Source organism: Xenopus laevis, chromosome 4S, assembly GCF_017654675.1.
Source record: "Xenopus laevis strain J_2021 chromosome 4S, Xenopus_laevis_v10.1, whole genome shotgun sequence".
Classification (NCBI taxonomy): Eukaryota; Metazoa; Chordata; class Amphibia; order Anura; family Pipidae; genus Xenopus; species Xenopus laevis.
In genome coordinates, this window is record NC_054378.1 from 56,514,763 (window position 1) to 56,576,226 (window position 61,464).

Below are 61,464 nucleotides of genomic sequence, written 5' to 3' on the forward strand. Positions count from 1 at the left end.
AACTGCATATATTTTTAAATACTCCCCAAATGTATCCAGGGTCCAACTTGGCCAGCCGTTATGAGCCCCGCCAACCCAGGACTGCTCTAAACAGCCGCAAATAGAGGCATGGCGCACGGGACTGGAGGGGGGGTATAGACTGGCTTTGTTACATGACAGGGGCGGGGGGGACAATGAGGTACACAAGATATGTGGCACACAGGGGGGAGGGCAAGTGTAGGCTGGCTCAGTTGCCACTGGGGTGGGGGCCAGGGGGCATGAGGTTACAACCCCGGTGGGCGCTGCATACCCCAGAATGTACCCTTGAATGCACCTGGTAATATATAGATTTTCTCACATACAGTATATCCTTTTCCTGCTAGATAAACATCAATAAGAAATCATAGTATGTGATTATTTAGATCAAGATGACAATCCTATGGTTTAGAAAATTTACTCAGGAAACACCTGCTATAATCGTGCACATAATCCAAAGGCAACAGGTGTGATAAATGCTGTAAATTGTATTTTAGCCTCTATACCAGAAAGTGTAATGTGTGCAGGTATTAACCACAATGAAAGTAATCACATTCACATCTAGGACTTCAATTGAACTGATGATGAAAATCCCAGTTGCCCAGTATGGAACGTTATAAATATAGCCACACATGGACTAAGGTGAAATTGTCTGATTATACTGTACATCCGATTGGACTAATAGTGCAATATGGTTGTTAAATTGGATATGAAAACAGCACCAATCCTAAGGTCAATTAGTTGGATTACTAGGTAGCACTATGGGAAGCTGCAGGCCCCAGAATTTACAGGTTTTTAATTTTGGCTGATCTCAGCATTTGTTGGCCTAACTGATGGTTCTCCTCTTCTGTAAACAAAAAACACACAAAACACAGCTCAGAGTATCTTTAGATGTTACCGTACTGCTCATATTGATGGTACTGGACAGCAGCAAGGGGTCCCTTTGTATTCCTGGCCATGCATTTTTGGCCTAGGGTAAACAATAAGCATTTGCAATCAATACCTATCAATATGGTATTTCTTGCTCTTTAACCATGAAATTGGATACAATTATAAGTTTTAATGTTCCACAGTTTTACAAGCTTGCATAATTTAACCTTTCTTATGCTTTCTTTTAATATAACACTATTCAGGCATCTGCTTTTTCACAGTGCAGTAAGAAATACAATGCCGAAATAGAGAGAATGATTAATCTTATACTGAATATTGCTTGCCTGCAGTATGCTCTATAAAATGTGACTGGAAGCTCTGTCATAAATTATAACTAGATGCTGCAGAAATATTAGTGGAACTAGATAAAGTAGTAGAGGTTGGGTGGAGGTCCAATAACAGTGCACAAAATGGTAGTAATAGTCATAGTAACTGTAGTTTTGTTAGGGGGAGGTATGATAACACTTATTTGCTGTCCTAGAAGTTACTGTATATAATGTTTTATAAATCTGTAACCTTGCTATAAAAGATCAAATGCTGGTCGCCAATGAGCTTGGGCACTTCTACCCCAAAATACTAAAATATAAGGCTGAAACCTTTTCTCTTACTGCCCTAGAGGTTTTCAGACTTTCAGGGTTCAAGTACTCCTTTGACCTTTAGGTTTGGCCTGCCTCCTACTACCGCTTTAGGCCCCATTGGTGGGCAACCCCAGTATGGGAACCTTTGAACCAAAGTCACAAGGCTGAGGCCACCTGGGAAACTCTAGGCCCATGTCAGGTTTCAAAATAAAATCTAAAAAAAGTAATCAGTTTGTTTTTTTTTGGAAAATGGCTTTCAGTGCAGAATTCTGCTGGAGCAGCATTATTAACTGATGCATTTTGGGAACAAAAATACATGGTTTTCTGCAACAGAATCCCTTTAAAGGGGTGTTTCATCTTTAAATTAACTTTTTTTTCTATGTTATAAATGGCCAATTCTAAACAACTTTTCAATTGGTTTTCATTATTTATATTTTATAGTTTTATAATTATTTGCCTTTTTCTTGTAACTCTTTCCAGCTTTCAAATGGGCATCGCTGACCCCAACTAAGAAACAAGTGCTCTGTACGGCTACAAATGTATTGTTATTGCTATCAATGAATGGTTGCTAAGGTAATTTGGACCTTAGCTACAAGATTGCTTAAAATGCAAACTAGAGAGCTGGTGAATAAAAAGTGAAATAACTCAAAAACCTTAACTAATAAACAATGACAACCAATTGCATAATGTCTCCGCATATCACTCTTTACATCATACTAAAAGTTAACTCAAAGGTGAACAACGCCTTTAATTTGGACAAAATCCTAGCCCTTTTGCAAAATTCATATTCTGCTGTGTCATTAGCATTCGACTGAACAAAAATAACAAGTCATTTGACTTTAAATCAAGAATTTTTAGTTCCCAGGTAATGCAGTTTTACTTCAACATGCAGGTTAGGATTTTATATGGCATATGGATAAATCAAAAATTTATGGATTTGGTGCATACCCAGGGATCTTTATATGATAATGTGTAAAATGATTAGAGCCAGAAAAATAATTGAAAAATAAGTGTCTTATTATATGCCGTCCAAATGCTGGATTTGAAGTTATTTTACACCACTTCAGACGTTGCGTAATCCATTAAAGTCAATGGTAAATATTCAAGCAGCAAGTATTTTCTGGTGGAAAAACTTGATGGATGAACACTCTATTTTTCTATTTCATTTTCAATTGGCTGCTTCTGTTTACACCAGCTTTTTACACAGAGGTATGGAATTGCTGATATTAATACACAGCTTGATAAATATCCAGTTTTTTTTTATACAATGATGCCTGGCGACGTGTGGTGTATTTCGTCACTGCTTTATTAAACAGCATGATAAATATGTCCCCTGGTGTGCAAATAAGGCCACACACACGTCCAGTAACATATCTACAGCTAAATTTGCATTGGCCTTCATTTTCATTCTTCAAAGATGAAGTAAATCAAAGTGTCAGCGCAAGTTTACATTTGTTAGATGATGAAACGCTGACATCATTTATGCTGAATGCAATTATTTAGGCAGAACGATCTTTCTTTCATCAATTTGTCCAGGATTGCCTAATTTGTTTAGATGATCTAGTAGTCTAATTCTATTTCTATTTGTCATGATGTTTGCTGGCATAATAAATGAGCCCCACTGATTCCATCATTCAAAGTATGACAGGCAGGAACAAGATGAACCTTCCCTTTTCCAGCTGGGTTGGAATACAAGCTCACAGATCCATCCTTGAGAGAGTCTGTTCCTCGCTGTAGTCCATAGAAATATCGGAGCACAGTAATGAACTAGCTCTTACTTGTCTGGCAATAGTTAATGAGCAGGCCCGGAAAGTGACTGAAGGGAAATAAAGAGAGAGCTTGGTTGGATGCGCATGCGCATTTGGGGCCTCTATTGTTCCAGCCCAGCAACAAGGAGTAAGTCAGATTGAGGTAGGCAGTGAGATAGAACGCTAGCTGCTGGCGGGCCAAGGAGAAGTCGGGCCCGAGAGTTCGGCCGACCGGCCAAAGAAACCTATGGATCAGCTCGACCTGGCAAGGAAGCAATAAGGCCAAAGCAAAGGGATGCGGATCTGATGGGCCACGTAGTCAGGACTGCCCGTTGCGCTTACACAGCCGACTCTCCAGGAGTGTGGCAGCCTCGGGCCACTTAGTGAATGAGCCCAGGAGCGGTTGTTTGGACTGGACATTGGACGATCACACAGGGAGGGGGGGTGCTATCAGTTGAGTAGCTGCTGGCCGCACCCCTCGCGGGTATAAGGAACCTCCATCCTACTGGGAGTTGCTTTCTGTAGCAAACTTGACTGCGGCAGGGAGAGATGCTGCCGGCTCAGGAGCTCCAGTGATCGCTGCCGGGGGCCTACATTGGCTTGTGCGCCACATGGACACCATCCATCAGCTTTCCGCCGCTTCACCGGCGCACTCGCCCCACTAGCCCTATCATTGCGCCCTATCATTGCTTCCTCTTCATTTCGCGGAATAATATCTCGGTGTTGTGCCCCATGGGGGGAAAGCAGAGTTCAGCCTCCCGCTCTCGGGCTCCCTTCCCGGGGGTTTCTTCAGATGACAGTGCCGTGCCCCCCTCTTCCAACTTTGGACATTTTAGAGGCGGGGGCGCCATGGGCCTGCGAAGTCGTTCTGTCAGCTCAGTGTCTGGCTTGGACCCCCCTGCTGCTGCTCTACCATTTGGTTTATACCGAGCTGGGCCCGATACCGAGAGAGGGGGCGGCTCAGGGAGCGAGGACTCACGGGGGGGCCTGTACCTGGGATCCCGGGCTTCTCTGGCGGACACTCTACACATAACCCCCAGGTGGATAGGGGCGCACAGCGGTGAGTCTACTTTCTGCCCTCATGGACACCTACCTTGCTAGTCACTTGGAGAGATGCTGTGAGCTGCAGCAGGAGCCCCCCATCATTTCATTGGCTCCTCTGATAACCCCAACTTGTGAGCCAGGCTCCCCCGCACATGCCTCTAATATCTAATTGAAACATTGTGTCTGAATCTGCTTGTTAGGTTCCAAATGACCCCAGCAATGCATTGATATGAATAAGAGACTGGAATGTGAATAAGAGAGGCCTGAATAGACTGACGAGTAATAAAAAGAAGCAATAACTAATCATTCATAGCCTTACAGAGCATTTGTTTTTAGATGGTGTGATCAGTGACCCCCATTTGAAAGCTGGAAAGAGTCAGAAGAAAAAGGCAAATAATTAACATAACTGTAAAAAAAAAAAAATAATGAAGACCAATTGAAAGGTTACTTAGAATTGGCCATTGTATAACCTACTAAAAGTAAACTTAAATATCAACAACCCTGAGAACTAAACCCTGAAAATGAACATGGCTTAAATGCCGTAGTTTATATACAGAACTCATTGCACCAGTCTAAAGTTTCAGCTTCTCAATAGCCGCAATGATCCAGGATTTCAAACTTGTCACAGGGGGTCACCATTTTGGAAAGTGTCTGTGACACTCACATGCTCAGTGGGCTCTGAGCAGCTGTTGAGAAGCTAAACTTTGGGGTTATCGCAAATTATCAAGCAGAAAATGAGGTTGGTCTTATTTAAGATGATGCTACAAGGCTGAATATTAAATTCTGATGCTAGTTGCACTGGTTTCTGTGCTGCCATGTAGTAATTATCTGTATTAATTACTAATCAGCCTTATATTGTGACATTTCTATTCTATGTGTACTGTATATTGTGAGTGGGTCCCTAAGCTCAGTAAGTGACAGCAGCACAGAGCATGGCAGTGAATCAGCAGAAAGGAAGATGGGGAGCTACTGGGGCATCTTTGGAGACACAGATCTTTACTGCTAAATGGCTGTGGTTGCATTGGGCTGGTACAGAAGCACAAAACATAATGTACAACATTTCTACCTACTTTAGTTAAGCTTTAGTTCTTCCTTAAATTAAATCTTAGTATGGTATAGGATGGCCTATTTACTTATCAATGGGTACTAATCTTTTATTTTCTGACGCTTTCCAGTTTTCAAATGTGTCATAAACCCACAGCAGCTCAAAAGCTGCTTCTGTGAAGGCACAATGTTATTGTTACTTCTTACCTTTCTATTCAGGCTGTCTCCGATACATATTTCATTCTATCATTCAATCAACTTACTGGTTGCTGGGTGAATTTGGCGTTGGCAATAGGTAGCTGCTGAAGTCATCAACAGCAGATTTAAACAAAAAGCCACAACCGCAATAACCACAAATAATGCCAAATGAAGACAAATTGCAAACTGTTTTAGAATATTGTCTACATTGTATTAAAAAAACAATTTGTAGTATGATGGAGACAGATATATTTACACATGGAGGTACCTGTTTTTTTCCCTTTTTTTAATCAGGAGCTAGTTATACTAATATATAATACACAAAAGCCATGAATATCTTGTAAATTATATCCTTATAAACGGTGAGTTCTGATGTCATCAGTTATAAACTGTGAGTTCTGATGTCATTTCTATCACATGACTCACTGAAACTTGTGTATTATAATAAATAAAGTACCCCCAGTTGTAAAATATGAGGATATTAGAAGTTACCTCGGAGTTCCATGACCTGTATAAAAACACTCGGCCTTCGGCCTCGTGTTTATATATGGTCATGAAACTCCTTGGTAACTTATAATATCCTTATATTTTACAAGAGGTGGTACTTTATTCACTATATACTGTATTTTTATGGAGTATGGACAGAAACTGGGAAGAATACACAAACTGTTTGATACCTGTTTGAAATCAAACCCAGGACACCAGCATTGCCTACCATAATAGCTATCAGAGGTATATATTTTTAGACTGATCACTTGATATACCTGGTATGAAATTACCTTTGTACAGTTTATACAGTTTAGCGTATATTTTGGATGCATGCTTTGGGTGATCACTGCAGAAATTTTTTGGGGACATAGAAATTCACATAGCAATTGAATTTAATTTATCCATTCATGTAACTTTTGTTTCTTGTCAAGAGATGACCAGTTCATTTTAATGTAAATCATTTTTCCCTGCTGTGCTTGATTTTCTCACTGATGTGTGTTGTGGTCAACACTTATGTGCTTAAGCAGCATACAACCTATGGTTGAGGCCTGCAGACAACTGACATCTTGCCAGTCTCATTTAGACTGGTAGTGGATGATTGTATCGTCTTTTTGTGTGGCATGTGAGACCACAAATTAATGTCTGATTGGGGCTGGTTTGAACATGTCGTTATAGAATTTGGTTGCACTTTAAGGTGAATACAAACAGAGCTACTCATAGCAGCTGCAAAATAGACCATAGTGATAATTGACTTTGCTATGTGTTTTTTTAGCAGAGGCAATTTTCAGTATTGTTTATGACCGGGTATTTTTTGGCAGTTCGTAGCCACATAAAGTAGCTACTACCAATAGCTCTGTGTGTCTTTGTGTTTTAGCAATTCTCAGTATTGTTTATGGCGGGGTATTTTCTTTTTTGTAGCCATGACAAGTAGCCGATACGAAGTAGCTCCATGTGTCTTCACCCTAAGGGTAAGGACACATGGGCAGATTTGGGGAGATTAGTCGCCCCAGTGACAAATCGCCTCTTCTTCGGGGCGACAAACTCCCTGAACTGCTTTCCCCTACTTTCCGGCAGCTATAATGAAAAATCGCCAGCGGGATGGCACTCGTGGCGATTTGTTTTCTGAAGTCGCCCGAAGTTGCCTCACAAGGGGCGACTAATCTGCCAGTGTGCCCTTACCCTTAAAGAAATTGTTCAATATAAAAATAGAAACTGGGTAAATAGATTGTGAAAAATAAAAAATGTTTTCAATATAGTTAGCCAAAAATGTAATGTATAAAAGACTGGAGTGACTGGATGTCTAACATAATAGCCAGAACACTACTTCCTGCTTTTCAGCTCTCTTGGTTTCCACTGACAAATCAGTGACTTGAGGGGGGGGGCACATAGGTCATAGCCATGGGTTATAAGGGGCCACACTGTATAGGTCATGAAATAGTAAGGGGCCACACAGTGTGTCTGTCATGAAATTGTAAACTTAGCATAAGTGCAATCAGGCACTAACCTGATCTCTCTCTCCTGAACCCTCCAGCTGTTACTGAGATCCCACATGTTGGAGTCCTGAAGCTGTTTTTGATCAGCAGTAGAAGCAATATCATGTATGACAAAAACATTTCTGTTGACAAATGTTTATCTGTAAAATGCAAAAATTGTACCCGTATTTCTAATCAAGCTAACAATATCTAAACAAGATGTTATTTCTCACATGTCTGTAAATTTAAATATCTGTTGTGCTGTCCAGCAATAGTATCTTTGCAGTAAATCCATTAATAATATCTCTGAATGCTATCATAACCAGTTTTCCATGGCACAAAAATAGTATAGTGGTTTGACAACTTTGCAGAACTGCTAGAAACCAGACTGACCATTCTAAAGTTGTTATGTTTGCACTAGATAACATGACCTCTTGAAAATATGATATACCCAAAATAAATACCTTTTAGCAGTCCAGGCATTGTTGTATAGCAACAGTGCTAGGACTAGGTTCTGTTATCTAGATCCTTGGGACCCTGAGCGTTCTGTACACTGGATCACCATTCCTAAAAACATTCAAACATTAAAAAACACAATACGAAAACCAGTCTGGATGTGTTATTACACATGCAAAAAAAAAAATATTAAATGAAAAACAAGGAGTGTTTTTCAACTAGTATGGATTTATGCTGGCTTAGTTAGCATCAAGTAAAAGGTGTTGTTTTATTACATAGATAAAAGAAAACGGGTCAAAATAATTCTTAGGTGAAATAGGGCTCTAATGGCCTATCCAGATTTTGCATCTTTCTGAATAACACCATACCGTACTTTTTGGCCATATTTTTTTTCTTTTTCACAGCAAAATACAATTTTTTTTTTTTAAAGTGTGTGTATGGCATCATTTATTTGAATTTTAAGGACCTTTTTGTTGTGCACATTCCTTGGTCTCTAAAGGTAGCCATAGACGTTTTAAATATTTCTCTACGTAACGACCAATTTTAGTGCAATCCGGCAAATCCGTAAAATTGTCAGATTAGTGGGCACCGAACGATCGTGCATCTAACAATTTTTTCGTCCAACATCAGTCAGAAAATCGATCTGTATGGTCAGAAAAGTTTCATCGTTCACAGTGAAATGTATTCATTGTCCAATTGTTTGCAGGGCCAAGCAGGCAGCTACTCACCGTTTTCCTGGCTTCAACTAGATGATATCTCTTGAAATGGTCTTTTTAGTTGATGGACAAATTATACATTTAAACAATCATTTCAATATAAGATTGGTCTTACGATAACAAAAACATCTTTTTAAAAATCTTAATGTCAATGGCCACCTTTACAATTTAGTCAGTGACTTACATCTACCATAAAATTGACTTTGCATGTTTCTTATAATTTTGCCATAAAGTATTTGCCCAATGCTTTACATTACCTATCTGACTCCCTGTGATTGCCTGTGAGGGGGCTGCCATATTTGTGCAGCAGTAGTCTGTTAGCATTAGAAACTTTAAAGGTGGCCATACACAGGGAGATCACCAAACAAGTGGATCTCTCCCCAATATGCCCACATTGATGTTGGCGATATCGGGCTTATCAGATCATGGGCCATAGGGCCCAACAATCAGCTCAGAATGGACGCCATATGGCTGGTTGGATTGTGGGACCACATCAATGAAAAGATGCGGCCTTGATCCGACGGCATTTTTTACCCTGCCCAATCGGCATGTGGCCGACTTTCGGCCAGATATCAATCGGCCATCGTATGGTCCCACACACTTGCCAATAAGCTGTCGACTCGGTCTGACGGCAGCTTTTATCGGCCCGTGTATGGGGGACTTTACTGACAGGCTGAGACGGTCAGGTTGGCAAAACAGTCAGGTTTAGGAACTAACAATTACTTACAAAAACAATCAGCATGACCTATAGGTAACTTTCAATGTACATTCATATTTTAAAAAGTAGTTTTTACGTGTCAGTATCACTTTAAGGGTTGAACATGGGACATAACTGTTCAGTGAATTTGCTTTTGATCCTTAGCATTCAGCTCAGATTCAAAAGCAAACGTCATGACCCCCCCCCCCTCAAGTCACTGATTGGTTACTAACTGGTAAACAATCAGTGGAAACCGAGAGAGCTACAAAGCAGGAAGTAGTGTTCTGGCTATTATGTTAGACATCCAGTCACAGCCTTTATACATTACATTTTTGGCTAACTATATTGAAAACTTTTTTTTTGATTTTTCTATTAACCACAGTCTATTTACCCAGTTTTTATTTTTATACTGAATGATTTCTTTAAAGCATTATTGCACAAAAAAATTCCTTTACGTTTCCCCAACTCTCCACAGCCAACGGCTGCATTAAAATGCAAAAAATCTGCCAATGAGAATCCCAGCTTATCTGTGTAAATTTGCCTCTGTTCTTTGTCCCTGCAACTGGAGCTGGAAGTTTTTAATCAACTTCTCAGAAATAAGTCTGCACTTTATCCCCATGTTTGATCAATTATCTTTATATAATTAATATATATATAATAAGATAACTGCAAGATGTCTGACAGTGCTTGGAATCCGCATTCCCATTAGTAAATTGCATTTATCATGAAGTTTTTGATCAATAGAATTCTTAGAATATTATAATAAGTTTTCCTCAGCTTCAATAGAAAACTAGGGGGCACTGTGGGACAGCATAAGGGCAGAAACACACGCTCAGACTCAGGGAGATTAGTAGACTAATCTCGCCGAACTGCCTCCCGCCGGCTAGAATGTAAATACCGGCGGGATGGTAATTGATGCGCAACGTTTTCCAAAGTCGGCCAAAGTTGCCTCACAAAGAAACTTCGGACGACTTCGGAAAACGAAGCGCTCCGATTGCCATCCGGCCAGCGATTTACATTCTAGCCAGGGGGAGGCAGTTCGGGGAGATTAGTTGCCCAGAAGAAAAGGCGATTTGTTGCTGGGCAACTAAATCTCCACAAATCAGAGCGTGTGTCTCTGCCCTTATGGTTGGGGTTACGACCCCCTTTAAAAGGGTTATTTTAGTATGTTCAGTATTCTTAGCAATTTTTAAATTAGTCTTCATTTTAATTTTTTTGTTCTAATTTCGTTACTAGATTATAACGTATTATAAGATATTACTTAGTAATTGTTACTTTTTATTATATCTTTTTATTCTGACCCTCTCCTATTCACATTCCAGTCTCTCAATTAAACCACTGCCTGGTTGCTAGGGTAAACTGGACGATAGCAACCAGATAGCTGCTGAAATTTCAAACTGGAGAGCTGCTAAAAACAAATGAATAGTCTTAGAATCGGAATGTCTACAACATACAAAAAGTTCATTTAAAAGTGAATCACCCAATTAAGATTTACATGTGTAAAATTTTGATTTTTGAAATTGACCACTAACTTCTTAGGAAATATTTCAGTGTGTGATACCAAATTTCTTTTTTTTTTGACGTGCAATATCTTTTTTCACACATTGGAGTCAATGGGCATCTTTTTCGCAGCAAAGCCTGGCAAACATTTTGCTCATCACTGCTGGTAACAATAATGTTCCTTTTTAGTAGGAGCTTTGTCTTACCAAGTGTTTTTACTTATCTGCATCTGATTGCTGGCCACTTCATTCATTACAGTTGGTCTTACATTTATTCTCGTGACCTCTGATGTTAAATTTCTTGGCCGTCATTTCCATGTTCCACCAGACTTAATGATCGAGGCAGCCCTAAATAGATGATCTGAGGTAGAAATAGTCCTGCTCGTCTCTACTGACTGCACAACCTTGTCACGTGGCATGCAGCAAGTGAACCTGAGACTTTTATACAGAATCCATTTGGAACACTGATGGCTAATATATCTGAATTTGCCTAAATGAGCTCGGCTATGGCATCTAGATGGGCACTGTGTATCGGTACCCAGCTTCAGGGCTGAGTTTATATGCCATCTGATCAGGTCTGTCGTCTGATCTTTCATTCATGCTCGAGACCCTTAACACAATCTGATAAAACACAGAAGTGAAAGTAAGAGAAGAACTTCAACATGAGCATGAACCGAGGTAATTAAAGAAGTGGTCAATGATTGCAAATAAGTATAACCAGTTGGCTGAGCAGAACTGTCTGCTTTATATCCTTCCCTCTCCACTTCAAAACATTGTTTTCTTTATTTCTATTTTAGTGTCTTGGTGTTTTCATCTAAACTGCAAGCAATATTTAAATGTTCTGAAGATGTCTTTTAGACAGTGTTCTTATCTACTACGTATACCCCTGGGGCACTTTTAAGTCCATGGCAGATATTATTCCAGAGAAAAAGGAAATCTTCTTAAAAATTTGGATAAAATGGAGTGTATGGGAGACAGCCTTTCTGTTATTCGGAACTTTCTGGATAACAGACCCCATACCTCTATCCAGAAAGTTCCAAAATACAGGAAGATCATCTCCCATGCAGTCCATTCCTTTGTAATAATAAAATAGTGCCTTGTAATTGATGGTGACTAAGCAAGCATAACTTCTCTATTGGTCACAAATGTTTGTATGGACTTTTTGTATTTTTATTAAAAAGCCCCTGTTTTTTTAGTAGTGTTAAAGTATAGGGATCCAAATTATGGAAAACAACTTAGTCCCAGGCGTTCCAGATAATGATTGCCAGAATGATCATAAATGTCTGATACTTTTATCATCTTATGAGCATGCGGCGACTGGCATTTTATTTCATTTACACGAGTTGTGCTGTTTTTTTATTGTGGGGTACCTACTGTGTTTGATATGCCTTGCACTGAAGTAAAAGTCTTGGATCAAAGAACATGTACTACTTAGGTTACGGTAATGTAGCTAATAAGACTGATCATTGATTGATCACTGAAACGTTGATCATATTTTTATTGTGCAGTTTTTGTACAGTGGCACTGAGATTACAATATTTAAGTATTAGCCGAGTAACTAGAGCTGCGGTATTTGAGGTGGGATGGGGATAACTGAACTATTAGTATTAGTCATGTAACAGGTGGCTAGCATCTAATTATAACATCAGCATTTCTTGGCAAGAAAACATTTCCAGAAACTTGTTGGTTTCACTTTTGGTGGCTTCTGACAAACGATCTAACCTTGGTGATACAGACCCTTAGCATGACAGAGCAAGGCTCTAGGATCTTACATATATAGTTATATAGATAGGTAGATAGATACTTGGACTTTCACCTGTACACACTACTACAGGAATTAGTGTGTTTAAAAATCATATTTGCAAATGATAATGCACAATTGTATTTTAGATCACAAACATTTAGGGCAAGGCCAGACGTGGCGTTTTTGCTGTGTTTTTACGTTGCGTTTTTATGCGTAATTACGCATAAACTGCACTACCACTGAAACTAATGAAAAACGCAACTATGGCAATTCACCCATGGCACTTGCAAGCTGAAATCTGCCACAGGGCGCCAGTATTGTCGTTTTTTAGCAGAAACGCCAATACGTCAAGAAACTACCAAATCAATAGACTTTATGGGATCTGCACCTTTGAAAATACGCAGCGTATTTTAAATATGGCGTCCAAATTCTCAATGAGAACAATGAGAAGTGCATGTGGGGAAAGAATCCTACGTGCTGAAAAATGCATGTTGACGGTTCTTTTTTTTTTTTTAAAAAAACGCCATGTCTGGCCTTGCCCTTAAATAGTGGAACAAAGAAGATTATAATTGGGGCATGTACAATAGTTTGGTCACTCTAGTAAGTCAGTATTTAGTAACACCCCCTTTGGTACAGGTCAAAGCTTGTGAAATGCCTTCTGTTTCCATGTAGAATTCTTTCAGTTTTTGTTGTATGGATTTTTGCCTGCTCTTCCTTGCAGATCCCTTCTAGTTCTGAGATCTTGGGCCATCATGCATGTTTACGATCTACTCACAGATGTTTGTTGATGATGTTTAAATCAGGGGACTGTGGGGGCCATTTCTGAAACCATCTTGCGATTATTCAACTAGCTCATGGTGTTCTTTGAGGCGTGTTTAGGATCATTGTCTTGTAGGAGTCATCCCCCTTTAAGTTTCTTGGCTGACTGTTCAACATGGGCATCCAGAATATGCTAATATTTAGTAGAATCCATTATTGTGCAGTGTTTCCTGTGCCAGTGACTGCTACGTAACCCCAAAGCCTAATGGACCCACACCCATGTTTTAAAGGAGAAGTAAACCCTAAAAATGTCATATTTTATATGTTGCACTCATTACACTGGCCTACAGTTTCAGCTTCTCAATAGCAGCAATGATCCAGGACTTCAGACTTGTCACGTGGTCACCATCTTGGAAAGTGTCTGCGACACTCACATGCTCAGTGGGCTCTGAGCAGCTATTAAGAAGTTAAGCTTAGGGGTCATCGCAAATTATTAAGGAGAAAATGAGATTTGTGTGTAATATAAGATACTACAGGGCGGATTATTCAATTTTCATGCTAGTTGCACTGGTTTCTATGTAGTAATTGTCTGTGTTAATTACTAATCAGCCTTATATTGTGACATTTATATTCTATGTGTACTGTATATTGTGAGTGAGTCCCTAAGTTCAGTAACCGACTTCAGCACAGAGCAGAAAAGAAGACCGGGAGCTACTGGGGCATGTTCAGAGGCACAGATCTGTGGTTGTCTTGGGTTGGCACAAATCTTCCCTGCTAAGGGGCTGTGGTTGCCTTGGGCTCGTACAAAAGCCCAAAACGTAATGTACAACATTTCTAGCCTACTTCTAGCCTTTACTTCTCCTTTAAGGGCAGTGAGGAAATTTGTCACCTATGTTGAAAAATTGCTACCAAGAGCGACCCCAAAAATGCCTTGCATACACTAACCTTACAGCAAGTAAATTGCATTAGTTGCAGCGATTCAGCTTATCATGGGAAAATATCTGCTCTCACGTTTTCCTGCAATAACCCAAATTGTCGTGTACAGCAAGGCATTTTTTTGGGAGACTGGTACATTTTGGGGAGACTAGAATTTTTTTTAACATGTGTGAAAAATGTTCCCATGAGTCAGAAGCATGATTAGAGGGGGGCGGGCCCTGGTGCGTGACACGCAGCCGGGCCCCGCCTCCCTCCGTACGGCCGCATTTTCAGCAGCGCACGGGCTGCCGGGGGGGGGCCCAGAGGGGGTGCGGGCCCTGGCCCACTCGCTCCCCCGGTAGTTCTGCTACTGCCATGAGTCATTGCCCTATCAATTGGCAAGGTGCTTTATGGTGACCCTACAATCGTGACCACTTCTATCCAGACTGTTTTGGCTGGGCACCTCACTTGGCTGTCACAACGACTTGGTATCTGGGCTTTGGTCCCCCCCATTTTTTTATAGTGCAGTTGCTTAAAGGAACAGTAACACCAAAAAATAAGTGTTTTTAAAGCGATGAAGATATCATGTACTGTTACCCTGCAGTGCTAGTAAAACTGGTGTGTTTGCTTCAGAAACCCTACTAAAGTTCATATAAACAAGCTGCTGTGTATCAATGGTGGAAATTGAAAAAAGGCTATATGGCACAGGTTAAATAGTGGATAGCAGATAACACCATTATGTTCTACAGAGCTGAACTGCTATCTGCTGTGTAACCTGAGCCGTTTCTCCTTTGAATGGCTGCTCCCATTGCTACACAGCAGCTTATTTATATGAACAATAGTAGTGTTTCTGAAGCAAATACAACCATTTTACCAGTGCAGGGCAACACTGTAATACAACTATATTTGTATTTTAAAACACTTTCATTTTTTGATGTTACTGTTCCTTTAAAGAAAATATAGATCTGTATATAGGAATATAATACAGATAAATGCTTAACCATCATACTGTTTACAAGTAACCTTTACTTAAAGAATGCTGTCTGAGTAAGAGAGAGAGATAAGAAATAAAAAGTAAATGTTTACAATTGGTATAGCTGATCTTGCCTGCATGATTGCAATCAAAGCAATTTGATTGTATATAAGAACATATTTAATTCGATTTTTTTTCAAAAATGTTGTTGCTGTTAAGGAAAATCGCTACCAGCTGGTTCTGCAAGGCTGTGCTGGCATTGAATGTTATGAATTTGCAGGACATTTAAAGTAGTGTGTGACATCCTTTCTGAAGGGAAAGGAATATGCAATGCATCATAGAACTTTTCCCACAGGGATATCAGTCTCTTAATAGAGGACAGGACCAGGAGACGGCTATGCTGCTAAACAAGGACGATGTGCGGGGGAGCTGGGTATTTGCTTACAAGGACAAAATGGCAAAAGCAGAGAAAGCAGAGCATGGTGGCTATATATGGGGAAGTAATATGCAATATTTTTTTAATGAAGTCATAGGAAACAGCAGCAGTGCTATAAAGAACTGTATTTGAACCAATGGCTAAAATCATGGGCAGGAGTAAGGAAGAAGAATTGGATAACAGAGCAACTGTCCAGCATTTGTATTTATTTATTTATTTGCAACCACACGGATGTAGGATATGTAACTGTGCTGGGCACCAGAACCTCAGTGGCACAACGGGCATAAAGATTTTATTAGAAATTTAAAGGAAATGATTTGGTTGTTGTTTCTCTGGTTACTGTATTTGATTCTAATACAGTAGTTAGAGTCCTGCGTGGGTACATTTTTTGGAACCCATACCCGACCCGTACCTGCAACCTGCAATCCGCATCCATACACATTATAAAGGTAGAAAAAGTCTCCACTGTCAATCCTATATCACCTGCCCCACCACTATGCCTAAGACTTAGAGGCAAGATGGACAATTACTTTCCATTTAGCAATTCCTAGATGTCGCTGCCATCACCACAGTCCCTCTTCCTCCTAATTGTGTAGCCATTGCCTGGGCATAGGCATCAGGTCCCCTATTCTGGCACTTAAAGGAAAACTATACCCCCAAAATGAATACTTAAGCAACAGATAGTTTATATCAAATTGAATGACATATTAAAGAATCTTACCAAACTGGAATATATATTTACATAAATATTGCCCTTTTACATCTCTTGCCTTGAACCACCATTTCGTGACTCTATCTGTGCTGCCTCAGAGATCACCTGACCAGAAATACTACAACACTAACTGTAACAGGAAGAAGTGAGGAAGCAAAAGGCAGAACTCTGTCTGTTAATTGGCTCATGTGACCTTACATGTGGTTTGTATGTGTGCACAGTGAATCTTACGATCTCAGGGGGCGGCCCTTATTTTTTAAAATGGCAATTTTCTATTTATGATTACCCAATGGCACATACTACTAAAAAAGTATATTATTATGATAATGGTTCATTTACATGAAGCAGGGTTTTACACATGAGATATTTTACTCAGTATCTTTTAATAGAGACCTACATTGTTTGGGGGGTATAGTTTTCCTTTAAACAAGATTTTTGGATAATGCAAAGCTTGCCTTGTTAAGTGTCAACAAAATGACTGCCGTCTGCTTTCTGTGAATTCTGAATTCCAAGACTGAAGGAAACAAGATTTAAATAATTTATATAGTGTAAGTTTATTTTGCTTGACATTAGAAAATATTTTGGAATTTTATTTATTAGGTGACAGGTTCCCTTTAAAGGAGAAACACTGTAGAAAAAAACCCCACGCCACGTTGGCCCCCCTCCCTCCTGGCTAACTGCCCCCGGGGAAATGCCCCATACTTTATACTTAGCCCTTAGTTGCAGATTCTGGCAGTGGACTTCACGCCATCCATCTTCCGGGTACTCGGTAAGCTGACTGGGAGATCGGCAATCTCTGTCAATTTCGGCACATGCGCAGTTGTCGTAAACTGGCAAACTGCTCCAACTGCGCATGCGCAGAAATACCGATCTCTGTCATCTTACCGAGGACCAAGAAGATGGGATGCCGTGAAGTCCGCTGCCAGAATCTGCGACGAGGGGTAAGTATAAAGTATGGGGCATTTCCCGGGGAGGCAGTTAGCCCAAATGAGGGACTGCAGGTTGAGCTGTCAAGAGGGACTGTCCCTCTAAAAAACGGGACAGTTGGGAGGTATGATTGAGAAGCTAAGCTTAGGGGTTGTCGCAAATATGCTGCCATGTAGTAATTACCTGTATTAATTACCGTACTAATCCGTCTCATATTATGACATTTATATTCTATGTGTACTGTATATTGTGAGTAAGCTCAGTAAGCGACGGCAACACGGAGCACGTGCAGTGAATCAGCAGAAAAGATGGGGAGCTACTGGGGCATATTTGGAGACACAGATCTTTACTGCAAAAAGGGCTGTGGTTGCCTTGGGCTGGTACAGAAGTTCAAAACATTCTCTCTAGCCTACTTCTTTAATTTAGCTTTACTTCTCCTTTTAATATGCCTTCAATTATCCTGTCACCGAATTATATGTACAGTATATTGTGTGAACATAGTAGCACCCTTTTATTCAAAGAGATAACATTTAGTATAATGTAGAGAGTGATATTCGGAGACAATTTGCAATTGGTTTAATTTTTTGTGGTTTTTGAGTTATTTAGCTTTTTATTCAGCAGCTCTCCGGCTTGCAATTTCAGTGCTCTGGTTGCTAGGGTCCTAATTACCCTAGCAACCATGCATAGATTTGCAGAAGAGACTGGAATATGAATAGGAGATGCCTGAATAGAAAGATGAGGAATAAAGTAGCAATAAGAATACATTTGTAGCTTTACAGAGGATTTGTGTTTAGAAGGGCTCAGCAACACCCATTTGAAAGTTGGAAAGAGTCAGAAGAAAATCAAAATCTATAAAAAAAAATTAAATAATGAAAACCATTGAAAAGTTACTTAGAATAAGCTATTCTATAACATACTAAGGGGGCAAATTTACCTAGGGTCGAATATCGAGGGTTAATTAACCCTCGATATTCGACTACCGAATTGAAATCCTTCGACTTCGAATATCGAAGTGGAAGGATTTAGCGCAAATAGTTTGATCGAAGGATTAGAATCGAAGGATTTTAATCTATCAATCGAAGGATTATCCATCGAACAGAAAATTGTTAGGAAGCCTATGGGGACCTTCCCCATAGGCTAACATTGGCCTTGGTAGGTTTTAGGTGGCGAACTAGGGGGTCGAAGTATTTTTTAAAGAGACAGTACTTCGACTATCGAATGGTCGAACAATTTTTAGTTTGAATCGTTCGAAACGAAGTCGAAGGTTGAAGTAGCCAATTCGATGGTCGAAGTAGCCAAAAAAACATTCGAAATTCAAACTATTTTTCATCTATTCCTTCACTTGAACTAAGTAAATGGGCCCCTAAAGATCACCTTAAAGGTGAACCGGGGTGGTTCACCTTTAAGGTTTTGTATACACATGCCTATTTATCAAGCCTCAAATTTTTCTGGTTTTCTGAATTGTTAGAGGGGAAACAACTCAAATTTTTCAAGATTTATTGTGCTCATAACCTGCTAAAACTCTAAATCTTAAAATACTTCAGCTAAAACCTGTCAAAATCACATAGAATTCAATGGCAGATAGTCCCTTTAAAGGGAATGGTCACCCCAAGAACTAATTACAAATAATGATGTCAGTCAAGCAAAAGAAACTTCATTTACGCTATATAAATTATTTAAATCTTGTTTCTTTTAGTCTTGGACAAGTTTGTAATAGTTATGGGTGTTTTAATGAAATAAAAAAAAAAAAAATTATCCAGAATACTTGGGATCTAGAGGTTTCTGAACCAAGGATCTTTCTGTTATTTAGACCACCGTACCCTAAGTCGTTTAAAAATTAAATAAACCCAGAAGGATTGTTTTGCCACCAATATGGATTCATGCTTTTTTAGATTGGATTCAGTACAAGATACTGCTTAATTTTTTACAGAGCAAAAGCAAATCACTAAAATTAGAAGTATTGAGTCTATGTGAGATGGTCTTCCCATAATTTGCAGCTTTCTGGAGAATAGGTTTCCTGGTAATGGACTCCTCCTGTCTATTGGGGACCTTACCTGAAAATAAAGTGCAATGTTCATTTGAGTAGTTTGTGGAAAAAGCTCATCATTTTGATGTTCAATTGTATGAATAGCTTTAGTTAAAGGGCGAGTCTCTATCTTTATCTAACACAGGGCTTAGCTACTTAGTAATTGGTCCCATTTAACTGGTTCACCCAGGGCGATGGAGTTGAACAGTTAATTGTAGATGCTTGTGCTGTCCTCATGCTGTTGTGTGTATGTTCACTTGTCAACCAGAGTCCTGCCCTGCAGAGCTGACTCTTATGGCTGTCATAGCTTCCTGCCTCAACTGAGCTGCGCATTGAAAAGATTTGCAGAGGACAGATAACAGCTGCCTTACATACAGCGTTCTGAATCAAACAGGATGTCGTTTAAAACCCCATGGAGACCACAGTTTCCTCAACATATTCCTGCAAAGTGTGTCATGCTGCCAGTGGGGGTGACACAGCTGTTTGAGTCTTGCTTCACCCCCCCCCCTTCCTTAGCAAGTGGGGACATAGAAAGTGGGAATTTCTGCCTTTGCCATCATTTATGCTGCCACATAACCATAACAGCTCATGTTTCCTATTTTGTCAGTCACTGTGACTTCATTCCGTTTAACTCTAGTTACAAGGTACATGGCTGATCCAAGAAGCTGGTACCCAGGTCTGGACTGGGATACAAAATAGGCCCTGGCATTTCAAGTACAAAGAGGCACAGAGAGCCCCCAAATGCCCAATAAATACTAACTGTCTATAACATCTTACAGCAGCCCCTCTGGCAATTGCAAATGTGTGTTATAGTTAACAACAATTAAAGGGGTTGTTCAGCCAAATTAACTTTGTGTGACGCAGAGAGTGATATTCTGAGACAACTTGCAATTGGTTTTCATTTTTTATGTGTGGTTTTTTGTTATTTAGTTTTTTTATTCAGCAGCTCTGAGGTGTACATTTTCAGCAGTCTGGTTGCTATAGTCCAAATTCTCCTAGCAACCATGCACTGATTTGATTAAGACTGGAATATGAATAGAAGAGGACTAAATAGAAAGATAAATAATAAAAAGTGGAATAACAATACAATTGTAGCTTTACAGAGCATTGATTTTTTAGATGGTGTCAGTGACCCCCATTTGGAAGCTGGAAAGAGTCAGAAGAAGACAATTAAAAAAAAAAAAAAAAAAAAAATACAAAAATAAGTAATGAAGGCCAGTTGAAAAGTTGCTTAGAATTGGCCATTCTATGACATACTAAAAGTTAACTGAAAGGCGAACCACCTATACTTTAATATGTTTCACCAGTGAATTTATTAAATGCATGTAAAAAAAAAGACAAATGTTAAATGAGCACAAGACTGCTACTGAATGTAATATGCAACTGCAATTTCAATGCATTAAACAACAGTTTTAGTTATACCAGACGTAAGCCACATTAAAATGACTCTGGGACAGCCATCACAACACAGAAATGTTTTTTTTTTCCCCCTGTTTCTATAAAGGGACACTTTTAAGCTTTTGCTTACTGGCACTTCTGTTTAAAGGAGAAGAAAAGGTCCATTTACTTGGTAGTGCCAAAAGTTAGGCACCTCCAAGTGATTAAATATACTTACCTCACACCCCAGGCTGATGCTCCTATCAGGAGGGTTATTCCAGTGAGCATGACAGGGCAATCGGCGTCTTCTTTATTCAAATTTCCCGGGAAAGACGCAGTAGACAGACTTTTATTATACCACTGTTTATGTGTAGGTGACATGTCCGCTTTAAAGGAGAATTCAACCCTAACGTTAAAAAACCTCTACCCTACATAGACCCTCCCAGCCTAAGTGTTACCCCGGGCAAATGCAACTAACCTTTTACTTAACCCTCAGTGCACATTCAGGCATCTGAGTTCATGGACGCCATCTTCAGCCGATTCGGTAATCTTCGGAATGAGACCGGTGATTTGGCAATTTCCGTGATTTACGCCGCATCCACAGTCGCTGCGCATGCGCCGCCACACCGGTCTCTTTCCGAAGATTTCCGTAGGGAGGAAGATGGTGCCTGTGAACTCCGATGCCTAAAACGTTGGGGGCATTTGCCCGGGGTAACTAAATTTTTAGGCTAGATTGTTAAAGGAATTGTTCAGTGTAAAAATGAAAAGTGGCTCAATAGATAAGCTGTGCAAAATAAAAAAATGTTTCTAATATAGTTAGAAAATGTAATGTATAAAGGCTGGAGTAACTGGATGTCTAACATAATAGCCAGAAGACTACTTCCTGCTTTGCAGCACTCTAACTCTGAGTTAGTCAGCAACTTGAAGGGACATAACTGCTCAGTGAGTTTCCAATTGATCCTCAGCATTCAGTTTAGATTCAAAAGCAAAATGTTGTGACCCATGCCCCCCCCTCAAGTCACTGATTGGTTACTGCCTGGTAACCAATCAGTGGAAACCAAGAGAGCTGAAAAGCAGGAAGTAGTGTTCACACTGACTGGAAGTAGTGTAGTGAAGCCTTTATACATTACATTTTTGGCTAACTATATTAGAAACATTTTTTATTTTGCACAGCCTATCTATTTACCCAGTTTTATTTTCATACTGAACAATTCCTTTAAGGTTGTGTTTGTTCTCTCTGGAGAAAAAACAGTTGCGAGGGGACATTATTACTCTTTACAAGTACATTAGAGGGCATTATAGACAGCTAGCGTAAATGTATCATCAGGCCAGAGGCCACCCCTTCAGACTAGAGGAAAAGAACTTTCATTTGAAGCAGTGTAGGTGGTTCTTCACAGTGAGGACAGTGAGGTTGTGGAAAGCACTGCTGGATGATGTGATGGCGGATTCTATTAATGCCTTTTAAGAGTGGCTTGGTTGATCTTGGATGATTTATTGGACAAGCATAACATCCAAGGCTATAGTGATACTAAAATGTACAATTATTTTAGATAATGGTATATATAGTTTCAGTAGGTGTGTGGCGGCTTTTGTTTGGAGGGGTTGTAGTTGATAGACTTTGGTCTTTTTTTAACCCAACTAAACTATGTTGGTAAAAATACAGACTGCACATCACCAAGACACTGTATTAATGGAAACTTTTAACTGAATAGACATAAAAAAGTATGGGAATACACAGTCATGGAAGTGTGTTATATCCTGCATAGAATAACATCAAAGCTGTATGTGTCCCAGGGACTTCTTTCTATGAAAACCACTTTATGGAGCATTGACATGTTAGAGGGTCTGCTGTACTGTTCATTTGCTGCCTGGGTTTTGGGGTTAGGATAAACAAGTGATCTTTTTCTTATCCATATTTTATTCTAAGCTACTTTTTAATTTTGTACATTCAGTTGTAAACATTGGCGAATGATAGAAATAGGTTATTTCTTTGATAACAGCATGCAGGAATATCCTTTGTAACCATCATTGTTGCTTGATTTCATTATACATTCTGAATAATGTATACTACCTAATGACAGCTGTAATGTTGTTATTTTAAAGGTATTCTTTAAAAATACATTTTACGACTAGCTTTGGTGCTATAACCCATTGTTAATGTTTTTCTATTCTGGACTACATCTAGCAAAACTGTCACATCAAGAGACTGACAGAAGTAGCTAGAACTTCTGCCACAACAACTAGGGGCCATTTACTTAGCTCGTGTGAAGGAATAGAAGAAAAAAAACTTCGAATTTCGAATGTTTTTTTGGCTACTTCAACAATCGATTTGGCTACTTCGACTACGACTTTGAATCGAACGATTCGAACTACAAATCGTTCGACTATTCGACCATTCGATAGTCAAAGTACTGTCTCTTTAAAGAAAACTTCGACCCCCTACTTCGCGAGCTAAAACCTACTGAGGTGCCATGTTAGCCTATGGGGAAGGTCCCCATAGGCTTTCTACCAATTTTTAGGTCGAAGAAAAATCGTTCGATCGATGGATTAAAATCCTTCGAATCGAACGGATTTTATCATTCGATCAAACGATTTTTCTATTTGTGGTAAATCCTTCGACTTCGATATTCGAAGTCGAAGGATTTACATTCGGCAGTCGAATATCGAGGGTTAATTAACCCTCGATATTCGACCCTATGTAAATCTGCCCCCTAGTGTCATATGCCCTAAATGGAAAATATAGCCCAATGTTGAATTCGGTTGTTTATCAAATTATGTTGTGTGAATATGGAGAATTTTTTGTGTTTCTTATCTGAATGGTAACAGCCATTTCCTTGTTAAGAAGTAAACCATGTTTCAGCTGTATTTCTTGGGTGCAGATATTTCTCCTTCCCTCAGCAGATGTATTTTATTAAATGCATGAATGCAAATGTTCTAGCCCAGGCATGTCAGACTCACAAAAACAGAAGCCTGAATGAAAGGGGGAGTAAATAATTGTAGGGAAGAAATGCAGCTTTATTTAATGGGCTATCAAACCCCTTTACTCCTGTCTTCCTTCTCATACAAACAAAATGTTTAGATTAACCACAGCCCCATGTGTAGGTTAATCGTCCTCTGATGACTCTCAAACGTGTGTGTGGCTGCACGTGTACTTTTTTTGTGTGTCTGTGGTCAGATTATAGGCTCCAGTAGAACAGTCGGATATAAAGTGTGAAGAACAAATATTTACAACTCCTAAGCTATGTCATTGAGCCAAATTGCTGCTCTGTTACAGACTTTGGATAAAAAAAAAGCCGCTGTGACTGCAAAGCAATGTATCAACCAATTTGTCAGTTTGTAACAGTTTAAAAAAAGACAGGGGTCTGGTATACTGAGCTGCTATTTGGGAAACGTGAAAATTTTTTTTGTTAAGGTGAATAGTGCAGATGAACCACAAGAGTAATTGCGCAACCGAGGACGCGCGTGCGTTGTCGTTCGCAAAGCAATTAGACTTCTCAGAGCGCACCCACTTTTAAATGTGGTAACACTTGCCGGACTAGGGGTAGGCTGCATATAAGGTAAGTGCCTGGCAACCCCCCAAGCTTTGCACCCTAGGCACGTGCCTCTTGTGCTACCCCTAGTTCCGACCCTGAAAACTGGCAATGTGAGGGAGTCTCTTTAATCTTCAGACCAGTCCAGTAAGTTATGCTCCCTGTCTTTCAGTGCTGTGGACCACACTGTCTCAGTGAATTACTGTAGCTCAAATGTAGGCAGTTATGGTAGCTAGAAACCCTATTTATAGTCCTATGTATCACTGATCTTCAATTAAAAGATTGATAAAACACATATATTGGTTTGTGGGCACCAGTGGAAAAGAACACCCCACTCCTACTCTCTTCCTGCCTATACCTATATGTTATCTTAAAATGTTATGGTTTCAAAATATGGCTTTACTGTGCATAAGTTAATAACTGAAGAAGAAGTAAACTTCAATTTACTACCAGGGTGACAATTTATTTCTTCTGCATCTTCTAGCGACCTAATTGCTAACCTTCTACACAGGCAATGCTAACCACATTCACACAGGATACCATATAGCAGAGCAGGCCATGCCATCCTAGTTGTTTCCATATGTTCAGACTTGGCGCATACACAAATCTTGGGAAAAGTGTAATCAAGAGGTTGGCTCTTGTCTACATGTATTTTGTAAATGCACAATTATTCATATTTGGAGTGAAGTATTGCAGTATGCCTCGCTAATTTGAATGCCCTATCATCCTCATTTATTTATATAACGCTGATGTATCATGTCTTCTGGGAGTGTCCAACAATCTGGGATTCTGGGCTTGTGTTAAAGGAATTGTTCAGAATAAAAATAAAAACTGGGCAAATAGGCTGTACAAAATAAAATGTTTTTCTAATATAGTTAGTTACGCAAAAATGTAATATATAATGGCTGGAGTGACTGGATGTCATATAACAGAATACAACACTACTTCCTGCTTTTTCAGCTCTCTTGGTTCCACTGACTGTTTACCCTGGTTACCAGGCAGTAGCCAATCGGGGACTTGAGGAGGAGGCACATGGGTCATAACTGTGTGCTTTTGAATCTGACCTGCATGCTGAGGATCATTTGCAAACTCACCAAACCATTATGTCCCATGAGGCCCCCTTCAAGTCGCTGACTAACTCAGAGTTAGAGAGCTGAAAAGCAGGAAGTAGTGTTCTGGCTGTTATATTAGACATCCAGTCACTCCAGCCTTTATACATTACATTTTTGCCTAACTAACTGTATTAGAAACATTCTTTATTTTGCACAACCTATCTATTTACCCAGTTTTTTTTATACACTGAACTGTTCTTTTAAGCCAGTGATCCCAAACCAGTAGCTTGTGAGCAACATGTTACTCTCCAACCCCTTGGATGTTGCTCCCAATGGCCTCAAAGCAGGAGCTTATTTTTGAATTCCTGGATTGGAGGCAAGTTTTGGTTGCATAAAAACCAGGTTTACTGCCAAACAGAGCCTCGGTTTAGGTTGACAATCCACATAGGGGCTACCAAATGGCCAATCACAGCACTTATTTGGCACCCCAGGAAAATGTTTCATGCTAGTGTTCCTCCCCAACTCCTCTTACTTCTGAACGTTGCTCACAGGTTCTAAAGGTTGGGGATCCCTGCTTTAAGCTCTGCTACATTCAGCTCCTGTACTATGCAAAAAAGGCCATACTACTTCAAGTCCACAGCTTCCCCAACTATAGCCTTTTGGCGATCATTGATTAACAACTCTATACTCAGTCAGAAGTTCCCACATTTAGCCTGCGGCTGTCCAAATAACTTTGAAGCAATCTGGGACCCATGGATTGAAAGAGGAGATTCCTCAGCTGAGTCCAATGTATGATGATGTTGGATATTTAATTACTGGCTCCACTGGCAACCTAATTGTGACCTTGTTTCTTTCTTTCCCTTTTGTTTTTTTCTTGTAAAAATATTAGAAGGCAATTAGAAGGCAATTGATTAGGGTTAGCATTGAGCTGCCCAACAAATTGGCACCCCAGTAGTTTAAAGTTTCTTTCTCTATTTTTTAGATTTAGATTTATTTACTTTTATATAGTGCCAACATTACAGTGAGTGCATATCATTCCTGTGACGGATTAGGATAATAATTTATCTCAATTCAGATAATGGTCAGGTCGCTGTCATTTTTCAGATCCACATACTCAAAGACAATCATGGTAACTCCTGAGCCACTGTGCCATCTTCTTTGAAGCAGAAGTCTATTGATATTCTATAGTAGGCATGGCTTGGGTTGAAAATGAATATATACTTAAATCGTTGTTTTCTGGAACGCATGCAGAATTTTCAAAATCGCAAAGTACATTATGTGCTCCCTATTAAAGACTTTTTAAAAACCCTTTCAAGTGTCCTCTTTGATGTTTTATCATGTAAAGCAGAATTCACACTCCATAAACTTGCATAATGAATATTTGTTTCCTGCTTAGATAATCGACTCCAGCACTGCTGTTTTGCTTCCTTTTTTTAATGTTTCTCTGAAATGTGCCGTACCCCTTCTCTTTATACTTTATTTAAAGACACATGCGAGTAGAAATTTTGTAGTACAAAAAAAAAGCTATTTTTGATTAAGGTCAGCAGCTTCTTTCTGCATTATCAAACTTTTCTTTTATATTTGTGTCTATAGGTTTTCGTTGCCCAATTTGTTCCAAGTCTGTGGCCTCTGATGAGATGGAGATGCACTTTATCATGTGTCTGAGCAAACCTCGATTGTCCTATAATGGTATGTATTGAGCCAAGCTTGGGTTGCTAACCATCAATTCTGATCTCTTCATTTATTGGTTTGATTAGCTTTTCACTTCTGAGCCATTATCTGAGAGCAGTTTTCTCTGTTTAGTCCCAAGGAAAATTGTAATTCCAGGCATTAAGTATACTGTATAGATTTGTATTTGGGTTTATATTTGTCTTAATTGTTGTACTGAATATTTGGGACTGTAAAAAGTGCTGTAATGTTGCCTTAAAGGAGATGTTCACCTTTTTATTCAGCAGCTCTTCATTTTGCATTTTAAGCATTCTGGTAGCTAGGGAACAAATTACCCTAGCAACCATGCACTGATGTGAATAAGAGACTGGAATATGAATAGGAGAGGCGTGAATGGAAAGATGAGGAATGAAAAAGTAGCAATAACGATGAATTTGTAGCCTTACAGAGCATTTGCTTTTTAGAAGGGGTCAGTGACGCCCATTTGAAAGCTGCAAAGAGTCAGAAGAAAAAGGCAAATAACTATAAAACTATAAAAAAAATAGACAATGAAGACCAATTGAAAAGTTGCTTAGAATTGGCCATGCTATCACATACAACAAGTTACTTTAAAGGTGAACCACCCCTTTAAGTAGCTGGCTTTGGGCATCATGTAATCTAATACCAGCAAAGGCGTTTGTTTTTTTGGTCAGAAGTTTTGTAAATACTTTTATCTGATCTGGATCTTATTGAGAACAGTTTCTTATAGCAGATTTGAATAAAACACATACTGTGTGGAGTAGCATGGTGCTCCTTGCAGGCGGTCTTTTTGCTTTATTTAAAGGATGTGACTTGCAGAAGAGACAAGTATAAATGAGGACACTGCCTCTCTCTACATGTTTCTTCTCCATGGTAACCGCTTGAGTTTGACAAAAATAGGGTTTCTATAAGCAAGAAGCACTGATTTTTTTTTCCTTACATTTGGTTCAATCTACATGTTTAAGGGTAGGCTATAACATAATTACACTTTGAGCCCTATACACTAACATTTGTTGTAAGATTTTTGTATGACTGTCCTGCAGTTAGTGGTGATTCTCCATCTGCTGAAGAATACCTCTAGGATTAATATGGGGTCATGCAGTACAGTTGAGGCTGTTGGAAATAGTTGTTGCATTCCACAAATGTGGTCCGACCTAAAAGGCCACATAAGAATTTGCAAATACATGCATCTCTGTGGAGTCACATATCATTTGTCCTCTAGGCTCCAGTTTTATATTAGAAGTTGTCATTCATTTGGGAAAAATACTATTGTTGCATATAACAGGCAACTGACTAATCTGCATCTTGTACAACACCTTCATTAGTCCATTGCTAGTGGTATAGTTTTTAGTAACTTTCTTAAACTTGCTATACTGTAATGTCTTGTGCATTGTAATTTCCCTGTGCAGATGATGTGCTCACTAGGGATGCGGGTGAGTGTGTAATCTGTCTTGAAGAACTTTCACAAGGGGATACAATAGCCAGACTACCCTGTCTGTGCATCTACCATAAAAGGTAATGTATTTTCCATCATTTTACAGGTATTATCTCTGCTTTTTTCAATTACAAACCTGAGGGTATAGTCTGAAATCTGTATTAGTCATGCTAACACTATTGGACACAACAAGCATTTTAGTATACCCCAGGTTATGCATCTCTACAGAAACCCACTGTTACAACATATGTTACTATGTGTGTGTCTGAACTACAGCATATAGTGCCTGCCAAAAGGGTCTGGAGCTCATTTACTACAATGGGCAAATTTGAACCTGGGAATTTACCCATGGCTACCAATCAAATGCTTTCATGCACCATTTAAAGGTAAACTATACCCACCAAATTAATACTTAAGTAAAACATAGTTTATATCCAATTAAGTGACATATTAAAGAATCTTACCAAACCGAAATATATATTTAAGTAATTATTGCCCTTTTACATCTCTCTTGCCCCATTTTGTGATGGTCTCTGTGCTGCTTCAGAGATCACCTAACCAGAAGTACTACAGCTCTAACTGTAAAAGGTGGAAGTGTTGAAGCAAAAGACAGAACTCTGTCTGTTAATTGGCTCGTGATCGAACATGTATGGTTTGTTTGTGTGCACTGTGAATCCTAGGATCCCAGGGGGCAGCCGTAATTTTTTTTAAAATGGCAGTTTTCTATATGTGATTACACAATGGCACATTGTTTAATATTATGAAAATGGTTTGTTTACATAAGGCAGGGTTTTACATATGAGCTGTTTTATCCAAAATACTTTTATAGAGACCTACATTGTTCAGGGGGTATAGTTTTCCTTTAACTGGCTGAAAAAAGCCAGTCACCAATTGGTTGTTGGTTGCTATGGGTTGCACATGGCCAAATTTGCCCAGTGTTTGTTTTTATAACCTTAAAAAACTATATGCAAATGCAGACACGCTTAGACACAAATGCTAAGATAAAGCGAATTATGCTCTGCAAAACATTGGCTAATTGTATGAATTATCAAACCACTTAATAAAAATAAAAACAGTTTTGTGGCTTATCTTCCCGTTTTATAAATACGAAACCTCATAATTAGTAGTGATCACTAATTGCCCAGTATTCTAGTCTTCCATAATTGGTTTCTCCAACCGTAGGATAACTGCAAAAGCTCAATTTAGCAATGTATAATAGCCATGTTTGTGACAGGTTTGTATGAGTATTAATGCATATGATGAGTCATTAAATGTGTTGCAAGTAGAAAGCTGACATATAAGTTTGTCATATGGTTTGTTAGCAGCTGCAGGGGAGGCACAAGTACAAAAAACATTATTGGGCAGTAATTGCCCCCTGGCTAGCTGTCAGCAGAAACATATTCCGAAAAGCATGGGTTACCACAGTAACAGCAATGCACAGCAGAGTGGGACACGTGCCAAGTAACCAGGGCAACTATCTCTAAAGCTCTGCACCCTTACCAACGGGAGTAACCAAAATACAGAATGATGAGACAGGTGCAAAACAGGAAGTACACATATTAAAGGGGATGTACCCAACAAGACAAAAATACATTCTACTAAAAACTAGCATCAGTAGTATGAAGTGGGGATTAAAAGGTGCACTGAAAGAACAGCAGCAAATGCACGAATGGAGATATTGTAGAGAGAGTCTGGATTTTGCACCTGCAGTATATAGCAGTGAGTGATATGATTTATACGATGTGTGTAAATCTATATCTAAACAAACAAAAAGAAAAAAAACGGTGTATTATATAGGGTCTAATAGGCTCTTCAGGTTATATCAAGGACTTACAGAGAGCTACTTTAAAAACATGCAGAGGTTGCATTCATGAAACAAATATAATAAAAATGTAGATGAAGACAGATAAAGCACAGAGAATGGAAAATAGTGGTAATTTGCAAAATAATGATGAAAGGGATGAAAGTAAAGAAGCATGGAGGGATGAATGGATTGGAGATGGTTTTGTTCAAATATTCATTCTGGGTGGTATAATTTTCCTTTATTAAGCATTTGGGCAGTTATAGTACATTGTAAACGAGTTTAGAGTTTTAATTGATTTTTATTTTTCCCCCTATGTTCCAACCCCCCTGCTAATTTCGTTTGTGTGCTCCTTGGTTATTTCTGTTTTACCTGCCTATTAATGTGTTCTTTGTGTAATTGTCATCCTTCTGTCTCTTCTTTGTTGGCCCAACCTGGCACATTTCAACCACTCTCTCATTGTTTTTTGCATTCATCCTGTGTAACCCTTTCCTATGATGTTTGTGCTTGTATTGCCTATTTTCCTTTTCCTGTGTATTTTTTTCCATGATGGTTTTGTTTAATTTCCTTTCCACAACCTCTCTATTCCTCTTGCTCTTGGTTTTTCCATTTTCTCAATTTACTCACTTTTATGTGCATACTGTGTATTTTTATGTCCTGCTTTTACTTTGTCTTTCTCTCCTCCTTGATTTGTTTTGTGCTTGCCCCTTTTCTTTACCTTCATATATGTGTTTACCTCTACATGTGCAGCTGCATAGATTCCTGGTTTGAGGTGAACAGATGTTGTCCTGAACATCCTTCTGATTGACTTGGAACAATCTGGGCTAAAATTCCCTTAAGGTATGTAAAACCTTTCCTACGTAATTATTGCACTACACACTAGATAGACAAGAGAGAGAGAGACAAGGCTACTAAGTGTTAAGACTGAGGGCACAGCTTATGCTTGAGCGGCACAGAGGTCACCCTGAAAATGCCTGCTTTCTTGTTTTTTTTCTGCCTTCCATGTGCCTGCATGCAACAGAAAGATGAATAGAGCTGGGGAATGGAATAAATCTGTTTCTGGATTGGAGCCTACGCTCTGTATGCCCTCAGCATAAGTCTTGTTATTCCTTGCCATTTCTAACACTGTTGTGCTCAAGGGGACACTATAGTGGTAACTACATCCTCAATTGCCCATACAGGTATTTTTTTGTCAGTAGCATCAACATTGCTAAATGCTTGACTGCCATCTTTGCACCTTTAGATGGTAACACAACATCCAGAACTCCATGGACTTTGTCAACAAAGTTCATGAAGTGAAACTGGAGACTGATGAGACAATGGTGTCCTATGATGTTACATCTTTACTTGCATAAAGGCAATTGAAACACCCACTGCAGCAGAGCAAAGCTTGAACCCAGGTCAAGTTTTTTCTATGTGTTCACTGTAGTGAAGAATGCTTAGATCTATACATTAGGGAGACTAATCAACCATTTAGTAAGCAAATGGCCCAGTACAGTAGGACTAACTCTTCAGGACAAGACTTGGCAGTCTTGAGATTGAATGTTGATGATTGATTTCAATAAGGGGTTAAATGCTGGTATATTCCCTACCCCCTTTTTAAACTGAAAAAGCTGTTTGGATGGGAGGGGTGAAATGTTTTCAGGAATACTCAAGTCCAGTTGCTTTAGACATATTTCTGGATATCATGATTAGTGGTGGGCGAATCTGACCCTTTTCACCAGAAATTATTTTGACTCAACAAAATGTGCAACAAATTTTTGACAAACAAATATTACGCTCACCACTAATCATGACCTGGGTGAATGGAATCCATGTATTTAAAGGGGTTTTTCACCATACTAAGTATGATGTAGACCGTGCCATTTTGAGACAATTTGCAATTGGTCTTTATTTTTAATTTTAGTGCTGTTTTTCCAAGTTACCCCTGCAACCAGACTGGTTTAAATCAGAGACTAGATAAACTACTAGAAGAGGGTTTAATTAGAATGCTAAGCAATAAATGCACATGGTAACAATAAAACCCAGTTTTTATTTTTATACTGAACTGCCCCTTTAAACTTTACAGATACAAAATTACTTACTTACTGTGTTTTGTTCGACTAAGCATTTATTTTACAGTTGACTCTTGTGCACCATATACACATTTCACAAACCGCTCATGCTGGGAGATGGCACTAGCGTCTTTTGTGACATCAGTTTGATGTGCAATTTATAGATGTGTTCTTGTGGACACTGATGGAATGAGCAAGCACAGCAGTGCTGGAATGTGATGTTTTGTCATATACAGGAACTATGCTATGCAGGGAGTGGTGATATTACCACGGGTTTAGAACATTTACATTTGCTTTAGTGTCTCACATCAAGAAATGCGTCTAAAATGGGTCATGCCTGCTGTGTATATAGTTTAGCCTGACCTGGTTTTTGTGTTTTGACAGATGTATGTTTATTTTTGCTGTTCTTTTATAGTCTTCAGTGTGCTGTAGACTAGCAGACCTAATTTTGCTACCTTTTTAAAGGGATACTGTCATCGGAAAACATGTTTTTTTTCAAAATGAATCAGTTAATAGTGCTGCTCCAGCAGAATTCTGCACTGAAATCCATTTCTCAAAAGAGCAAAAGGTAGCCTTGGACTTGTACAGAAGCCCAAAACATAATGTACAACATTTACTTCTTTAGTTAGGTTCTACTTTAATATTTTTTAGAGTGTAAGGTTATTTAAGCATGGCCCTCTTTACCACTTGTATTAGGATTTGGCTGCTTTGTATGTAATTCTGTTATTTACACATTTATTTACAACACTGCAGGGGGTATGTTGGCCCTTTATAAATATGTAATAATAATAATGGTTTGGTGCATGCAGAAGGGCATTGTCACAGAAGGGGAACAATCCCCTATATTTATACACTGGATCGTTTTCAGGTGACTGAATTTACTGACTCCCCACTGGCATTTGCCAGAATTCACAGATTGTTAGTCCAGGCCTGGTCACAAGCTTGCTGTGCCTACTTTTTCCTGCTTAGCTCATATGATAAGAGTTGCTAATTTTACTCATAATTTGCTTTTTATTTTTTACAGCACGGAGTGTCAGCCGCTTTAGGATCACAGAGACTGGATTCTGCTTCCTGCCAGGGTTGTTTGAACTGCTTTTCACACATGCCCCCTTTTTCCCTGCACTCCTTCTTTGCCCTGACATAGAGAAGTGGGAAGCAGCCAAAACTGAAATGTATCCCATAATTCTAGTAAAAATGTGTTGGGAGTAAACAGATCAGGGGGTAGGCACTGTAAATGCTGTAGCCAGAAGTGGTTTGTTTTTCAGCAGCCCCATCCCATCAACATTGTTTGAGGGTGGTGACATGAGGTCCTAGGTGAAATGGATATCTGCAGCTGTCAAAGAATGCAGAGGGGGGGGAGGGGAAATGTTTAATCTCTTCGTGCCCCTGGACATAGGATTTGCTGCAGTCTGATGCCATGATAAATGTGTGTGTAATATTATGTTATGGCACTTTGCACTGAACGTTTCTATTTGTTTATGACTGGGAGGAGACTGGACATGTGGGCTCTGTAGAGCAGGGCTTTTCAACTGGTAGGTTGCAAGTTAATAGTGAGGTTACATTTGAAGGATGGACAACAACCCCTGTTTTATAAGGTTTGGCCCTCTAAAAAATGTTGAAATATATTCTTTTTGAACTGGCTTACACCACAGAAGAAGCTGGACAACACCGCATGCTCAACTATAGCGAGCCAAAGTGTCTCATCCAGGGTTATTTCCAGTGCTTCCCAAAAGAGGCACCTGTTCATGCTGAGGTGCTACCCTTCTAGTTATTACATTTAATTACGATTTTGCACATTTAAATGACTGAGTAAACTGTGGACAATGCAGAATTGTGTGTGTTGCTGGGAAAGGTGGCAAAATAGAGGGCATAACCCCCACCATCTCACTCAAGAGCATACTCTATGACCAAGGTAACCCATCCAGACCTTTAATTGCTTGCACTTCTCAATCGAAAAACTGTCTTAACTGCGAAAGAGGGAAACTGAATGGGTGTTAGTGGGTGAGCCCTGCTTGTTGAACATTATTTTCATATGACTGTTAGTGATTATGCCATGTTTCTTTTTTTTTTTTCCTGCTAAGCATACAGCATTGTCAGAGTGCATTCCTAACATTACTGGTTATCAACAACTAGCTTGTGCATATTGTAGTATATCAGGATTTCAGGCCCATTTTTTTCTTCCAGCTTAATTGGGTGAAGGAAAACCTTGTGAATGAGAACCAATTGAAAAAAACCAAGAGCATTTCTCTACATACTTGCATGTTTGGATAATCTCATCCCCTAGATCTGCAAAAGACTTAGAGATCTCTCAAATGCCTGTCTTGCTTGTTTTCAGTCTGTGTTTACTTACACTGGAGGGTCTCATGATGTGGTCACATGCTGGCCTACAATACACAACCGCAGCTTGATGACAGTTGTGCTTGATATATTAGGTCTAATAGTTACAGCAAGTAAAAATGAGAGAAATCTATTGCAGACCGATGTGGTTCTCATATGCACGAGCCCTCCATTTATTATGAGCACTTTTGATCAACTCTGTTTTTTAAAATATTTATTACCCTAATTTGTGCCAAATAAAAAAAACAAAACCAGTTGAGTGAGATAAAGTGTAATAAACTTCAGACATGAACTTCACTGCAATCTGCATCATTGCTGTAAAAAATGCTTTCAGGTCTAAACTATTACAGTATATGGGCATTAGCCCTCACAGGGGGGTTTTAAATATAAAAAAAATAGTTTTTTATATAGACAATGTTCCCTAACAATCATGAATTCTAGTCATATTTCAAAAGTGGTGACCCCAAGATTACCCAGGTTGGAATTTAGTCACGTTTCCTGCAACTGGATCCAGTGGTACCTTGATCTTAGCATTTAAGGATGTTCTGTTTATTTTAAGTCTTGTTTTGTATACTGTACTTCATTTATATATTTTATAAACATCATTGCCGCTGATGGGGCTATGGAGTGCTGCATCTGTGCAGCTCCAGCTAGTGGTGTCTTCAAGTAGTGCCAGTGATTTCTCCAGGATTCTATTCAGAAACTAGTAATAAACTTTTCTTTGCACCCATAAAACCTTCTGAAGCAAGAGGGTATCCTGCACTGCATTTCAATACTAATAGCACCATTTTGATAGAAAAGCCCCAGTATTTGATCTGGATAGCTTGTGCAATGGGGGGAATCAGATTGGCCAAATGTTACATTTCTTTTTTATTTTATAAGTGGGGCAGGTGAGAAAGATGCGAACCGTGTTGTATATCTGTTGTTATTAAATAAAGGAATGAATCTTTAGAGATTCTGGACTGTGAAAAAAATGATTAAAGCTGAAATGCAATGTACCGTATTTGTTTCTTTCTCTCTCTGTAACACACCACTGAGCTTATTTCATAGGAACTGGTTTCCTTATTAAGATGTCATACCTTGGTAGCATCTTTTTTCTGTGCCCAGATGGATCTAACCATTCAAATCTGTCATCACTAGGTGGCTTCAGTTCTAGCATACTCAGCACAGTTTCAGTTCTAGCATACTCAGTTCAGCACAATCTATGCTGTCACGGAACAACGCCATATGAGTCTTTATTGGCTTAAATGAATGTGTTTCCCCAATAGAATTTATGTAGCCTGGTCTTCTTAATGCAGATTTAATCAAGAATTGGCTACTTTCTACATTTAAATAGATTCATAAAATATTTATATCCAAACAAAACTGATCTTTTTGGGGGCAGCTAACTATTTCAGTGCTTTTCTGACACACAAAATGCAAATATTTCTACAAAGGCTGAAATTATTGTTTTCCTAGGTAAATAAAGTTACCTTCTTAAGAAAAAAAACAAAACAAACCATGACATTTAAAAGAAAGGAAGTGTCCGTGGCTGGCACTGAAAAGGTCAGTGCCACAACACCCTAAAATATTGTTGTTATAAGCAGTGTTTCTCAAGCTGTGCTGCTACAGTGGCTGTGAAACTTGCTGGCAGCTTTGGTGAGACCTGAGGGTACACCTAACTCCCTCAATTTGGCAGCACATGCTGCTACTTTTACACAGTGCATGTCAAAACATTGCATTCCCTGTGAAGATGGAAGGGCAGAAAACAGCTGATTCACATACCTCCTAGAGTAGTGTCTACATCTACTTGTCTCGATCATTGCTTTCCAACTTCTGTAGTACAGAGGGCTGAAGTTTTTTCGGCCTACATAGTGGAGGGCGGATAATGGAAGCCAGTGTTGATCACTCACTGTTTTAAACCACACCCACTTTAAACCACACCCATGTTACCTCAAGATCATGGCCACATTAATTGTGGTATTACACCAAAAAATCAAATGGTCGGTGATCACTGCAGGGATATCACTTATGTGATATGTGATCACCGCAGGAATTTCATATGTGAAAAAAGTTGTCATATTAAGACATACCCTTAAATCCATATGCCTCCCTTCCCCTTGGATAACACAGTACCCCCAGCACATGATTAAACACCTTAAGGGCCCCTAACAATTTATTTTCAAATGCTAACAAACCCCCAGAACAAATACCAGGCTTATGTTCCACAGGCAGCGTATGGTACACACAGGCAGATCAGGGCACACACAGGGAGCAAAGGGCAGGCAGAGCATGGCACACACAGGGACCATATGGAAGGCAGAACAGAGCAGGAGACAGGGAAACCTATCAAGACCAATCTAAAATGTACTACATACAGTTACACGGTTCTGGTGCCCCATTAGTATTTTGTATAAAGTGTGAACAATGTGGCCAGTTTAAATCTGGGTCTCAGGTGTAAACAGTACAGGGCTTTAGGGATGTGAACAAAAGAGGTGTGAACAATACAGGGGATTAGTCTGAATTTGAGGTTTAAACAATGCAGGGGTCAGTTCATCTCTGTACTGAGACCATTTAAATTTTACACATGGTAAACAGACACAGCAGGTAGGTGGGGGCCACACATGGCCCACGGGCCGCCAGTTAGACAGCCCTGTTGTAGACCTTTCATTGGTATCTTGATCCCTTGCAGTCAGTGGGGTATCCACGAGTGATTGCTATGCAATGGTTACTTAAATGCATAAGAGGTGTTCACTTTATACATTCGATTTCAAGTGTGGTGACTAACATGGTTTCAAAATAGCTTAAACATAATCTGTCTAAAGTACAAGTACATGTTGATCCTTTGTATAAGCATTTTGTAACATTAAGAAATCATCTATATATGGATGTCATAACCTCCCACACTTCTCTCTCCTATACACTCATACTTTGCATACTGTTAATTATTAGCATAGTAACAAATCAGTATATTGTAATATAGAACTGATGTATTGTAAATGCCCTTCATAATGTGCCCTACAGCAACTTTACATTGGAAATGTAGGCTCCATACCTTCATAGAAAAAAGTAATATAACTGGCATTTGTAATGCTCAAAGTAATGGCAGTTGGGGAGTACTGATTTTGGGTTTGCATGTCCCTGCGCTTGATAACAGGTGTAATGTCCAGTAACATAGCCACCCAAAACTAGATAGCAATGGGCAGTCACCTACAGATATAGGCAGAAAAGTTTCCCTCTCCTCTAAAGAAAATGCAGGTATAGCTCAGTAGCTCCATCATCATCTACCTCTGGCTGATTGACCAATGTTTCAAAGGGTGAAAAGGTAAAGAAATAAAAATAAATGCTCGCAGCGTCCCCTGGCTCAGAATATATAGTCATATGAAAAAGTTTGGGAACCCCTCTTAATTTTTTGGAGTTTTGTTTATCATTGGCTGAGCTTTCAAAGTAGCAACTTCCTTTTAATATATAACATGCCTTATGGAAACAGTAGTATTTCAGCAGTGACATACATTTTTTTGACTAACCAAATTAGACAGGTGCATAAATTTGGGCACCCCAACAGAGATATTACATCAATACTTAGTTGAGCCTCCTTGTGCAAATGTAACAACCTCTAGACGCCTCCTATAGCCTTTGAGGAGTGTCTGGATTTTGGATGGTGGTATTTTTGACCATTCCTCCATACAAAATCTCTCCAGTTCAGTTAAATTTGATGGCAGCCGAGTATGGACAGTCTGCCTAAAATCATACCAATAATATTCAAGTCGGGGGGGGGGACTGTCACTGCCATTCCAGAATATTGTACTTCTCCCTCTACATAAATGCCTTTGTAGATTTCAAGTGTGTTCAGGGTCATTGTCTTGTTGGAATATCCAACCCCTGCGTAACTTCAACTTTGTGACTGATGCCTGAACATTATCCTGAAGAATTTGTTGATATTGGGTTTTGACTCCAAATGCATACTAAGATTAAAGAGCAGTTATTTAAAAATGATCATTATAGCATATTTGAGCAAAGTTTCTAGAGCAGTAATGTCACAGAAAAAAGGGTTCTGATACAGTTCATGTGCAAGCAGGCAGTAAGGTGATTTTTTTAACAAATCCTGGAAATTAGTACTAGTGTAACCTGTCAACAATCCTTTCATACAACATTGTAAACATCATATTAAAAGAAATTTATAAACATCTAAGTTACAAAGTACCTTGTACCTTTAGAACATGTCTGCAGACAAATTAATTCATTGCAGACTATGCGTTCATCAATTTTTGAAAGCAATGTGACAAAAAGACATGCCATTTACCTGCTTATTACCTGCAGTTATGTCTTTGCCTTGGCCCAAAGTGAACCATTTGTGTATAAGCACACAGTCAGGTAGATCAGTAAGAGGATTGTAATACTGAGAAGTTTGGCTACACTACAAGGTGGTAACCTAAACACACCATCTGTTGTTGCCTTACAAGAAATCTATAGCAAATTGATAGATTAATCCTTTGACTTTGGCCACGATTAAACATTTGGACACTATTATGTGATTTGCACACACAAAATAATCACATTTTATTTGGTTCTAGCACTCCTTTTCTCACAACAATTCTACAGATATAAGAAACATGGTTATGAGTCTCCCTTTTATGGTTTCTGGAATGTGAATGACAGAAACCCCCCCCCCCCCCCCACCACCAAATTCTAGGAATATGTACACTTGCAAGTAATATCACTTACTGTATGTCATTATAACTGGCCTTTAGCTTGGCCCTCCGTCCATTGCCTCTGGTCTTTCTATGCTACAGTATGCGCTGTTCTTTGCTTAATATGTGGAACAGTATAAACTGGAGACCACTCCAACCAAATCATTGTTCTGGCTCAAAAGTTTTTGAGTTTGATTCCATCCACCATTCACATCAGCATCAGGTAGTGTATACCTATGCGCAGTGTATAAAGTAAAAATGATTGGCCCAAGAAGGGCAGTTTGAGACATTCATGGGTTTGACTAGAAATAACCATAAGATCAAAAGCAGTTGATTGAAATTTGGGGTAAGGCTTAAAGGATAAGTAAACCTTTAAAATAAGTGAATGTAAAATTGATGAGGGTGCTGTTCTTAGCACTTTTGTAATTTACATTCATTATTTATTTATTTTTTATTCCAAGATATTAAGGGATACAAAGATTTGAGAGAGGTTTCTATTTTTTCCCTAAGCAGAAGAACACCAGAGCAGCCTCTTTCTTTCTCTTGACAACTTCCTTGACTACTTGGAGGTCAGACTGGTGGGAAACTGAGCTGTTGGAACAAAATTCATTCATAATAACAACACATGCATCCCTTAATATCTTGGAATAAATAAATGACTGTAAATGACAAAAGTGTTTAGAATAGCACCCTCATCAATTTTACATCCACTTATTTTAAAGGTTTACTTATCCTTTAAGTGCTGTTTAAGTTACTTATCCTTTAAGTGCTTGGGCACTGTAATGATTCCTTTCCCTTGGGAAATAGAGTTGATTTCCTGTAAATTATTACTCATAGAGAATCACATAGATTTAGAAGAAGCTTCAATTAAATCTGGTGACCTCTTTACCACAAAACAGATGCTTTCTCGTCATATTTCATTCATACGTGGCCCTTGAGCATGTGGACTGAAGAACCTCTAATGGGCCCAAAGAGACTTAAGTAATAAGAAATATATGTAGAGTGACAACAATGGCTCCCAGGTAAGGAAGCTGTAGTTTGCTGAAAGAAGTGAGCCTGGCTCAGCAAAGTCATCCATGGAAATGGACCAGCCACTGTTTCTGGCACAATTAGGATCTCAAATGTTTCTGTGCCACCGGAATACCTAGGTTACCCAAGGTACAGCACTGATCTCTGTTCTGATAAAATCAGAAGTTTGGATTCAGAGAAATCCTCAATGGAAATAGTGTTTTTTTCTCTAATTGTGTGGGCCTAAAAATAAAACTGAGTAACCGCAAAAGTGACCCTTACAGAAATTCCTCCACTGATAATGTTGTGGTCTAAGGTTATAGCATGAGTTAATATTTAAATCAGATTTCTTAGGATGCAAGGAGATTGTTGACTTAAGAACCAATATGAATGTCTTTATTCTGAATTCAAAACAGTGTCTTGGTTGGTAAGGCAGCATCATGTCGCTGCTATGGTGTGCCAGGAGGAAAGCTGATGAACAGGGATAGCTTTGGAATTCAGTCAGCTCAAACCATCCATTGGTTTTCCCACGGCAAGTCCAGATGCGTTCAGAGATTGACACTTTTCATTGACTGAACCTGGGTCTCTGCTGCACACTTCTTCTTACAAAGTTAGAGTGAATAAAATGCAACATAAAAATAATGTAAAAACAAAAGTGGATGCAACAAATTTTAACCATTCTCATAAAACATCAGGCTTGATCGGTGGCTGCGTTGCTCTCACTTCCCCTCCATATCAAGAAACTGAAGAAGGTGCTTGCTCCATATGCAATCATCACTACGCAAGAAAAAAACTAATGGAAAGAGGGACAGTTAGACATATTGTCTGTGTAAGGATATGGGGGTAACAAACACTGTGGGGCTGATCTATTAATAGAGCTACAACAGTGATAAATTGCACCAGTACAGTTATTTATAACAGCCAATTGGCAATTTGATATGCCTCTACTATAGCTTGATTGGTAAGTATAGGCAATGTAACAATGGTCCTCTTTTTTTGTAGGTTTAGCATCTGTACTGGATGCTAAAAAAAACAATATGGCATTATGACAAAAAAAGAAGGAATGTCTTGTGCAACCAATAAGACTTGGTCATAGACAGACTGTGAATTTATTTTCTGGGGGGGGAAGCCTAAGACAATTTCTTTGTAGATGCATTCATAGTAACACCAGTTGTATGACAAGATATGATACATACTGTGCTAATTTAATTTATAACACATTTCCGAATTCATTGCAGGATAAATACTGTGCCAAATTTATTTACAATTCCCAAAGCTCAGCATGTAAACAAGTGTCAGTCCAGGTAATATATACACCAGAAAACATAGCAGGATAAATGCAGTCCAAATGTAATTGATAATTTTACACCACTTGGTAGGGCAAACACATCTTAAAGGGGTTGTTCACCTTACAAAAATGTTTCTCAGTTCAGTTGTTTTCAGATTGTTCACCATAAACAAAGACTTTTTCAATTGCTTTTATTTTTTACCGTTTCCTAAAGTTGAATGTCCCTGTCTCTGGTGTTTCAGTCTGGCAACTCAGTGATCCAGGAGCATCTGATCCGATTGAATTTGCTACATTTAGTTGATAAAATTAGTTGATACATTTCTCAGCAGTATCTGTGGAATATTAGCCACTATTGTATCAATTCTAACAGCTGCCTTTAATGAAACTCAGGGATTCTGCTCAGCAGGGACAAAGATAACAAATGTATCAACTAATTGTATCAATTTAGAACAGTTAAAGAGTCAGCGACCCCCCCCCCCCGAGTTGCTTTAGAAGGTGAAAAATTAAACTTTACACTTCAATATTAGAACAACTGTCCCAAATAGAAAATAGAAGTAACTGGAAAGTGTTCATTTCTGGTGGAAAAAAATTATGAAGGGGAACATCCTCTTTAAGGAAAATACAGTGCCTTCTTCTGATGTGTTTTAGGAATTTCATTGGTATTGGTATTCATTACAATCTGCCTATACATACAAAATATTTCAGTGGAATGGAATTATTTTGTGGTTCTGCGCTGAAGCAGTTTGGTAGCTAACCTGCTATATTGTTGCTAGGGTAGCTCACACTAGAAACAAGGCATTGGTCTGGATTACAGAGAGGTCTGAATATGAAAATGTAATGTAGCTACACAAATTTCTGAAATTCAAGGCTTTAGCCACATTTTATACATCCTGGGAGAAAAAGGAAATATTGACTGGTTTCATCATTACAGAAGGAGTTTCAAATTGTGCAGGTTTTACTTCAGTAGTTTTGTGATGGATAAGTGACTGTCCTAAATGGCTAATAAAAAATTTAGCGTGGGAAGATAATGTAATGTAGACCTCTAATTGTATTCCATGCCTCAACTGAGCAGCATGCCTGTGCTGGATATTAAGCAAGAACTCCTATTTGCACATTGGAATATATAAATCTTCAATTTAGTGGTTCATTTTTAATATTGATTTTTGCTTTCAGCCCTTTTTTACAGTAACTATTTCTATTCACTGATATACTGACATACATAGAAATGCTTGCTGTACAGAACTGGATAATTTTACTACCAAGCTCCATTTTGCAGCAGTGTAAACAGGACCCAGTTAAGTCAGTAATCAGAGTAACTTGCTCACAATCAGGGGATTATTGCATTAGACAAAACAATGTGTCAGAATAACAAATCTCCCTGTGGAAAAATAAACACCACAAGAATTTATAATTCTATATTATAGGATGCAACTGTAGCTTTTGTGTCTTACCGAAGCTGCTGCTTTCTTGTTATATGCGGCACTGTTCATATCAGTTGTAGTTTGTACCGATGCTGCACATGTAATGAATGCTGTTATGTAGAGGAGGGTGGCTGCTGCATGATAAATAAGCAGCTGAAAAGGAAGAAAGCTGTTAATAAACATGTGCCATCATACAGTACATATATATATATATATATATAGCTTGTCTAAACCAGACTGAACACAGTTCCTAGTTATTTAAATTTGAAAATGTGTCCTGCCTATTTTTCTATTATTTATTATAGTCTGCATGGAGCACACCCTACTTATCATTTAAGAGCCAACTTCCTTGCAGTTCCAATTGCTGCACATCCTAAAACAGAGAGCAGCAAACCAGAAATAGGGACAGCATACCTGGAACAGTGTTCAGCTTTTATATGTGATGTGTCCGTTTTTATATGATCTAAAAATTTGTATGGAAACCTACTGCTCATTTGTTGAACCAGCATACTATGGCCAAGGTTAAAGGGTGATTGGATTGTAAGGATGATGATTTTATGTTTCCATAAGCTTGTTATATTGAAAAGAGGCTTAAACTGCATTTAAAAAGGGGCCTTATACTCAAAATTACTAGTTTTCCTCGGCACAGGTTATTGTACATGGATATTCTTATTTATCTGTGTTTTTTTATTTTGTCATATAAGCAGGAACTGCCAAATTGTTACATTTTAGCTCAAACTGTCATCAATCTGTGTTCCATAGATACCAGAGAAACAGTGGCCCCAAGTAGCCATAATTACATGAAAAGATCAAACATTTACTCAGATTTACCTGAGCTGATTATTTGGAATGCAGCACCTCCCAGAGAACAATGTTCCCTCATTTTGTAGTTTCTTCAAAATTCATAGTGTATCAGTATAATTGGCCTCAAAAAACAGTACTCACCACCAATGACCAAGGGATAACAGTCATCTTTGTCTGGAGATGCAGTATAAACACCACAAACACAAAGAGAGTGACCAGCCAGCAGGTAATGGAGACAAACAAGACCCAGCCATATGCACTGGTTGAAGGATGATTACTGTCTGCAACTAATGCCCACACCAGGAGTCCCAGAGCCTGCCAATATGAAGAAATAAACAGATGATAGTGTTAGGATGGCTCAGTCCACTGATGGGGTAAGTAAAATAGATTAATTTTGCATCACAGCCAGTGTAGGCATAACTACATAAATATGCATTTATTATGCAAGAGTTCTCCAGAATGGTATAACAATTGTGAGCTTGAGGGTGTAACTGTGCCAGGATTGAGTGGCCTATGGGACATCATTCATGTTACAGATGGAAGCATGGGTTGATGCAAAAGGTGCAATTACTGGGAAAATCTGGGTGTGGTCAGATGGGCTGGTAGGGATTTGGTTATATAGTTGGTAAACAGGTAGACAGGGGGTCATTATTTTGTGAGTCTGTGGGGTTAAAAGAGGAATTGTCCAAATTTATTGTAAAAAAACAGATATATGGCAACCATAAGTTGTGCACCAGGGTCCATAGGTCTTTAGTTACTTAACTAGTCCTTTGTTACACAAACTATGCCACCTTGTACTTCAACCACCCTTTTTCATAAACTTTATCTTAGAACAAAGACATTAGTTCTTTGTCAGAGGAACAGTGAAATATTCCTGTAGATCAAACAAAAACAGTGAAAAAGTGAAAATGTTTACTGTACTACATGTAAAGCCTGCAATTCATTACCATACATATAAATTGGGCATACCTTCCTCACCCAAGCCACATCATTTGTACTGTATATACCCCCTCCATTTGCCAGTGCCAATACATTTTCTTAAAACAAATATCAGCTTTTACCCGACGGCCATTTTCCCTCTGTCACATCATCAGTAACATTGAGACATGTATGCTGTAAAGTTCATTATATGCAGAATGCAGGGTTACACAGACACAAAATACTTTGATAAAAAGTTCTGCTGGGGTTGAGCACTGTAATGGTTAAGCTGAGTGAGATCAGGAGAGGTGGTTAGGAGAAAAAAATAGGATCAGGCAGCTAGAGTTTTTATGGGAACCAGAAATGCTATGTAACACCTATTTGGGCCACTCGGGGTTAATTCACCAGCTAGAACACTAGAGCATGGGTTACACACGACTTACACCCAGGGCAGGGCCTTCGCTAAGTGGAAGTGTTCCCTCTATGGTGTAGTGCAACTACATCCCCCCCAGGCTACTGTGCACACAAAAACAACTTGGGCGCCAGGAGGTTCTTAACAATCAGGAACGGTTTATTATGCCAAAAAGGGCAAATGACCACATGTTTCAGTACTCACGCAGGAGCTTGAGGAAAACAGCATATTGAGAGTTCACACAGAACAAGGCAGGCTCACACAGAGAGTACACAGGCAATTGCAGTACAACCTTTCCCTCCTGGAAGTTGTCAGGAAAGCAGCTTCTACCCTACAGTCCCTCTTCACTGAGGTCCCTGACTGGAGGCAACACACAGAGCCTCTGGGAAGCTACTCCCTTACTGCAAATCCTTGTTGGAGCTTCAGCTGCTCTTTTTCTCTATCCTATCTGCCTTTCTCTCCTAGAGAGACTATAACAAGTCTGCCCTAGTGTAACTATTCCTCATTCACAGGGTTTCCTGGTCCCCGACTTGGACACATGCCTTCTTCTGGGCCTATTGCACTCAGTCCCCCTGAGCACATCCAGTTGGAATCACATCCAGAGGCAAAAGAGGAAGAGTCCACTCCCTGCACTCACTATATAGGAGTGAGTCAGAGCAGTGTCATCAAATCTCTCAGCCTATCACTGTAAAGGTTATTTTGTAACAGGGATTCTACCCAATAACCCAAGGAAATGGTGAAAAGATTAACTCTATAGGGCCTGTATCCCTATAGGGCCCTACAGCTATATCTTCATTGGCTATTAGACTGGAGGGTGTGTTTAGTAATCTGAGCTGAGAAGAACTGAGCATGCTCATGAGCCAACAGCCAAAGGAAATTCCTGAGGGAGGGGGCAGAGTGGGTTAGAGAAGGAAAAGGAATTCTAAGTGACTAAGGGGATGCTGCAGTCTAACTGCTCAGCAGGGATCCGTTGTTCAGTTCTCATCCTTTTTACTATCTGAAAAACTATTATTAGGTCAACTGGTGTTTGCATATATTATACTTTATACATATGTTTCCATTGCTTCCTCAGTAGTAATACAAGGGGCTCTTCAGTGCACTATTTTTCTACTCTAAATAAGGCCAATGTGTAAGTAGCAGTACCTGTTTGGCATGAGTAGGGACCAAGTTTTATGAACCTCATTAGATTTGCATGTAAACCTTTCAATTTGAACAACAGTAAACTAGAACATACAATTAGAAACTGGAATGGGAAGAATTAAAACTCTGACATGCAGTGAGCTGTGTAAGTATTAAATATCTGTGGGAAATTCAAATTTGAACTAGTAGTATATGCATAATACTTGTGTGAATCACATTGACACATCCCATTATTGAACATCACAAAAATGCTTATAATAAGCAATCTATGGTTTTACTCGTTATGCATATGTGTATTCCTGATTATGGTCACTGGCACTGGGAGCTCATATGTGTGTGTGTGTGTAAGTTGGCACATTGTATTAGGTATAATAAATCTATGTCGCACTGCATTAGGTGTGGGGACACCTAGAATTGTGTTATCATGGATATGTTATATAAATACAGGTTTTCCGGATAACATCTTTCAGTTATTTGGATCTTCATACCTAAAGTCTACTAGAAATTCATGTAAACATGAAATAAACCGAATAAACTGTTTTTACCATCCCTTTTTTTTTTTTAATTTTAGAATTTCAATTTTCAGATTGGTAATGCAGTACCCAAGATGAAAAGAGGAGGAAGTACAACAAACTGCTATGGATTCAGATACTTAACACTACAGTATGACCCTTATGATAAATATTACAGGACATGGTTTATACCTCGTTTTAATGATTTCAGAATGTATTTGGTTTTGTTGTAGTATCTGTGTAATTTGCCTACACAGAAGTTATACTAAAGAGAGCAAATCTGAAAAAACCACAGGTTATGAACTGATGCTCCTATGAATCCACATGGTGGAGCTGTTACAGAACAATAACTTGTCTCTGCGTGTATTTAGGCTGATATATAGAGCCCAGTGTTGGCACAAACTGTTGTGTACGCCTGTACCTACCCGAGCCAATATAAAGGCATATTAAACTGTGCAAAGGGTTTAGGTGAATTTGTAAATATTCCAGTTGTATATATTTTTATATTTTTATGTGTTCATGTTTAGATGCAGAAGAAGAATAAACTACTGCAATGAGTCTCAAGCCTTTCCATGTTTAAGCAATTTGACCCAGTTTGTCTCTGTAGTTTAACAAACACTGAAATATTGTGCAAAAGCAGGTCATCTAATACTTAAGGTAGCCACACATAGGGGCAGATTTAAAGTCTGCTTTTCAGTCAAGCGATAGATGTATAATGCAGCCACACAATGAATGCAATTGCTTTTTTGAATGAGCACTAAGGTATTTTACATATAACATTTTGCTCATTCATTCCCATATGTGGGCAATAGAGTTAGTGTAGGGTTGTTACATATGATTGGTTTCTCATGTGTTCCTCATTGTTTCCTATAGTGGTTGTACTTGCAACTTGTGTTCCAACTGCATTTAACTGTTCCATGTGGCACAGTGAGTACAGACATTATAGGAAATTTGGTCCCTTGTGGTGGAACATACGTTCCATAAAAGAGCCACTGCACATGAGTGAATAAACATGCGTAAGAGCGATTCCCTCCCATCCTGCTGTTGGCTGTCTGTACTTGTGACGATGGGCAGCGAAAATTTGGAGGCAGATGGTGCCAGAAGAAGGACAATTCATACAGCAGACCCTTGTTCCCAGGTCCCCTACTCTGCTTTATGGTAGTTACACGACAAGTGTCTGGGGTCTTTGTATGTGATCCCACTGTTGTCTCTGTCCCTCTTATTACAAGTGCTAAGCAAAGGAATTTGCAGAACTCACAGACTCTGCACATATATCTTTTGAAACTTTGGGAGATTTCATACATCACAGGGAGCCCTAATGTAAGCAATGCGTTTGTGCTGCAACACTTCTGGGCCTGATTTATCAACACTGGGAGCAGAGCAGAGTAAAAAACATATGACGTGAATTTTTGGCGCACAGACATTTTACTCCAGTTTAACTGAATATTTGTATCAATGCCCTTTTGTATGATAGCATTTCTTGTACAAAACAATCAACCCTGCAGCATGGATTTTTATGGATTGGGATAATATGCCAGCTTCTATGCTTACATCATATTGTAATATTCATTCATTTGCAGTTGCTTTTTTATGTGTTCCATGTATGTGTTAAAGCCCATTCTTTCCTCTTTCTTGCTGTTCTAGTTTATGAGAAATACATCTCCTGAGTCAAAGTATGTGGCAGCTCCCAGCCATAAGTAGAAGTTATCCTGTAATTATACAGGGAAGTGTTTTGCACATACTATAAGTCAAGATACGTTGGTAAGGCATTAGCAGATAACATTCAGATTAATGATTTTTATACATATATGATAAGAAAATACTGTATAATACCATGTGCATGCCTTAGGCAGTGTAAGAAGGCTTGCACGTGAGTGATTTCTGAGTGTTTTTTTTTTTATCCCTTCCACTGCAAGTAAACAAGTTAACTGATTCCATTTTTTCCTATAGTGGCTGACCCACATGGAACCGCTGAACACAGATGGAACACAGCAAATTGCAAGTACAGCCACTATAGGAAACAATGAATTTCATTAACTCAGACATTCCCTTGCAGAAATGCCACCACAGGGGAACACATGAAAAATCACTCATGAATAAGAGCCTTAACTATAAAGCATAATTATTCACATATATAATATACAATACTAGATCAGGGATGTCTACTAACCTTATATCATTAGGGCACTGCCAGGCCCCATGTAGGCTGAGCTGCCAGACTGAGGCACCAGAGACAGGAACTTTAAACTTAAATTTTGCAAAAACAATTAAAAAAAAGAGATGGGGGGCAAATGAAAAATGTCTTTATTAGTGGTGAATAATATGAAAACAACTGAACTGAGAAAAAGTGTTTGGAAGGTGAACAAACCCTTTAATGATATGGAATAAATTGCTCTCTCTGTAAAATAAATCCAGCTGGGTGTGTTGCCATATTCCACTCTCTGCTGAAGCTGAGTTGCAGTGAGCTGGATATTCAAGAAATACGTCCTAACAAAGCTCCACACTTTGCACCTCTTCTCCTTGTATGCAGGTTTGAGTCCTGCGTGGGTCCATTTTTTGGACCCGTAGCCGACCCGTACCCGCAACCTGCAATCTGCAATCCGCAACCCGGACCCGTAACCCGCATTCTTACCCGCTACCCGACCCGCAAGTACCTTATCCGCAACCCGGACCCACAACCCGCTGACCATCAAGCATCAGGAAGTGCTGTCATTGTGAACTGGAAGTGACATCATCGGAAGTAGACGTGAACAGAAAAAAGGAGTAAAAATCGGTATTGAGAAAACCCGCGGCCCATCCCGCAGAACGGTCGACCCGTGTCTATACCCGCACCTCGAACTTCTACCCACAACCCGCAGGGTACCTCAGGTAGAGTCCTGCGAGGGTCCATTTTTTGGAATCCGTACCCGCAACCTGCAACCCGCATTCTTTCCCGCTTATACCCGCTACCCGACCCGCAAGTACCTTATCCGCAACCCGGACCCGTGATCCGCTGACCATCAAGAATCAGGAAGCGCTGTCATTGTAAACTGGAAGTGACATCATCGGAAGTAGGCGTGATCCAAAAAAGGAGTAAAACAGGAAGTGCTGTCATTGTAAACCGGATGTTGATAGACGTGAACAGAAAAAAGGAATAACAATCACTATTGTGAAGACCCGCAAACCCGCAGAACCGCCGACCCGCGTCTATACCCGCACCTGGAAATTCTACCTGCAACCCTCAGGGTACCGCAGGTTTTGCAGGTAACTCGCGTGTACCCGACCAGCTGCAGGACTCTAACCACAGGTTTTTGCGTGTAACCCGCGGGTACCCTACCCGCTGCAGGACTCTAACCGCAGGTTTTTGCGTGTAACCCGCGGGTACCCGATCCGCTGCAGGACTCTAATGCAGGTGTAGGAAAGCAGATACAATGTCATCCAATCTTTTGTATAGTCCCATTGACAGGCACAGCATTGCCCCATGTGGAGCTACACTGAGCGGAGATCTGTAAGAAAATTCAACCTTATGCATTTCATGCCGATATCTGTTGTAGCTGTGAAACCTGTGGTTTTCAGGTTTACCTAAATAGTAAAATTGTGACAGCATCTATCTATCATATATTTGTCTGTCTGTCTGTCTATCTATCTGTCTATCTATCATCTATTCATCTACCAGGGGCATTTCTGAGGCAGGCTCCTACAATGCCACCTCCCTTGCCTGCTTACTTTTCCAGGACGGGGGGTCTGGACGGGAGGCCACCACGCTAGTGCGGAGAGCACAGTTGAGCTCTCTCGCACTAGTAAAGCCAAATTTCTGGTTTAAAAAATGGAAATTTGGCTTTTAAAGTTACCAGGAGCGGCTTTTTGAGGCCCCTGATAACCCGTTTGGTGCTTTTTCAACTGCGCTGCGCCCCTGCATCTACCTATCTGTTGTCTTTCTATACCATAATCTATATATATCATCTATCCCTCTACCTACCTGTCATCTATCTATTTATTTATCTATATATCTATTATCTCTATAGCTTTATAACATTTATCCATCTACCTATCTGTCATCTATCTATCTATCTATCTATCTATCTATCTATCTATCTATCTATCTAACTGTTGTCTATCTACCTATCTGTCATCTATCTATGTGTCATCTATCATCTATCTATATGTTTGTCATCTATCTATCTATCTATCTATCTATCTATCTAGCCATCTATTTATCATGACATGGCCCCAGATTTTCTCACAATAAAAACCAAAAAGTTAATTAATTCCAATGCAAAGGCCAAACTGAGCACAGGTAGGGAACAAAGCTGATTTAAAGCCTTACCAAATCTATAAGCAGCAGAAATGCAAGGAGTAAATATTATCAAAACAGTTCTTGATTACTGCATGCATTGGTTTCATATACTTATTATTATTTATATATCCTTCTTACAAATAACATATTCTGCAGTGCTTTACAATATTTATACTTCAGTCCCTGCCCTGGGAGATCTTACAATCTCTAAAAGTCCCTATGGCATTCACTATAATCAGGTTCATCAGGAACCAATTAACCTGACTGTATGTTTTTAAAATGTAGAAGAAAACCCAGTCAAGCAGGGAGAGTACATACAAACTGCTTTCAATCAGTGCTCTGACTGAAATTGAACCTGGGACCCCAGAACTGATTGATATGGTGAATGTGGAAAATGTAACATTTTGGTGACCCTGAGGCTGCGCCTTAGTTGCCTACAATAATATATTGTTTCTTAAATGAACCGCAGATGGAACAAGAGTCATTCAAGGTGTGGCACTTTACTGATTACAATGCCACAACACACTCTCTTGTCTTTCTGTGCTGTGTAATTTCACACAATATAAGGAAAAGCAAACACTAACATCAAGTACACACCCAATCCCCAAGCAGGTGACTTGCATAAGATCAGGCTGTATAACCAACCTTTGTGGGTTTGCCCTATAAACATACGCCGTCAAATAGAAGTACCCATTTGGAAACAGTCCATAATTTGAGCCCGTTACCATTTGCTCAGTGGTGTAACTATAGAGGTTGCAGACCCTGTGGTTGAGGTATGGGGGCCTGGACTGATGGGTTTTCTGTATAAAAATCTCCCCTTACCTATTTGGTGCTGCAGCAAGTGGTGGTTACTTTGTACGCCAGGTCCCTCCAAAGATATTTTTTTGGGGGGGCCCAGAGTGGCGTATTTACCCCACTGCTTTTGCTCTAAGCTCTAATTATTTTATCAGTATCTTAATGGAGATGTAAATGATTGGCTGCTATGGATGTTTGAAAAGTTTTTTCCCATAGCTCCTCTACTTTCCCAATAAAGGGATCATTCATCTTTTTAGCAAGGATAACTCTACTGCTACTGACCTGCAAGTTACACCGCCTTTGGGTAATATACTTTATTAAGCAAAATTGGCTAAATATGTATTAGGTGCAGAGAATTTCTGCTTGTATAAATCAGAGTGAATAAAAAAATGTGCTGGATATTCACAATATAGGCAGTACCAGGAATGGCAAGATTATAGTGATTGGTTACTTATACTCACAATTTTAAAGTGGCTGTAGAAGAAAATGTGTTAACCAATTATCCAATTATCCTTATCACTCCTTTCTATGGCTAGTTGGTTAACACATTTTTTCTGCAGACATTTTAAAATTATACCACATCAAATGGACACTCAATATGGAGTATTATGGAGTAGATCTACATGGACTTTTTATTGGCTCCTTATGGACTCTTTATATTTTACACAAACGTTATTCTTAATCTCCTACACAAAATTATCTGTGATCTGATTATTATTATATAATATTACTTAATCATTATAAGATATTATATTAATCATTATAAGATAATAATAATAATTCTATATAATTGTAATGATTTATATAACAGAAAACAGAACAACACCTTAAAACCATGTATAATGAATTCAAAGGAATTATTATTGCCATATTAATGCATATAGCAATCAAACATAAATAGTGTATAAATACATACTGTACACCAGGAGTGCCCATACTTTACTAATGCGGGTACTACTTTTAGTGATGTTGTCCCATTATGATCTACATTCATAATAGCATTGTTAGCATTCTGTTCCATGGAAATATTATGGATTTATTGGATTTAAAATGTATATTACTATATTTAACAAACAACTGTTTCTTATGTAACCTTAATGTAATAAATATCTGAATGAAAAGCATGAAACAGGAGGGTGATTTAGAGAAGTTGTTTGTTGATCTTGAGATCTACTGACCACCAGCTAAAGGTCTAGTGGTAGATCCCGATCTACCTTTTGGACACCATTGCTGTATACATACAGTCTAATAATGGGTGTAGGTAACTGTCTCTGTTTATCTGTGTGTTCATTCCTGTGATGCCTTTAAAAGGGATCTTTGTGTTTCTTCTACATTCCACAGCACTTTTGCCATCCAACTCTTCACACCTAGAGGGCATGTAAGTGTTTCGGTTACAACACTATTTGCATTTTATCCAGATGTTACAAAGCCAAGGTGCATTGCACAATATTATGTTCAAAATAACATGTAATATATTGTCTCCTTATCAAAAAGTGACACCCACTGACCCACATGTATCCCGTGATACAGCAACCCCTATGCCTCCTCATGCTGGAATTGGGAGAAATGCCCGGTATATCCCACATTCAGGGTCAGGCTTTGGAATGTAAGGGTGGTCACAAATTATTTGGCAGCCAAATGTTATTGGAATAATCATTATGGTAGGTATGCCTTCATACATTATACACTAAATGGGTGATTTATCTTTATGTTAACTTTTAGTATGTTATAAAATTGCCAATCTAAGCAATGTTTCAATTGGTCATTATTATTATTCCTATACATTTTTCATTTGCCTCTTTCCAGCTTTCAAAGGGGGGTCATCCCATCTAAAAACAAATGCTCTGTAAGGCTACAAATGTATTGTAAGTGCTACTTTTTATTACTCATCTTTCTATTCAGGCCTCTTCTAATTATATTCCAGTCTCTTTTTTAAATCAATGCATGGTAGCTAGGATAATTTGGACAAATAATAAAAAATGAAAACCAATTGCAAATTGTCTCAGAATGTTAATGCAAAGGTGAACAACCCCTTTAATATCACAACTTAGTTATAAATATATAAATAAAACCATGCATGCCTATTAACATTACAGATAGAAAACATAATATCCGTATCAAAAAAAAATCTGCCACTTCCTTAATTCACTAGGCCACACCCAGTCTAAATAGATCTGTCCCAAAAACCCAATCTTTATTTATGGCACGAATTCTAGATATAATGTTAGTATCAGAACCACTTTCCTGCGAGACAAAGTAGGATCAATTACTATTTATCTGAATGCCTGATAAACATTTACTATACTGACGCTTGGAATGCTGGCTGTAACTTTCACAATGAGAGTAAGAGAAATAAGGAAGCGTAACTGAAGCAAAACTGATGGTCTGAACTTATAACTATATAAATATGTAATTCTTAACCTCCAATATGACAAAATGGTATTATAACAAAATGAATGATGATATGATGACAGTAAATAAAAAGCTGTAAAGGAATAGTTTTTTTGTTAGATTGCCACGCAGCTGGTTTTTTTATCAATCTAGCAAATTTATAATACCTTTCAGTTGCACCCCTGGCTCTTGCAACTTTTCCCCCTTTTTTCCCATACAGAATCACAATCACAGGTCCAGACACAATCAAAACTTCATCACCCACCCAATCACATAAATTTGAAGACAGGTGAAAGCTACAGCTTGTGCAGAAATGTAATTGGTGCATGGCTGCTAAACTTGTGTCAGGTAATTCTCCCTTCCCATGGTATTTCTACTGTAAGGGGTGCTGTGCTCTGTCTGTGTGACTGGGATTACTCCACTATATACAGTTTCCTCTGCATGAGCAGACCACCATAAACTCCACATTTTGTGCATCTCTAACATCCCTTTCTAACTCTTCACAGCAAATCATCTTATTCTGATTACTCGTACTTGGTGTGTGGGATCAATTGGTGGCCTTCCTCCTTAGCATCTGTCTGGGGCTCACTTTTTAGGAAAGCTGGAAAAGCTGATCTACCTTGGGCTGTGGATAGTGGTGAAGCTACCAGGAAGACTAGGAAATGCCCCAAGGCATCTCTCCCCATGGGGGCCGGCAGGAAGATTTGAGGATACCATGGCATTCAATATCATTAAGAGGATGGCATATGGGGGGCCTGGTTGCAAATTTTGTACCCAGACCCTTAGGCCCACATGGTGCACTACAGGGTCGGACTGGGCCACTAGCCCAGACCTGATCGCTGCTGGCGCTTCCCCAGGCCACTGATTTCCCTCCCATAACACGCTGAAGGTAGGTTTAATTTATGCATGCTCAGGGGGGCAGGGTGTGAGGTGCAGTTGGGGCCCTGGGGGTGTGGGGTCCCTGAGCTGTGGACCCTGCACCCACCAGTCTCACCCTGGTCCCCACACATGATATGAAATGATATGATCATTGGCTTAGAAACCAAATAATTAGGTCAGTCTCATTTGGTCCACTACTAGCTGCCTAAATTGGGCAAAGGTTTGCTCATCTTGCAGTTTCCCATGAATGGGCAGCTAAGTGTTCTACACTGCAACAATGGAATTAATATACTACCATCCTCCTTGCAGTACACATCCACAACTTAAAGGAGGCATATTATGTAAAAAACAAGAATGAACTATCGCATTAAACTCTTTTTGATATAGAAATGATGTACTTTAAAAAAAGTAGTGTTTCTGGTTACTTTATTGAAAATTTCTGCAAAAACCCTACTAGTCCCACCCATCTGTTCCACTTCCTGTCACTGAATTCTCTGGCTAAGCAGGAGAACCGTGGCACTCAGCACACTGTAGGATAGGAACCAATCAGCAGCTAGGCTGACCTGATAGGGAACTAAAGCCTGTCTTTGCTTGTGTGATTGCAGGGCTGTGATTGGGTGTCCCCCTCCTACTGTTCTTCTGGCAGGGACCGTTAGGAAACAATCATTCCTCATTTAAAACACGAACAGGGACCAGAGGGAACTCAAATAAAGAAAATGTTACTATCTCTGCATGCCTGTTTTTATTCAGTAGGAACTGCTATGACTGCTATGAAGAAGTAACCTCATTTGCAGGCAAAGTGCCCTGTAGTGGGCAAATTAGCAAACAAATAGTGTATTTGGCTACACTGTTGGCTACCAACAACTTAGAGAACATATTTGTTTAACTAAGGCATTATAAACATATACAGCATGCAGTGTTTTCTAAATTTGAAGTTGACTGGCATATTAGTACTTCAATGAATCCTATAATTTTGATCACTAGAACAACCCACATCCTTAAGCACCCAACCTCCCCCCGCACATCATTACTGTACCATAAACAGTTATTAATATAAGTAAGCCTAAATATACTTTGTATGTACTATGCAAATAAATCACCCTTCCCTGAGGAAACACTGACTCACGCAAGGTGCACGAGTTGCATTTTCCATCTTGGAGAGAGCAAAGTATTTTAATCCAGTAGAAAACCCAAGTAACGTGTATGAGCCCTACATTGGCATCTGGGTTATCCATACAAAGCTGGGTACTGCTGCTCATAGACAATAGCTTGCGTGAGGCAAGTAACATGGGAAAAGTCACTCAGATGGAAATATGCACAAAATAGCGATATTTTCAAACTTTTTTATGGAAGGTAAACAGTGGCGGAACTACCGGGGGAGCAGGGGGTGTGAGCGGGCCCGCACCCCCTCAGGGCCCCCCCGGCAGCCCGTTGCCACTGACAAATGCGGCCGTACGGAGGGGGCGGGGCCCGGCTGCGCGTCACACACCACCCCCCTCTAGTGACGCTACTGATGGGTAAAGCTTAAGAATAAATAAAACCTATGCATGTATTAATACAATTTCCCAAGTGACTGCTACATTATACAGGTATGGGATCTGTTATCCTGAAACCCATTATCCAGAAAACTCTGAATTTACGGAAAGGCCATCTCCCGTAGACTCCATTTTATCCAAATAATCCATATTTGTAAAAATGATTTCCTTTGTACTCTGTAATAATAAAACAGTAGCTTGTACTTGATCCCAACTAAGATATAATTAATCCTTATTGGAAGCAAAACCAGCCTATTGGCTTTATTTAATGTTCCGTTATCTGGAAAACCCCAGGTCCCAAGCATTCTGAATAACAGGTCTCATACCTGTACATGCATAAATTAATGAAATTAATATAAATTAATATAATCAATATTGTTCCTCCTGGGCCTGGCTGCAGATTCAGTGCACACATTGCAATCTTATTCTGTATATAAACTAGCTTGGCATGACTAATGTTAAAGGAACAGTAACACCAAATAATAAGCGTTTTAAAGGAATGACAATATAATGTAGTGTTGCCCTGCACTGGTAAAACTGGTATGTTTGCTACTAAAACACAACTATAGTTTATATAAACAAGCTGCTGTGTAGCCATGGGGCAGCCATTCAAGCACAGGATATACATTAGATTACAGATAAATTCTGAAGAATCCCATTGTATACTACAGAATTTATCTGTTATCTACTGTGTATCCTGTGTCTTTCTCCTTATTCAGCTTTGAATGGCTGTCCCATGGCTATACAGCAGCTTGTTTATATAAATTATAGTAGTCTTTCTGAAGCAAATATACCAGTTTTACCAGTGCAGCACAACTATATATTATGGTTTCAGTATTTCAAAAGACTTTCATTTTTTGGTGTTACTGTTCTGTTAACGCCAACAGTGGAGAAAAAAAAAATCTTTGACCTTTATTAAAGTTGCTCTACAATAATAAAAAAAAAATAACAACAAATACATATGTATTTATGAAACACTGGTGAATAATAACTGCTACCCATCAGTTTTATATTCATGATAGAGCACATGAGAAACTGGGGACTAAAATTACTACTGTCTGTGCACCTATAGCGGAGATTGGCAGCATTCCAGATGTTACATAAGTACAGGAGAGGCAGAGAGTTGCACTTGCGCAACAGCTTTCTGGACTCCCAACATAAAACATGAAAAGAGCTCATTAAACTATGACCCTCATGTAAATTGACTTTATGTTAAAGCTCAGACCTTCATTTAGAAGGAAGTTGTATGCTGAGGTTATAATGTTCCTCTGCCCTGATTAACAAAAAAGTACATTCTGATTCATGTTTTAAGCTTAATGTTTTTACCTGGATAAAATTTATATTACACCAACAACATCGATATCTCTGCATGGGAACAGGTGGCTGGCAGTATTTAATATGCCATTCTGTACCCTGCATTGGGTGGTTCTTGCACTAACAGTCATGGTTGTAATCAGGATCCCACTTTTGCCTCTGGGACTGCTTTGACGTACAAAATATAGGTTTTCAGGGCTCCATAACTGGTAGTGACATCCCTAGAACTGTACAACCTTTCCCCCTCTATAGTGGCTGCCATGCCCACGAACAGTGTACAGCATCCAGTACCTTCCTAGACTGGCTGAAAGTTCCTCTACAGCTCTGTTTTTTTGGCGTTTTTTTTAAAAAATGCCCCAGTGGAAATTATGTTTTTTTGCAATAGTATAGTTACCTTATTCCTACTCCTCCACTTCTCTGCAGCTCCTTTTGCAGTTTACTTTGCGCACGGTGGTTGTTCCCACAGGAGGGAAAGGGAGGGGATGAGGAACAACAAAGAGAAGGATTTTGTTGCCTCCATTAGAAGCAGCTCTGTAGCAGAGTAGTCATGGACAGTTACAATCAGGGAGGGAACAGAAATGTTAGATGTCTTGCTATTTTGGCACCATATCTGCTATACTGCTGAGCAACGTTCTATAATCTGAGTGGTGAATTAGAGAGATGATAGAGGGAGAGTATGATATTGTGAAGAATAAGTAAAGGAAAACAGTGCTTTTAGTTGATCACCCCCACTTGACCATGTAAATAGTGATGGAACCTGGCACATTTTTTGCAAAACCAAAACCGTCCTTCATATACTTTTTAGCTTCTTTTTCTTTTCATAAACGTTGGCACCAATACTAACTTTAGAGTCCAGGTGGCAATCCTAATCTGTGCTACAGTCCTACTTTCCACAAATCATATCCGGCACAACATAGTGTAATAAAAAAGTGACATGAAAATGAAGAGTTATTATGAAAAATTCATATCAAGAAAGAGCACCAAATACAAAAAAGTAGAATACAATGTATTCGTTTCTCACTGTTCTGTTGAGCCTCAGGTTTTTAGTAATGAAACAAGCTAAAGATCCCAGTGGCCTTAGACTTTGGGTTACCGCCTATTCCCTAGGAACTGCTTCCCTCGCCTAGAACATAGTGAATGACATGAGTTCCATCATTCACCAACACAATAACAGGAAGACAAATGGTACTCACAATTTCTATAGTCATCAGGATTCCCGGAATTGAACTGAGGAAGCCCACATCGAAGCTCACAAACCCCAAAGATCCTCTTGATGAAGAAGCCTCCGGAGTGCTAGTCTGAGTGCTGACTTTGGAAGGGAATTCAGCCATGACTATGGAATTGATGCTTTCTGTACACACCTGTCTCAAAAATAAGTCCTTTTAAATATATACAGAGGATGTTGTGTGTCTGTGGGCCTCCTGGTCTGGGGTATGTTGTTTCTAATTTAAAAAAAGAGAGAAAGAAAAATTGTACTGAGAGCCTAATCCATCGTCTCTTTGCCTGTCATCATTTAGCCAAGTAGGCTTGCTAACAACGCCCAGCTGTCAGACACTAAGGTACAGGTGGGAGGGAACAAGCAGGTTAAACAGTAATAGGATCTCTGTACTTGAAGCACCGGGCAAAGTCTGGCACAAGAAAATCCCAAGTGGAGTTTCTGTTTGCTAAATACAAGCTCCCTCCCTGCAATGCTATTCTGTACAGTTTTGTTCGTCCTCACATTGCTAGGGGGGCAGCAAATACATTACATTACACAAGCCTGGGAAAGCTTCATAAAATAAAATAGAGTTGTTATATTGCCCTACACATGTGCCCACTGTATAGTTGATGTGCCATATGTTAGGAAATGTAGGGGGGAAGGAGGGTACCCCTAAAAAACTTTACGATCTTTTTCAGCCTATCACCTTTAAAAAAGGAAAAGACGCCAGCGTTTTTTGGGACTTAGAAAAAATGTAAACTTTTTTTTAAGCAAGCCCTATCTACTCTATTGCACTTCGCCTGGTCTGAGGTGGCAAAGGACAAGTCTGGCGCAAGAGGTAACATTCAGTAAAATGTGCAAGTAAGTGAATTAGCGTAGTTACGTCCCTTCGCCATAGCGCAACTTCGCCTGGCGTAAGGATGTGAAGTAGCGCTAGAGTAGGTCCACTTCGCTAGCGAATTTACACCAGCACCCCTTAGTAAATCGGCGAAGTAATGAAATTACGTCACGCTGGCGAATTTGCACTAGGTAGGCGCTTCGCACTTCAGTGAATTTGCCTCAAAGTCTTACCATTCAGATCAAATATAAAGTTGTAAGAACCGATCAGCCGATGTTCTGCCCCTGACAGCAATTGTACAATAGTTAAAGCTAGTGACAGTCTCCCTCTGAAAATCGTACGATCGGCAATACACGCAGATATTATCTGCAGCCGACAGAAATTTTCTAACCTGTCCGATTGACCAAACGACCGATCTCCACCGGAAGAAAAATGTCGGGACTCTCCACACACGGTCCGAATATCGTACGATCAGATGTTTGCGTCTATGGCCAGCTTTTGTGTCCTTTATTTCATAACTCAACCGTGGTGGGTCTCATCAGCATTAATGACGAGTCACCAAACAGAGAGGAGGTGCAGCGGTTAACAGACTGGTGCAGAGCCAACAACCTGTCTCTCAATGTAGACAAAACAAAGGAGATGGTTGTTGACTTTAGGAAGACTAGGAGTGACCACCTGCCACTGTACATTGACGGCTCTAATGTGGAGATCGTCAAAAGCACCAAATTCCTTGGTGTCCACCTGGGAGAGAACCTCCCCTGGTCCCACAACTTCAGCTACTTAGCCAAGAAAGACCAACAGCGCCTCTACTTCCTGCGCAAGCTGAGGAAATCCCATTTCCCACCATCTATCCTCAAACCCTTCTACAGAGGGACTATCGAGAGCACCCTGTATAGCACTGGATAGAGCACATGGCACTATTTCACTTCTCCAAGAGGTAAACAAACTTAGAATTAATTTAAAGTCTATTTAGTCCTGTCCCTGCACTGTGCTGACCTGTCTTACAGGAGTTGCATATTTCTGCACTTGCACTTTTTGTCTGTTGTTCGGTACATCTATGTTGTGTTTTTTAGCATATAGCGGGAAATTATAAAGTTACATGGCTGTATATGTTGCAGCAAATACATTAGATTACATAAGTCCAGGGAACCTTAATAAATAAAATGGAGTTGTTATAATGCCCTACACTTGTGCCCACTGTATAGTTTATGTTCCATATGTTGGAAAATGGAGGGGGAAACCTTTCAAAAAAATTGAACGGACCTTTGCAGGCTATCACTCAGAAAAAAAGAAAAGATGCCAGTGTTTTTTTTTGGGACTTTGGGACTTTTTTGGGAATTTTTCACTAAAAATTGAGGAAGTCCTATGCACTCCATTACACTTCGCAAGTCTGGTGAATGAGGTAACGTTCAGTA

The 61,464-nt window shown here is 39.3% G+C and overlaps 2 protein-coding genes across 2 annotated transcripts; one reads left to right on the top strand and one right to left on the bottom strand.

Annotated features, from left to right (window-relative positions):
• The first annotated feature begins 3,813 nt into the window (after positions 1–3,813).
• znrf1.S (zinc and ring finger 1, E3 ubiquitin protein ligase S homeolog) lies at positions 3,814–35,648 on the top strand. Its single transcript, NM_001087333.1, is given in 5 exon segments — positions 3,814–4,331; positions 26,931–27,026; positions 28,433–28,538; positions 31,010–31,099; positions 33,338–35,648. Coding segments are annotated over 4 exon segments (588 nt in total). The 5' UTR covers positions 3,814–4,003; the 3' UTR covers positions 31,068–31,099; positions 33,338–35,648.
• A 5,054-nt stretch (positions 35,649–40,702) lies between these two features.
• Positions 40,703–59,546, bottom strand: pllp.S (plasmolipin S homeolog). Its single transcript, XM_018260651.2, has 4 exons — positions 59,207–59,546; positions 43,983–44,156; positions 43,068–43,190; positions 40,703–41,121 (listed from the first exon to the last, which is right to left on the bottom strand). Exons 1-4 carry the CDS (start codon positions 59,342–59,344, stop codon positions 41,020–41,022), a joined length of 537 nt encoding a protein of 178 aa, XP_018116140.1. The 5' UTR covers positions 59,345–59,546; the 3' UTR covers positions 40,703–41,019.
• Between the last annotated feature and the right edge of the window lie 1,918 nt (positions 59,547–61,464).

Bases quoted from the DNA above. Each gene is read 5' to 3' on its own strand.
- pllp.S (XM_018260651.2), bottom strand. From the start codon at position 59,344: ATGGCTGAATTCCCTTCCAAAGTCAGCACTCAGACTAGCACTCCGGAG. The intron at 44,157-59,206 runs GTGAGTACCATT...TCATATTGGCAG, and splicing joins TCCTGATGACTATAGAAATT to GCTCTGGGACTCCTGGTGTG. The intron at 43,191-43,982 runs GTGAGTACTGTT...CTTCCTTTTCAG, and splicing joins TTATCCCTTGGTCATTGGTG to CTGCTTATTTATCATGCAGC.